Raw genomic sequence first — 66,840 nt, 5'->3', positions numbered from 1 at the left:
GCCTCATGGAGGGACAAGAGGCGGAGGTTGGCCCTGTGTGAAGGTGATGGGATAGATAGATTGGTAGGGTTAGTATAGGTTTGTTTTTTCTCATATATGTGTGTGTATAAAAAAAAATATATATATATATATAGATTAAAAAAAAAAAATGTTATTTGATATTTTTAATATGATTATTTATTGTGACAAGTTGTCATTTATTTTCTGTTATAAATAATTTGTATAAATTAGTATATAGTCGGGGTTCAGCCGCATCGGATGTTTACGTTAGGCTAGGTTTCATTTTCTCTTTTTAGTAGGTATGAATGAGATATTATGCATGGAGCTGGGCCAGTAGGGTAAGTGTATATACTTTATACCTTGTTTTATATCTTGTTTGGAAAGTTTTTGTATTTTTGTATAAAAATAAAAAAGAGTTCCTCAGTATCTGCTCTTATTCTGTGTATATTTACTGCACAGTACCACTTCTCCTGTCCTGTATACTGGGTGTAATTCTCAGTATCTATATATATATATATACAGTACAGACCAAAAGTTTGGACACACCTTCTTATTCAAAGAGTTTTCTTTATTTCCATGACTATGACAATTGTAGATTCGCACTGAAGGCATCAAAACTATGAATTATCACATGTGGAATTATATACATAACAAACAAGTGTGAAACAACTGAAAATCTGTCATATTCTAGGTTCTTCACAGTAGCCGCCTTTTGCTTTGATTACTGCTTTGCACACTCTTGGCATTCTCTTGATGAGCTTCAAGAGGTAGTCACCTGAAATGGTCTTGAAGGAGTTCCCAGAGATGCTTAGCACTTGTTGCCCCTTTTGCCTTCACTCTGCGGTCCAGCTCACCCCAAACCATCTCGATTGGGTTCAGGTCTGGTGACTGTGGAGGCCAGGTCATCTGGCGCAGCACCCCATCACTCTCCTTCATGGTCAAATAGCCCTTACACAGCCTGGAGGTGTGTTTGGTGCCTTTGTCCTGTTGAAAAATAAATGATGGTCCAACTAAACGCAAACCGGATGGAATAGCATGCCGCTGCAAGATGCTGTGGTAGCCATGCTGGTTCAGTATGCCTTCAATTTTGAATAAATCCCCAACAGTGTCACCAGCAAAGCCCCCCCCCCCCCCCCCCCACCATCACACCTCCTCCTCCATGCTTCACGGTGGGAACCAGGCATGTAGAGTCCATCCGTTCACCTTTTCTGCGTCGCACAAAGACACGGTGGTTGGAACCAAAGATCTCAAATTTGGACTCATCAGACCAAAGCACAGATTTCCACTGGTCTAATGTCCATTCCTTGTGTTCTTTAGCCCAAACAAGTCTCTTCTGCTTGTTGTCTGTCCTTAGCAGTGGTTTCCTAGCAGATATTCTACCATGAAGGCCTGATTCACACAGTCTCCTCTTAACAGTTGTTCTAGAGATGTGTCTGCTGCTAGAACTCTGGGTGGCATTGACCTGGTCTCTAAACTGAGCTGCTGGTAACCTGCGATTTCTGAGGCTGGTGACTCGGATGGACTTCTCCTCCGCAGCAGAGGTGACTCTTGGTCTTCCTTTCCAGGGGCGGTCCGCATGTGAGCCAGTTTCTTTGTAGCGCTTGATGGTTTTTGTGACTGCACTTGGGGACACTTTTAAAGTTTTCCCAATTTTTCTGGACTGACTGACCTTCATTTCTTAAAGTAATGATGGCCACTCGTTTTTCTTTACTTAGCTGCTTTTTTCTTGCCATAATACAAATTCTAACAGTCTATTCAGTAGGACTATCAGCTGTGTATCCACCTGACTTCTCCACAACGCAACTGATGGTCCCAACCCCATTTATAAGGCAAGAAATCCCACTTATTAACCCTGACAGGGCACACCTGTGAAGTGAAGACCATTTCAGGTGACTTCCTCTTGAAGCTCATCAAGAGAATGCCAAGAGTGTGCAAAGCAGTAATCAAAGCAAAAGGCGGCTACTGTGAAGAACCTAGAATATGACATATTTTCAGTTGTTTCACACTTTTTTGTTATGTATATAATTCCACATGTGATAATTCATAGTTTTGATGCCTTCAGTGTGAATCTACAATTTTCATAGTCATGGAAATAAAGAAAACTCTTTGAATGAGAAGGTGTGTCCAAACTTTTGGTCTGTACTGTATATATACAGTTGCAAGAAAAAGTATGTGAACCCTTTGGAATGATATGGATTTCTGCACAAATTGGTCATAAAATGTGATCTGATCTTCATCTAAGTCACAACAATAGACAATCACCGTCTGCTTAACTAATAACACACAAAGAGTTAAATGTTACCATGTTTTTATTGCACACACCATGTAACCATTCACAGTGCAGGTGGAAAAAGTATGTGAACCCTTGTATTTAATAACTGGTTGAACCTCCTTTGGCAGCAATAACTTCAACCAAACGTTCCCTGTAGTTGCAGATCAGACGCGCACAACGGTCAGGAGTAATTCTTGACCGTTCCTCTTTACAGAACTGTTTCAGTTCAGCAATATTCTTGGGATGTCCGGTGGGAATCGCTTTCTTGAGGTCCTGCCACCGCATCTCCATCGGGTTGAGGTCAGGACTGATGGGCCTCTCCAGAAGGCGGATTTTCTTCTGTTTAAGCCGTTCTGTTGTTGATTTACTTCTATGCTTTGGGTCGTTGTCCTGTTGCAACACCCATCTTCTGTTGAGCTTCAGCCGGTGTACAGATGGCCTTAAGTTTTCCTGCAAAATGTCTTGATAAACTTGGGAATTCATTTTTCCTTCGATGACAGCAATCCGTCCAGGCCCTGACGCAGCAAAGCAGCCCCAAACCATGATGCCCCCACCACCATACCTCACAGTTGGGATGAGGTTTTGAGGTTGGTGTGCTGTGCCTCTTTTTCTCCACACATAGTGTTGTGTATTTCTTCCAAACAACTCAACTTTGGTTTCATCTGTCCACAGAATATTTTGCCAGCACTGCTGTGGAACATCCAGGTGCAAACTGTAAACGTGCAGCAATGTTATTTTTTTGGACAGCAGTGGCTTCCTCTGTGGTCTCCTCCCATGAAATCCATTCTTGTTTAGTGTTTTACGTATCGTAGATTCGCTAACAGGGATGTTAGCATATGCCAGAGACTTTTGTAAGTCTTTAGCTGACACTCTAGGATTCTTCTTCACCTCATTGAGCAGTCTGCGCTGTGCTCTTGCAGTCATCTTTACAGGATGACCGCTCCTAGGGAGAGTAGCAGCAGTGCTGAACTGTCTCCATTTATAGACAATTTGTCTTAACGTGGACTGTAACCAACACCTCCAATCTCATCTCATTGATTGGACTCCAGTTGGCTGACACCTCACTCCAATTAGTTCTTGGAGATGTCATTAGTCTAGGGGTTCACAAACTTTTTCCACCTGCACTGTGAATGTTTACATGGTGTGTTCAATAAAAACATGGTAACATTTAATTATTTGTGTTGTTTATTAGTTCAAGCAGCCTGTGATTGTCTATTGTTGTGACTGAGATGAAGATCAGATCACATTTTATGACCAATTTGTGCAGAAATCCATATCATTCCAAAGGGTTCACATACTTTTTCTTGCAACTGTATATATATAATTTTGCGGTTTATATTACTTCCTGGATGAGGTGTTCACTGCTGGAGGCTGCTGCTGCTGTTTGCTCAGATAAGTCCTTTCCTTTATTTGTGTTTCCTTGCTGGCTTGATTCTAGGCGACCCAGACTCCGTCCGTATTAAGTGCAGGTAGCCGGTGGTCGTGTCCCCTCACTATTATAGGGTTTTCAGGTGTCACAGAGTCTTAGGTACGTGGGCATGCAATCGTCTACCATCGAGACCCTTGCATGGGCATAGCAGTTAGGGAGAGCTCTTAGGGTTTTATAGGGCTCACCCATATGCTCCTTAGTTTGGGATCAAGCCAGTCGAATGTTTATTTATAAGTTCCAGCTGTCTGCAACATCATCAGTGACACACCATTAGCGCCCACATCCACTCCAGTGTCCCAGCGCAGTGTACAGATGTCCTTACCCCAGGCATTTGAACGCAAGCGCAAATACCCAGCCACCCACCCACAGGCCATAGCACTAAATGCGCAATGTTCCAAATTACTGGCCCTGGAAATGTTGCCATTTAGGCTTGTGGACACTAAGGCCTTTCGCAGACTGATGTCGGCGGCCATCCCTCGTTACGCAGTCCCCAGCCGCCACTATTTTTCACGGTGTGCCGTGTTTGCCTTACACCAGCATGTGTCCCGTAACATCACCCATGCCCTGACCAACGCAGTTACTGGGAAGGTCCACTTAACAACTGACACATGGACAAGTACATTCGGCCAGGGATGCTACATTTCCCTGACGGCACACTGGGTGGACGTTGTGGAGGCCGGGAGCTAGTTGTACCCCAGGATGGCACAGGTGCTACCGATGCCAAGGATTGCGGGCCCTAATTTCATCAGGGTTTCTGCCAGCACCTACGTTAGTGGCTCCAACCCCCACTTCTCCTCCTCCACCTCCACTTCCACCTCAGAATTATCCTCTTGCAGCACCAGTCAGCCATCAGCCGGTAGCTGGAAGCAGTGTAGCACTGCAGTGGGGAAGCGGCAACAGGTCAAGCTGAAGCTGATCTACTTAGGTGACAAACAGGACACTGCCACAGAGCTGTGGCAGGGTATAAGGGACCAGACTGAGCTGTGGCTCTTGCCACTCAACCTACAACCAGGCATGGTTGTGTCTGATAATGGCCGGAAATTGGTGGCGGCTTTGGAGCTTGGCAAGCTCACACACATCCCATGCCTAGCCCACGTTTTCAACTTAGTGATTCAGCAGTTTCTCAAAACATACCCCAATTTGCCTGAGCTACTTGTGAAGGTGCGCCGCGTGTGTGCACATTTCCGCAAGTCACCGACAGCTTCCGCCGGTCTATCAACGCTGCAGCAGCGCTTGAAATTGCCCACTCACCAGCTGTTGTGCGACGTGAGCACGCACTGGAACTCCTCGTTCCACATGTTGGCCGGGCTTTGTGAGCTGCAGAGGGTAGTAGTGGAATACCAGATGCAACATGGACGTCGCTTTTCCAGTCAGCTTCCGCTCTTCACAAGCGAGGAGTGGGCATGGATGTCGGACCTCTGTGAGGTTTTAAGAAACTTTGAGGAATCAACACAGATGGTGAGCGGCGATAATGCTATTATCTGCGTCACCATCCCACTTCTGTGTCTCGCTGCTTGCAATGAAGGCCGACGCTTTGCATGTGGAAGAGGTGGAAATGGGGGAAGACAATACACAGGGCGATAGCCAGATCACTCTCAGTTCGTCTTCTCAGTTCGAATTGCATGATGATGATGAGTAGGAGGAGGAGATGGTTGCCTCCGCTAAAGAGGGTAGTACCCATAGCAGGTTTATTCCATCTGTTCAGCGTGGGTGGGCAGAAGAGGAGGAAGAGATTGAGGAGATTGGGAGTCATCCTCCTGATGACGACAGCAAAGTCTTGCCTGTTGGTACTCTGGCACACATGGCTGACTTTATGTTAGGCTGCCTTTCCGCGACCCGCTCGTTTTACGCATTTTGGACAATACCGATTACTGGTTGTTCACCCTTCTCGCCCCCCGCTACAAAGAGATCTTCTCATTTCTCATTCCTCTGGTGGAGAGGACGAGCTAAATGGTTCAATACCAGAAGGTCCTTTGTGGAAAAATTGCTCCAAAAATTTCCAGCTGACAACGCTTGCGGCAGAGTACGTAGTTCCTTGGGCAACCGAGGAGGGGAGACAAGGGGAACACACAGCAGTTCCAACAGAGGCAGAACAACACTCTCCAAAGCCTGGGACAGTTTCATGACCCCCGCCAGCACCCTCACCCTGATGCTCGGCCTACTGTAAAAAGGAGAGAAAAATTTTGGAAGATGGTGAAGGAGTACGTAGCAGACGGTGTCAGCGTCCTCAGTGATCCCTCAGTGCCTTACAACTACTGGGTTTCCAAGCTGGACACGTGGCCCGAAAAGAAAAAATCTAGAAGAGGCTGCCGAGCAGGCAAAAACAAAAAGAAAAATATAAATATAAACCAAAATCCAGATAATAGAATAAATACCGAAAATTCCTTGGGTATTTTTAATCTATCTTCATACACCCTAAAGCAGTGTTTCCCAACCAGTGTGCCTCCAGCTGTTGCAAAACTACAACTCCCAGCATGCCCGCACAGCCAAAGGCTGTCCAGGGATGCTGGGAGTTGTAGTTTTGCAACAGCTGGAGGCACACTGGTTGGGAAACACTGCCCTAAAGAAAGCAGAAATTGCAGTGCTATCCAAAGGACTGCCATTTTGCCCAACAAGCAAAATCAATGAGTTTGATCTGTTTTTAGATCTAAACCGGTTCATCAAGAAACTTGCCCTAAAACGGTATTTTAAAATGCTAGAAAGTTCGACAAGAAAACCACAAACACCGATAAATACTATTTCCACCTCTGAGGGAGAAGAAATGAGAGCTATACCATCAGGCCTCAAACCTCAGTCTAGTTTTTATCCCATTCACCATAAGGGAAATGTTCTGGATACGTTCTACTCCCTAGTATCAAATGACTTCAGACAAATAAACCAAGAATCTATTCCACTCTTCCATAAAAAACATAATCTCAAACCATGCGAGAGAGTAGCCCTCAAAAACTTACAATCAAACACAAATATAATAATAAGAAATGCGGACAAAGGAGGTGGAATCGTAATCCAGAACAGAGAGGAGTACATAAAAGAAGCTCTAAACATACATTCAGATACCAACTACTATAAACCACTGTATAGCGACCCATCCATTCAAGATAAAGACGAGTTTGAAAAACTAATAAAATCAGCGGAAAAGGTTTAGACAAAAAAGAGAGAAAGAATACATTCTAGTGAAAGAACCAGATCTACAAACAGATACGGGGGACCGCGATGGGGACGCGTTTCGCACCAAGCTTTGCAAATTTATTTATGGGAATGTTTGAAGAATCCTTTATATATTAAACTAAGTTCTGGCCTAAAAACATCATTTATTTCAAAAGATATATTGATGATCTGATTTTCATTTGGGACGGCGAGCAACCAACAATAGAGGAGTTCATATCTCACCTCAATACCAACACCTGGGGTATCACATTCGTAGGAACATACCATAAGAAGAAAACAGAATTCCTAGATTTAGAGATTTTCATTCAGAACAACGAAATAAAAACCAGAACCTTCTTTAAAAAGGTAGATAGCAACAGGTATCTCGACTTCGGCAGCACACACTACAGAAAGTGGAAGTCGAATATTCCATTTGGCCAGTTTAAGCGCATTCGGCGAAACTGTACACTAGATACAGACTTCACTTCACAATGCGATATCCTCACTTCTAGGTTTAATCAAAAAAGGTACCCAAGTAACATCATCGTGGGCGCCAGAGAAAAAGCCAATAAACTAACACAATCAGAAAGTCTAGTCACAGCACGGAAAATAGGGGCAAATACTGATATCAGCTCCTACTGCTATAACTTCATAACAACATATAATCAAAACCATAATGCTATAAAGGCGACACTGGGTAAACATTGGCATATCTTGAAAAGAGATCCTATAATTCCAGAGACCCCACATTTCACCTACAGAAGAGCTAAAACTCTGAAAAATATTCTAGCGCCTAGCAAAATGAGATCAGCTTCACATCCTACTAACGATGAGGACAAGGACACTAGGCCACCTAAGATGTTTGTGTTGCACTAGTATCCATCAAAGATCATCCTTTTTCAGCCAAAGCACCGGAGATTCCTTTTAAATTCAATACCACCTAACCTGTAATTCCAATTACGTAATCTATTTGCTAGAGTGCCCACGTCATCTACAATACGTAGAAACCATTTGAGCCCGTCTGCCGCACGCCAAGGCGATCTCTATAAGACGGGTCCTAACACTAAAGCTCACCTGTTGGGTGCCATAACAGCGACCATGAAATCCAGGAAGTGCAGGTCCCACATGCATGCTGGGCCCCTGTTGATCCATATCTGTGTGGAGCCAAATGGCCTTCATGGAATCCAGGCACGCTCCACACAGATATGGATCAACAGGGGCCCAGCATGCATGTGGGACCTGCACTCCCTGGATTTCATGGTCACTGTTATGGCACCCAACAGGTGAGCTTTAGTGTTAGGACCCGTCTTATAGAGATCGCCTTGGCGTGCGGCAGACGGGCTCAAATGATTTTGTACAAAATGTATTTGCTAAGCATCTCTAAGTTATTAGCATAGCATTTACAATGTAATATACTTTTGTACTCTACATTTGGTTTGTAGAGTGTGTTTGTTAGATGTATATTTGCAGCCACACTGCGACGTGCACCTGCGCATTGGGATGAGCTGACCCCCCTTTTGTGTTTCATCTACAATACGTAGGTCGCACCATACAGACCCTACGAAATCGATTCAACAAACACCGCTCAAACATCAAGAAAAAGTATATGAAACACAGTGTGTCCAGACATGCGGCCGATCACCATGAAGGTAATATAGTTGGATTCACTGTAACACCTATTGAATACATTCCAATACATCTCCAAAAAGACGTCCAATACATCAGGCGTCGGGAGATGTATTGGATCTTTAAACTCAATACCTTCAACCCGTATGGGCTCAATGAGGCCTTTGAAATCAATCTGTAAGGTGGAAATATATAAAAAAAATGAAATATAACAATAAACAATAAAATATAAAAAAGGCCGTATTCTCCCACTAGTTGGGTACTCAATTGCTCTCTGTCCCCACTCTCCTTTTTTCATCCCATCTATAGCTTTGGACCCATCATCTTATATCCCTTCCATCAAAGTGGTATCCACAGTCCGGACGACAGACCATTCTGTGGAGTCCTTATATGTTAAAAGGTCTAGATAAATGGAGAAATGCGCGTTAGAATGATACGTCACGTGCTCTCCCCATATAGATAGTTTTTAGAGTATGCTATATATGATATACCCATTAGCTTTTAAACATATATATATATTTATCTATTTTTACAATGGATTTAATTAGAGTATTCCATCACTGCAAAGAACATCTATGTCTGATACACATTTTATCACATGGAATCTTATTGGTCATAATATACATATATCCAGGAATATTTTTTAAAATAAGTATACATAGTAACCCTATATCGATTCCCACGAACTACTAGCATTGGTGCTGCTATGGCAATGCATCACGTGACCGCACAGTTGCGATTACGTGTTACCTTGCGTCATCCACTGCAGCCGTCTACACAGAATGTTCAACTGAGCATGCGCCCCTATAGAAGCAAGGTCTCGCGATGCTCGGCTTCTCCCCTTGTCTCTCCATAAGAGGGCGGCGTTTATCTGAGGTTACTTCCGGTTTCCCGAGCCATGTGACCGCTCGCACTTGCGATCACATGATCGGGAACCAGACATATCAGAAACTATCGTATGAATAATAATGTTCGTTTTTACCCAAATGTAGAATCGCTTCTGTATATAAAATATAGGAATGGTTTATGTTCCTGCTATGGTTTGGTTTCAAGAATTTAGCCGGCATTCTGGATGACACCTGGGGATGGCTCCTCCCACAGGGGGCGTCACCCAGGTGCATCCTTTTGGTGTTTTTTTTTTACATGTTTTATCTATAAATATTGATCTATTTGTATTGTTCATTGTGAAACCTAATGAGGAGGAGATCCTGATCCCCGAAACGCATTGTTTCTATTAAAACAAGAAGATTTCATCTATTAAAACCGTCTTCACCAGTGTCTTTTGCGCCGACGCAGAACTCCTTTCTTTTCCTTCTACTACGTGGCACGAACTGGCGCTCTACGCCTTGGAGGTGCTGGCCTGCCGCCAGCGTTTTGTCTGAGCGGGTATTTAGTGCTGCTGGGGGCATAATAACAGATAAGCGTATCCACCTGTCAACTGAAAATGCGGACAAGTTGACTCTTATAAAATGAACAAGGCCTGGATCGCCCCTGACTTCTCGACTCCACCAGAGGAAAGCGGCCGAACATAAAGGCACTTTACATGTGTTGTTTATAATGTACTGAATACACTGTATTCCCTGCACCCCTTCCATCACAAACAGGGGATATGGTTCAATCTTCCTTTTCTCGTCCTCCTCCATCATATCAACATGCTTATTAGGCTACCCTCGCTCCTAATGTTTTACTGGGTCAGCTCACCAGCAGGCCCTCAACCATAATGTTTTACTGGGTCAGCTCACCAGCAGGCCCTCAACCATAATGTTTTACTGGGTCAGCTCACCAGCAGGCCTTCGCCCATAATGTTGTAGAGGGTCAGCTCACCTGCAGGCCCTCACATATAATGTTTTACAGGGTCAGCTCACCTGCAGGCCTTCGCCCATAATGTTGTAGAGGGTCAGCCCACCTGCAGGCCCTCACATATAATGTTTTACAGGGTCAGCTCACCTGCAGGCCCTCAACCATAATGTTTTACTGGGTCAGCTCACCAGCAGGCCCTCAACCATAATGTTTTACTGGGTCAGCTCACCAGCAGGCCCTCAACCATAATGTTTTACTGGGTCAGCTCACCTGCAGGCCCTCAACCATAATGTTTTACAGGGTCAGCTCACCAGCAGGCCTTCGCCCATAATGTTGTAGAGGGTCAGCTCACCTGCAGGCCCTCATCTATAATCTTTTACAGGGTCAGCTCACCAGATGGCCCTCGCCCATAATTTTGTTTAATGGTTAGATAAGCAGCAGACCCTCACCCCTAATGTTTGTGAGGGTCACCAGCAGGCCATCCATAATAATTTTTCAAGGCTGTGTATGATGCCCTCCTTTATGTGTAATATAATAAAGGGTGTATTGGAGCGCCGGTTCCTTGTAATTTTTGGCAGCCCTTTCCCTTAGTGCATAGGCTTTATGAGTGTAGGAGTCCCACTACCTGAACAATTGTACCACAATGTGAATGAGGCCCTCCATTATGTGATATACAGGTTGTATCGGAGCCTCTTCCTTATAATTTTTGGCAGCACTTGCACTTTATATATAAATATACAGGAAAGAATGTTTCCTAACAATGTTTCTTCTAAAATTGATTTTATCTTTGGTTTTCTGCGTATTATTGTCAGTCTGTAAAAGTGGCGCACTACTCGGACAACATGGATCCCAGCAGCGACCTGGGAGTCCAAGATGCATCCAGACGTCCTCCCCATGCTGTTCCCGAACCATTTCGGTGGTGTTACCATCAATTTCTGACCTTTTCCTATGAACCAGACGCTCTCCCCTCTTCAGAGCAGGCGGTGCCTGGTGTAACGCTCGGGTTTTCCCACTGACTTCTCTTGTAGAGCACCCGAGCATCCCGAGGTGTTAGGCCCGAGCACCCGAGCATCCCGAGGTGTTAGGCCCGAGCACCCGAGCATCCCGAGGTGTTAGGCCCGAGCACCCGAACACTTTGGTGCTCGATCAACCTTAGTAGCTACGGGGGCCACTGCCGTGTAAGTATATGTTCAGGTGAAGACAATTTCCCAGTATATTTTCTGTGTTTCAGGATCTCTGCTTGCTGTTTTTCACTAGGAACCTTTATGGTTTGTTTAAGTAGTGAGAATCTGCCCCTTCATGTAACAGACATGTGTGAATGCAGAGCTCTCAGATACACACACTGTAACGAGCCGCCAGCTGCGTGTCCATCACATGACCAGGGATATTCTCATCTGCTGGGGGATCTCTTTTCTGCAGAAGTCTCCTTTAGGACACATATACCCCAGTATTCACTGCTACATCCCCAAGATCCTCAGAGCTGTATTATGGTGCCCATAGAATTGTACATGATGGTGCCATGCAGCACTGGGACCATTCTCGGAGGTCTCATCTCCTAGGGGCACTGCCATAGCTCCATGCTACTTAGACACCACACAGTGCGTGAGGGTTCCAGAGCTCCAGATAAACTATAGCAGGAAATCATCAGTGATGTAGAAGACTCTGCGTCCTTGGGTGAATGAAGAATCAAAGATCATGTCAAAAGGATTCCAGCCATGAACTCCAGAGGTTCATTCCCTACAGTGTGGAGGCGAGACTGAGACCCCAATATGCATGGATGGGGGAGCTGAACTGTGGTGGTCGCTCATGTGCGTGGAACTCTCCATTCTGCTCTGTAGAGGTTACAGAAGTAGCTGACCAAGTGTTATAGACTCAGATGAATGATTATTGATCAGATAGAAGCCTTGATCGCTGATCACCACTGGCTCAATGATTCTTCCGCTCTATTGCTCTCCAGGTGATTGGGAAGTCCCGGAGTCTTCTGTAACATCCCGAAGTATGTTACTAAACTCTTTCTCCCCGCTACAACATGTTAAGTGTAATTTCATTGTCCGTCTATATAATTATATTGTCATTAATGTCATTTAATGTATTTCCAGGCCTGTTTTATATTATGCTGTAATTTCCCTGTACACCAGCAGGTGGCAGCAATGTGTGATCAGGACCATAGCCAGTTTAGTATTGCTAGACTGGAATAGTTCATTCCAGTTTTAGCTCCCCCTCCTCTGTGAGCAGACGTGGGCTGGTCCCATGTCCTGTCTCATGGGGAGAAGAAGGAAGTTGAGTTAGTGTACCAGCTACCCCCACTTGGGGTAGGCTGTGTTAGTAGGAGCTCCCAGAAACAGGAATCCCAAGACAGGATCTAGCCTCGGCTGAGGCCAAAGATCACCCTTCCCAGCCTGAGCCATCAGCCTCAACTGGTTGACAAGCAAGCAGCCACCTCCAGCCTCCAGGAAGAAGCCTTCCCTGTGAGCCAAGCTGTGAGTACATATCCAGAGTCCAGGAGAAGCCAAGTTCCTCCTCAGCTAGTCAGGCCCATTATAAGCAGACTACAGACAGAGCAGAAGACAGATACCTGCCAGATTCTCCAGGCACATAGTATAGAAGCAGAAGAGATACTGATCCCTGCCACACATTGCCAATACCCGCTGGGACCCAAGACTATTGCTGTAACGCGTATGGATTTAAAGCTGCCATTCAGTAAAGACAAGTTGGATTATATCACAAGTCTGGATCTCATTTACTGCTACCAAAGATCCTCAGTTACTCCTATTAACAACACTCATTTTATTGCAAGTGAGCCAGGATCCAGGCGTCCAGCCGTACCCAGGTAGGAGACACCGTTGACACCATACCCACTACTACACAGAGACATTATCCCCCTCTGGCATTCCTCACCTGGTACGTGAGCTATAACATCTTAAAGGGCCCTGCTACAGCACCTGCGCAAGCTGCAATTCGCTCCGTTGCACTTCCAGCCCAGGTAACCCTAGAATCTGCAGGACCTGGTGACCCACCTTCATACAGTGTAACCGTAGATCAGACGGTCTATAATCACCAGATTTATGGCATTGGCTAGTGCTGACGGGCCCTTACACCGCCTGTCTGCTTACAAACTACAGATTGGCGTGGTATTGGAGAGCAGCACGTGCCCATATGCAGTGGTGCATCTAGACCGGGGGGCAGATCCTGCACTTGTGGCCCGCTGCTAATGGCAATCCCCAGCAAAAATGCATACAATGGAGAATGCCTGCAGCGGACCACAAGTACCACAATGGACATCCTACACAGGACAGCAAATGTGTGGATGTGAGAAACAGTAAAAAATAATATAACAAAACCAGTGCCCTGTGCGGTCTTACTAACCCTCGTACTGGTGTAAAGTTGAGAGATTAGCCACCATCTCCTGCTTGGAGGACCTGTCTGAGCCCGAGCAGCGTTTGCTTTTATTATATTATTTTTACCGTCTGTCCGCTTCCCACACCTATTAACTGGCTTACTTTACACCCAGTAACAATGGTGTGCTAAGGGGGGTCTGCCCCGGGTGCCAGAGCCCAGAAGCAATGAGCGCTTCCATCACTACAGATTGCTGGAGCCCGGGAGCTGCGCTCCTCTGTGTCTGCTCATCTCCCTGCGCTCCTCCAGCTTTCTGCTCCCCGCTCCACCATTCAGCCTGTGACACAGAAAGCGCTGCCACCTGTGTGGGAGGAGCCTGCAGCCTGGGAATCTGCATAAGCTCCTCCCACCCCGTACTGCAGAGAACTGTCTGCAGGGGAGAACTGGATATGAGCGCCAGGAACGGGACAAGGGGAGGAGTTACTTTCACACTAGCGTTTTTGATGGATCCAGCAGGGTTCAGCAAAACCGCTTTCGTTACTGATAATACAACCATCTGCATCCCTTATGGACGGATCCGGATCTATTATCTTTAATATAAACAAAAAAAGAAGGGGGGTGCGCTCAGCTGAATAATGAAGGAAGCACGGAGCACGCTGCGAACAAAGCGTGGCGGTAACATTGAAACAGAGATCCAGCTTCCTGTACAAACAAGTGGCAGCTCTTATTGGAAATAGCGCATTAAACACCAAACAGGGTATTCCTGTCTACGCGTTTCGGATCATGTAGTGCTGCCCATTTTTTTGTACTGGAAGCTGGATCTCTGTTTCTTTGGCTATTATCTTTAACATCGCCAAGACGGATCCGTCAAGAACTCTACTGAGAGTCAATGGGGGACGGATCCGTTTTCTATTGTGTCAGAGAAAACGGATCCGTCCCCTTTGACTTGCATTGGGGGTAATGATAGGTCCATTTTGCTCCGCATCCCCAGGAAAGAAAGCTGCACGCTGCTCTCCGGTAAGAGAACGCAACCGAATGCATTTTGGAGCGATCCGTTCTGTTCAGTTACGTTTTGTCCCCATTGACAAAGAATGGGGACAAAACGGAAGCATTTTTTTCAGGTATTGAGACCCCATTACAGATCTGAATACCGGAAAATAAAAACGCTAGTGTGAAAGTAGCCTAACACAGAGGGGGCACAGAGAGGGCATTACTACTGTGAAGAAGCACAGACGGCATTACTTTACTAAGGGGGCACAGAGGGCATTACTTCTATTAAGGGGGCACAGAAGGCATTGCTACTGTGAAGGGGGCACAATGGGCATTACTACTACAAAAGGGCACAGAGGGCATTACTGATACAAAGGGGCACAGAGGACATCACTACTACAAAGGGGCACAGAGTTCATTACTACTGTGAAGGGGGCACAATGGGCATTACTTTGCTAGGGGGGCACAGAGGGCATTACTTTGCTAGGGGGGCACAGAGGGCATTACTACTATATAGACTGTAATTTAGCTAATATAGCGCTATACTCTTTTTTTATAGTCTAATTTTTTTGTCTCCTCTGAACTTCAGATTTGGAAAACATTAACACTATTAAAATATATATATACTATAGCACTATATCAGCTAAATTGCAGTCTGTGTGTGTATTTTAGGAATATTCGCTATATTGCTATATATATATATATATTTTAGTTTTAGAATATGACGAATATTCTAAAAAACTAAGTCATAGCAATATATCGAATATATTCGTTATTTAGAATAATCATATATATATTTTTTTCAATCTGTACTGTTATTCCACTTTGGCATACTGCTCCCCGACAAGTGCCCCCGTCACCATGGGAACGCCTGTGGGTTAGAGTATACCATCGGATCTGAGTTATCACGATCTCAGGGAAAACTCAGATCCGATGGTATTTTCTAACCCACAGGTGTTCCCATGGTGACGGGGACACTTGTCGGGGAGAAGTATGCGAACAACAATACAGGTTGGGAAAAAAGGCGAACATTCTAAATAACGAATATATTCCCTATATTTTCCATATGAAAACATGATTCCTTCCTGCTTAAGTTGCTTGTGGGCCAATGACTCATTGACCCACAAGAAAGAAGCCGGGAGGAATCCTGTGTTCAGATGTAAGAAAATAACGAATATTCGATGTAGCAAATATATAGCACTATATTCAAAATATTAGCAAATTAGCGAAGTTGCGATATTCACGATTAATATTCGCTATTTGAATATTCACGCTCAACACTCCTCAACTGCATCAATTAAGACGGATGAAGGGGGGGTTCCTAATTCTTTTACAAAAATCCATGACTTTCAGACACGCTCCACAGAAGAATTTCCTCTACTGTTTGGATGGATTCAAAATGGGTCGTCCTATTGGTATTACTAATTTTTTATTATTGTTGTTGGGGGGGGGGGTGTTAACAGTTTTTTTTTTTTTATTGTTTGTGGAGGGCCCATAACACTGGGAAATAGCGAAGAGAACGCACAAACTGCGCTGCAGTGTAACAATGGCTGCTTAGTGCCGGTATACAGGTCTATTCTGCCCAAGGTGCGGACAAGTCCTGAGGGATCCAGGCCGGGTTCATGTTAATGACCGTGAGCTCGTCCAGATTGGCTGTGGTCAGGCGGCTGCGCTTGTCTGTGATGACGCCTCCTGCCGCGCTAACCACACGTTCAGACAGTGCACCGGCTGCAGGGCAGGGAGCACCTCCAAGGGTAAAGGGCAAGCTCAGGCCATGTGCCCAATGTGGAGACCCAGAAGTTTCAGGGGGCTGACCCGTCATTCAGTACGTGTAGGCGTGTGCACACTTACTGCTCCACCATGTTGGTGAAATGCTGCCTCCTGCTAAGACGCTCCATATCAGCTGCTGGTTGTTGTGCTGACAAAGCTTTTCCACATGTCGGCCATGCTAACCCTGCCTTCTGAGATGCTGGCGGAGCCCCCACTGTCAGGTGGGAATGCCATCAGTAGTGAATCTACCAGCGTTCGCTTGTACTCGCACATCTTCCATTTGTGCTCCAGTGATGGAAGTAAGGACGGTACATTGTCCTTGTAACGGGGATCCAGCAGCGTGGCCGCCCAGTAATCAGCACAAGTTACAATGTGGGCAACTCGGCGGTCGTTGTGGAGACACTGCAGCATGTAATCGCTCATGTGTGCCAGGCTGCCCAGAGGCAAAGCTGTCCTCTGTGGGAGGTGTATCGTCTGTGTCCTCTGTATCCCCCCGCCATGCTTCAGTGATGTCTGGGAGCCGATTTGGGTGCCACCCTGCTGTGAACAGGGATCCTCCTCCACCTCATCTTCCTGTTGGTGCAGGAACCCACCCTCGGAGCCACCTGTGGACGACTGCTCTGATAACCGTGTGAATGATCCGTGAGCGTTTCTTCAAGGAGACATAGAAGTGGTATTGTAACGCTGATAACGGCGTCATCGCCACTGGCCATGTTGGTGGAGTACTCGAAACAGCGCAACAGGGCACACAGGTCTGGCATGGAGGCCCAGTCATTGGTGGTGAAGTGGTGCTGTTCCGCAGTGCGACTGACCCGTGCGTGCTGCAGCTGAAACTCCACTATGGCCTGCTGCTGCTCGCACAGTCTGTCCAGCATGTGCAAGGTGGAGTTCCACCTGGTGGGCACGTCGCATATGAGGCGGTGAGCGGGAAGGCCGAAGTTACGCTGTAGCGCAGACAGGCGAGCAGCAGCAGGATGTGAACGCCGGAAGCGCGAACAGACGGCCCGCACTTTATGCAGCAGCTCTGACATGTCGGGGTAGTTGTGAATGAACTTCTGCACCACCAAATTCAGCACATGCGCCAAGCAAGGGATGTGCGTCAAATTGGCTAGTCCCAGAGCTGCAACGAGATTTCGCCCATTATCGCACACCACCAGGCCGGGCTTGAGGCTCACCGGCAGCAACCACTCGTCGGTCTGTTGTTCTATACCCCGCCACAACTCCTGTGCGGTGTGGGGTCTTCCCCCAAACAGATGCGTTTCAGAAGAGCCTGGCTGTGCTGAAGTTGGTGGTGCAGGTGTTAAGCTGACATGATAAGGAGGTGGTAGAGGAGGAAGCGGAGTAGGAGGCACCAAGAAACCTCCAGGAATCCTCAGTGGCGGTAGGACGTGCGCCAAACTGCTGTCCACCTAAGGCCCAGCCACGACTACACTTACCCAGTGGGCAGTTAGGTAGATATAACGTCCCTGCCCGTACTTACTGGTCCACGTGTTGGTGGTTATGCATTGTGCAGCGCACACACGATTTCTTCCGCCACTTGTTCTTGCAGAGCTGTGGGACAGCTGCCGTAATTACTTTTTTAAAACTGTTTGTCTCCACCAGACGGAATGGCAGCATTTTAAAGGCCAGCAGGTTTGAAATGCTGGCATTCACAGGGCTCCAGACAAAAAAAATATCAAGGAGCCATTGGCTCCTAACCTGAAAAATTTAAGAGCCAGATTAAATTTTTAGTCGCCAAATTTAAAATACATATAATTACGGTATAATAAAAAATAAAAGACATGTCCCATCTAGGGTTGTCACAATACCAACATTTTTATTCGATTTCGATACCATAAAAAAGTATGCGATACTCGATACCACGCAAAAAAAAAAAGCCGTGTGCATTCTGCATTTTATGGAACGTCTGGACCATAATGGAACAGTCCGATCCAAATTTTTGTTGGGACAAAGTGACAAAAGAATTTTATTTATTTTTTCTGTTACGGCGCTCACAGCATAGGAGATATTTTTAAATATTTTAATAGTTCGCACTTTCTCGGGCGTGGCGATATGTAATATGCTTATTTTTTTGATGCTTTATATATTTTATATGTAAAATTCCAAAAGGGGGCGATTTAAACTTTTAGTATTTTGGTGTTTTTTTTTTACTTTTTATTTACTATTTCCCCCCTTAGGGGCTAGAACCTGGGATCTTTTCACCCCTTGTCCTATTCACCCTGATAGAGCTCTATTGTGGTGACTAGGACCTCACACTCTGTACATAGTACACACAGCAGCAGGGAGCTGACCATGGACGGCTTCAGTAGCATCCTGGCTGCCATGGTAACCGATCGGAGCCCCAGGATTACACTGCTGGCGTTCCGATCAGAAGCTGCCACTGCCACCAATGAGGAGGAGGGGACCCTGTGGCCACTGCCCTACCAATGATTATAATAGTTATAATACTGGGCGGGTTGGGGGCGCACTGCAACACCAATGATTATACTTTATAATACTTGGGTTGGGGGGTGCACTGTGCCACCAATGATTATACTTTATAATACTAGGAGGAAGTTGGGGTGCACTGCGCCACTGATTATACTTTATAATACTGGGGGGGGTTGGGGCGCACTGCGACACCAATGATTATACTTTATAATACTGGGGTTGGGGGGGGGGTTGGGCGCACTGTGCCACCAATGATTATACTTCATAATACTGGGGTTGGGGGGTGCACTGTCCCACCAATGATTATACTTTATAATACTAGGGGGGGGGGGGGTTGGGGTGCACTGTGCCACTGATTATACTTTATAATACTGGGGTTGGGGGGGCGCACTGTGCCACCAATGATTATACTTTATAATACTAGGGGGGGGGGGTTGGGGTGCACTGCGCCACTGATTATACTTTATAATACTGGGGGTTGGGGGGGGGGCGCACTGCTCCACTGATTATACTTTATAATACTGGGGTTGGGGGGGGCGCACTGCTCCACTGATTATACTTTATAATACTGGGGTTGGGGGGGGGGGGCGCACTGCGCCACCAATGAATATAGTTTATGCCTGAATACAAACGCAGGCTGCGGGTGCAGGCCATATCCCATCTCTATGAATGCGCGCTGCGATCAGCCGCAATTAACCCCTCAGGTGCCATATCTGAGGGGTTAATCGATGCGGATCGCAGCACGCAGTCATAGAGGCCAGGTATGGGATATGGCCAGCACCCGTAGCCTGCGTTTGTATTTAGGCATAAACTATATTCATTGGTGGCGCAGTGGCCACAACCCCTCCCCTCCTTCTATCAGTCCAGTGGTGGCAGCGGCGGCACCGGGGGGAGGGACTGCCTCCTTCTCCCCTGTGCTGTTGAGGACATGGCACACGCTGACAGCAGGACGTGCCATGTCGGTTTAACTCGCGTGTGAAAAAGGCAGAGCAGCGGAGGGTCTAGGCGCAAATGGCGACAAGACCTACAGTCTTTTTGCCATTTTGCAATTCTAAATCGCATTGGCGACCATTTTGGTCGCCACCTGGAGCCATGATTCAGGACCAGGGCTCGCAGGATTGACAGCTGAAAGGTTCCATGGGATAGTGTGGAGATGCTCGGTGATGGTGGTGTTGGTGGTAGATCTTCTGTCTCTCCAGGGGGGAGGAAGAGGCAGAGACTGCAGCAGAAGAGGAAGCAGGAGGAGTCTGAGATCTTGCGTGGTTCTTAAGGTGTCTACTCCACTACAGCTCGTGCTTTGTGGTTAGATGCCGGACCATGCAGGTGGTGGTCAGGTTTAGAAAATGTATGCCTCGCTTCAGGCTCTAACTGCACAGCGTGCAAACCACTCGTGTCCTGTCATCAGCACATTGTCTGAAGAACTGCCACGCCAGGGAACTCCTTTGAGTCGGCTTTGGTGTGCTATGTCTCTCGGCACATAACCCTAACCCTGGGCAGTAGCAGGTGTACTGGCTGGGGGCGGACGCTCTGCTTTTGCACTCTACTCCATCTTTTGCTGTGTGGCTGGCGCTGTGTGACCACCACCTCTTCCTCCAAACTGCACACGTCACTCGCATGACCTGGATGCCATGTGGGGTCTAGGACCTCATCGTCCTCCACATGATCTTCCAGCCAGTCTTCACCCCTGCCTTCCTGGTCAGTCTGCACACTGCAGAAAGCCCCAGCAGTTGACACCTGTGTCTCATCCGAGACGTGCTGCGATGGTCCTCCCATGTCCTCATCCTGAAACATAAGTGGTTGGGCATCAGTGCACTCAATCTCTGTCACTTCTGGGGCAGGGCTAGGTGGATGTCCATGGGAAACCCTACTAACAGAGTCATCAAAAAGCAGAAGAGACTGGGGCTTAGACTGCTTGGCTGTACACGCCCGGCCCGACTGTAATATTTCGTTGGACCGTGTTTAGCACTGAGAAAGGAACTTATCTGATAACTGCTCAAATGGTTCAAACGGGGGATTACATAGACCCTCAAACTATATTTAGGTCCCAAGGTGGTACTGTCTGCCCGATAGTGGGTCTCATTCTGGAAACAGATTTAATAAATCTCCTAATCCATCTGTGGTCTGCTAAAGAGGTGTCTAAAAAACAACTCAAAGCTGAAATTTGGACCTTAAGAGTACTGGGTTTTAGGCCCAAATCGAACCCCGTCTGTAAGAAGTCCAGAATGCAACCTATAGATGGGACTGAGACCCCTGGATGTGAATATGACCGCCATTCAGTAAATTTCTTCAATTTTTTCAAATATATGGCCGAGGATATGGGCTTGCAGCTTTGTTGTAAGGTTGAAATTACCTTATCTGACAGACCCTTTTTTTTTTAGGATCTGCCTTTCAGGATCCAAGCTGTTAACCTCAGCTTCTCGAGGTTCGGATGTACCAGGGGTCCCTGTAGGAGAAGGTCCCTCCTTCCCGGAAGGGTTATTTGATTCCCTATAAGCATTTCCTTCAACAGAGGAAACCAAGCTCTCTTCGGCCAGGCAGGAGCTATAAGAATAAGCGTCATTGAGCATGTTCTCAGCTTCTTCAGGACCGATGGGATCAGGGGAAATGGAGGAAAAGCGTACGCCAATTCCATGTCCCAGTCCTGGGATAAGGCGTCTACTCCTAGCAGGTTGTCTCTCGGATTTAGAGAGAAAAAAACTGTTCAACAGGGTGTTCTCTCTTGACGCAAATAGGTCTACTTGTGGGAACCCCCACTGGTGGCAGATCTGTAGAAAGACTTCCCGGTTTAGAGACCCTTCACCTGAGTTGAGACTGTGTCTGCTTAGGAAGTCTGCGGTGGAGTTTTCTACTCCTCTGAGAGAACTTTCTTCTCTGCCCAACTGAATACAGGTCCTTCTAAAAAAATTAGCATATTGTGATAACTGAAGTAGTTCAAGCCTTTTATTGTTTTAATATTGATGATTTTGGCATACAGCTCATGAAAACCCAAATTTCCTATCTCAAAAAATTAGCATATTTCATCCGACCAATAAAAGAAAAGTGTTTTTAATACAAAAAAAGTCAACCTTCAAATAATTATGTTCAGTTCTGCCCTCAATACTTGGTCGGGAATCCTTTTGCAGAAATGACCGCTTCAATGCGGCGTGGCATGGAGGCAATCAGCCTGTGGCACTGCTGAGGTGTTATGGAGGCCCAGGAGGCTTCAATGCGGCGTGGCATGGAGGCAATCAGCCTGTGGCAATGCGGAGGTGTTATGGAGGCCCAGGATGCTTCAATGCGGCGTGGCATGGAGGCAATCAGCCTGTGGCACTGCTGAGGTGTTATGGAGGCCCAGGAGGCTTCAATGCGGCGTGGCATGGAGGCAATCAGCCTGTGGCACTGCTGAGGTGTTATGGAGGCCCAGGAGGCTTCAATGCGGCGTGGCATGGAGGCAATCAGCCTGTGGCACTGCTGAGGTGTTATGGAGGCCCAGGATGCTTCAATGCGGCGTGGCATGGAGGCAATCAGCCTGTGGCACTGCTGAGGTGTTATGGAGGCCCAGGATGCTTCGATGCGGCGTGGCATGGAGGCAATCAGCCGGTGGCACTGCTGAGGTGTTATGGAGGCCCAGGAGGCTTCGATAGCGGCCTTAAGCTCATCCAGAGTGTTGGGTTTTGCGTCTCTCAGCTTTCTCTTCCCAATATCCCACAGATTCTCTATGGGGTTCAGGTCAGGAGAGTTGGCAGGCCAATTGAGCCCAGTAATACCATGGTCAGTAAACCAGTTACCAGTGGTGTTGGCACTGTGAGCAGGTGCCAGGTCGTGCTGAAAAATGAAATCTTCATCTCCATAAAGCTTTTCAGCAGATGGAAGCATGAAGTGCTCCACAATCTCCTGATAGCGGCTGCATTGCCCCTGCCCTTGATAAAACACAGTGGACCAACACCAGCAGCTGACATGGCACCCAGACCATCACTGACTGTGGGTACTGGACACTGGACTTCAGGCATTTTGGCATTTCCCTCTCCCCAGTCTCCTCCAGACTCTGGCACCTTGATTTCCGAATGACATGCAACAGTCCAGTGCGGCTTCTCTGTAGCCCAGGTCAGGCGCTTCTGCCGCTGTTTCTGGGGAATGCGGCACCTGTAGCCCATTTCCTGCACACGCCTGTACACGGGGGCTCTGGATGTTTCTACTCCAGACTCGGTCCACTGCTTCCGCAGGTCCCCAAGGTCTGGAATCGGTCCTTCTCCACAATCTTCCTCAGGGTCCGGTCACCTCTTCTCGTTGTGCAGTGTTTTCTGCCACACTTTTTCCTTCCCACAGACTTCCCACTGAGGGGCCTTGATACAGCCCTCTGGGAACAGCCTATTCCTTCAGACATGTCTCTCTGTGTCTTACCCTCTTGCTTGAGGGGTCATCGATGGCCTTCTGGACAGCAGTCAGGTCGGCAGTCTGACCCATGATTGCCGTTTGGAGTAATGAACCAGGCTGGGAGTTTGTAAAAGCCTCAGGAATCTTTTGCAGGTGTTTAGAGGTAATTAGTTGATTCAGATGATTAGGTTAATAGCTCGTTTAGAGAACCTTTTCATGATATGCTAATTTTTTTAGATAGGAATTTTGGGTTTTCATGAGCTGTGGCCAAAATCATCAATATTAAAACAATAAAAGGCTTGAACTCCTTCAGTTGTGTGTAATGAATCTAAAATATATGAAAGTCTAATGTTTATCAGCACATTACAGAAAATAATGAACTTTATCACAATATGCTAATTATTTTAGAAGGACCTGTATTTGGTTTGTCAATGCTTGTAGATGAGGGTTTCTGGTTCCACCCTGACGTTTTAGGTAACAAACTGTTGTCACATTGTCCGATAGGATTCTGATATGGTGGTTGGAGAGAATCTGCTCTGCCTTCTTCAGAGTCTCCCATACAGCCTTCAGTTCTCTGACGTTTGAGGATCTGCGACTGTCCAAACTGGACCATCTGCCAAGAAAGGAATGATCTTTCAGATGGGCTCCCCAACCCCACTGGCTTGCGTCCGTGGTAATCACTATGGATGGCGACTCCTTTCCTTAGATTTCCTGGGTTGGTCCACCAGGATAGAGAATCTAAACTCTGCCTTGATAGGATTATCTTTGAGTTCAAGGAATGATGATCCCTGTCCCATATCGCCAGGACTGCGTTCTGTAAGACCCTGGAATGGAACTGAGCCCAAGGAATGACAGATACAGGATGTAATTAGGCCCAGAACCTGCATAGCTTCCCTTAGTGTATGGACCCTTCTTTTTTTAAAGGTTTTTATCTTCTTCCTTATCTTTTCCCGTTTTATCTTTGGAAGAAAGGAATATTGTTTCCCTGAATCTAAGAGGACTCCCAGGAACTGTTTCCTGGTACTAGGTCCCATTTGGCGTAGTTTATTATCCAGACCAAATCCTTGAAAAGGGCGATGGTCTGTTGGACATTGCTTTCTAGACTCTGCTTTGTCTCTGCAATAAGAAGGAAATAGTCTAGGTACAGAACAATTCTTATTTGCTGCTGTCTTAGGTATGCCACCACTTCTGTGATTACCTTTGTGAAAATGCGAGGTGCCGAGGATATTCCAAAGGGAAGACACTGGAACTGGTAGTGAAGAATCGTTCCCTCCTGGATGATCGCAAACCTGAGATATTGTTGGTACAGTGGATGTATTGGGATGTGATAGTATGCATCCTTTAAATCCATGGTACATAAGAGATCCCCTACCGATATTAGTGGGATTGATGACTTTATGGATTCCAGCTTGAATCTGTGGTATACCAACGACCTGTTCAGGGATTTCAGGTTGATAATCGTCCTGAAGGTTCTGACAGTTTTTTTTATTAGGAAAAGCCTTGAATAATGGCCCAAGCATTTCTAATCCTCTGGGACCTGAACTATAGCATTTAGTTTTATCAGCTGGTGACCCGCTAATTGAAACTTTGTAATCAAGAATCTTTTCCGGGGGGGGGGGGGGAAACACACCGCAAAATTCTATTTTCACTCCTTCCCGGATGGTGTTGAGGATCCACTGATTCTGGGTGACCCGGGTCCAAGATTCCCAGAATAAGCGGAGTTTGCACCCGACCGGCCTGAGGTCATTGTTTGCTTGTGCTAGAATTTGGGTTGAAGAGGAAACCCCTTCCTCTCCCTCCTTTGGGGTAACTCCATCTTCCTGTCTTACCTTTTCCCCTCTCTGAGGTTGAGAACTGTTTTGAGGGGTTACGAAGCCATAGCTTCCGCTTCTCTGCGTCACTTCCGGTCACATGGGAAGTGACGCGGTCCACGTCATCAGAGGAGCGCCCGGAGCCGACGCTGCGCCCAGAGCTCCCTACACAGGAGAAGCGGCGACAGCGTCCTGATACTGCGGCTCTGCATTCTGGAAGGAAAGGTACCGGGACTGCTAGGGGACCCCTTCCCAGAGGGGTGCTAGCTTTAGGCCGCGTCTGAGGCTGAAGAGGAGAGGCATAAGCCCCCCGACCAGCCTCGGCCTAGTGTTACTGCCCACTTACTACAGCAGGGATGCTCCTATCTCTGTAGGGACAGGAAGAACACTGGTAGAAGGGGCCTTTTAACCTCTCACGCTTCCTGTCCCTGCAGAGATCCAATAGGACATTCTCCAGTGGGTGCTGTCATGGAGTGACGTCCTGGAGAAATCCATTAATGGAATAACCTGCTGGTTCAGTAAATGCTGGTAGTCGCTGGCCTCATTCTGTGGGCACATAACGTTGCTGAACCTAGACCTGACCACCTGGGAGGCTCTTACCCATCTGCTGATTTAAATCCAGGTGACCTTTTTTTGGCCAGGCAGTGTGCCATGTCCCATAAACACATCCTATTGATTAGTCCAGATCCTACTGTGTATATGATTGTTCTCTATGATATAGTGACCCTACTACTTATATAGGAGACATATATATGGACAACATAAAATTGTTCTTGTGCAACAACTACCACCACAAACATGATTCTGAAATTAGTGATTGGGAGGGGACATCGGAGTGCTGGGGAACAGCCCGACACCGGTGTACATCAGCCGAGGGTAGACAAATATTTTTATGGAAACCCAAATATTTCCAAATCTGCATTCAGGAATTCCCCAGGAATCAGCGTATCAAATGCGAAAATCTTTCTGGACTCAGCGCGAGACATGCACATCACATGATGCATTTAGTTCGACATATAGATTGTTTATTGCACAGATTGTCAGAATAGCTGGTCATATGTTCCCCAATTTCACACCTTATGTATTTTTTGGGGGAATCTGGTAAGTTTGCAGTTGTTCCACCTACCACAGCGATAAAGCCATCTGGGGGACAGATTCTCTTTTATTAGGTGGATGTTTAATGGAGAGGGCAACTTTTAATAGGTTACATGTGGCATCTCGGCAAATGTTGGGCCTAAGATCTTATTCTTTTTTAAATCATGACAATGTTTGACAAAGGGTAAAATTAATGGTATATTTTCTTCCTCCAACTTTAGGACTGCCTTTTGCTTTGTCCATAGACTGGGCCTTTGTTAAGAAGGTAACCACCTCTAAGGGGTATTGTTTATTCTGTAAGGGCCTGAGCTTCCTTCTCCAGTTATGTTCAAGTCATTGAAATTGATTTGTTGGTATGTGGACTAACCATCTAGGCAGATGGCAGCTGGAATAAAGGTTTCTGAACCGTTACAAACTACTTTGTAATCTTTTACAGAAATCAATTTTTTTTTTTAAATACAACCTGTTTTTACTAAGACGGGGTGTTAACTTGAAAATTCACTCATTATTGTTCAATAACAAAAAGTAATCTCGTTCATCTTGTGGTTTAAACCAAATAAAAAATATATCATCAATATAGTGCCGCCACAGTACCAGACCGTTCCCCAGTCATGGTGTGATAACACCTAGCTCCCATTGGGCCATGAATTGATAAACAGTTGGCATAGCTGGGGACAAACCTGGTACCCATGGCGGTGCCCGTCTTCTGTAAATAAAACTCCAAATTATAAACAAAATAATTGTGAGTTAGTATAAAGTCTACCCCCATAAGAATGAAATCAGTTTGTTTTTTAGGAATTAGTTCTGCAATAGTGTTTGTTGGAGGCATGATATCCCTTATTTATGGTCTATGATCGTATAGAAAGAACTCACATCTAATGTGCTCGATATCCAGTCTGTATGGTATTCTAATTGTTCTATAGTCTGAGGTAAATGATCTTGTGTTCGCTGTGTAAGAACTCACATCTAATGTGCCTAATACGCAGTCGGTATGGTATTCTAATAATTTTTGGGGGCTCGTTCTAACTACAGAAGAAATGTTCCAGATCCAGTTCCAGGCAAGGCGTGGGAGCCTTAGGCATGGCCCACTGTGATTTACTGGAACATTTACTGCTGTTTTCACACATGCGCTCACTCGGACAAGACCCAGAGTTAGTACTAGGGCTCTGGGCACAATAAGTCGGGGTAAAGTCCAGAACAGATATTGTGGATGTTTGCATTCGCACATACAGCCCCTCCGGGTAAACTCCAGAAAATGTCTGGATTCCACTGTAAGTGTGAATAGGGCTCAAATTAGTTTTTGGACTGTGGTTTAAACTTGCTCCAGGCCACTGCACAGACACTTGATGTAGACGTGGCCTCTCCAGGAACAGACGTTTTCCACTGGAATAGTGATATTTTGGACGGAATGGATTTCATCTTGTTTTGTGGCAGGAAAGAACATGGTCTCCCTAGAAATATCTTTTGTTGGCATAAAAATAGGTTTAACCTTTCAGTATCCAACACAGAAGTTTCAGCATTAAGTATGCGTAAAGGTCTCTGTGAAAACTGCTGGGAGTCTTCCAGTCAAGAAGACATCTAGGTAGGAAAGGATTATGACCTCTTGAAGGGTACTACCGCTGCAAAGAGCTCTGTGAGTATTCCTGGCTATGAACTTCACCATGAATCTCCAGAGGGTAACTGGCATTACTAATCCTTCCTTCACGATAGGAATTTTTTTTGCTAGACTTATCAGAGAATGTGAAGGAGAGCCGAGATGCAATAACAAATCTTTCAGGAGAAGAAAACGACGGCTTCTTGTACCTTTCAGATATAGTTTTGACGATCCAGGCATTTGAAGTAATCGTTGTCCAGTCATCCGAGAACACTGCCAGTTTCACCTCTATTACCATGGCATCAAGAAGGAATGCATTCAGTTCCTCCTCTGTGGTGCTTCCCCTCCTTAGCCAACCTTTCCTCCTGAAGGAGCAGACCATATACACACTGTCCCCTCAAAGGGTATGGCACATTTTAGAAACGGTGACTTGAGAAAAACTGCCCATAAAGTAGAATTAAGATATAGCCGCCTTCCAGACCACTGTATGTACAGACTCAGGCAAGGCATCTGCCATGAACCCCGTGGCTGGCTACAGAATTGAGCTCGAATTTCAAAGCATTGATTCTTTAAAATAAATCTCTAACTGGTTTAGGGTCCTAGCCACACTAGTAGGGGCTTCAGAAGGCTGACCAGATCTTCCCCGGCCATTAAAGAGACTTGTCATCTGTGACGGACTGAACCGTCACTGGGGCTGCTGGAGAGGCCTGAGGGCTAGCCTCCTTCCTATGGACCCACAACTCCCCGGCTCATTATTCTACAAAGTGGAAAAATGGGTAGTTTCTGCCTGCGAGTGATTATGTTATCCCATTGTGTTGGTTAATTGTATCACAGGTGGGTGTTGTCTGCCTGTGAGTGATTACGTTATCCCATTTTGTTGGTTAATTGTATCACAGGTGGGTGTTGTCTGCCTGTGAGTGATTACGTTATCCCATTGTGTTGGTTTATTGTATCACAGGTGGGTGTTGTCTGCCTGTGAGTGATTACGTTATCCCATTGTGTTGGTTTATTGTATCACAGGTGGGTGTTGTCTGCCTGTGAGTGATTACGTTATCCCATTGTGTTGGTTTATTGTATCACAGGTGGGTGTTGTCTGCCTGTGAGTGATTACGTTATCCCATTGTGTTGGTTTATTGTATCACAGGTGGGTGTTGTCTGCCTGTGAGTGATTACGTTATCCCATTGTGTTGGTTTATTGTATCACAGGTGGGTGTTGTCTGCCTGTGAGTGATTACGTTATCCCATTGTGTTGGTTTATTGTATCACAGGTGGGTGTTGTCTGCCTGTGAGTGATTACGTTATCCCATTGTGTTGGTTTATTGTATCACAGGTGGGTGTTGTCTGCCTGTGAGTGATTACGTTATCCCATTGTGTTGGTTTATTGTATCACAGGTGGGTGTTGTCTGCCTGTGAGTGATTACGTTATCCCATTTTGTTGGTTAATTGCATCACAGGTGGGTGTTGTCTGCCTGTAAATGCATGTGATTGGTTTATGTAAAAACTGTCTCAGTCTTCCACAAGGTCCCCATGGGGAGTGTCCCTTGCTTGAAGACCTGCATAAAAGGCTGACATGTAGCCTCATTAAAGTGTCCTGTTCTACCCTTCATGAAGTCTGGGCTCATGTTTGGGGGATTGGAGAACTACACTCTGGGGATTGTTATAATCATACTCTCCAGAGTATAAGCCCTGAGCTCTTACAAGAGCTTGTTCCTGCATCGCTCTCTGAAAGAAGAGAGGGTCACCCACTGGAACCTGGAAACCTTGTCGTAGGTCCAGGGTGGGTAGAAGACGACGAGATCCCAACAAGCTACGGCTGTTTGTGGGGTCGGCAGTGCTTACGGTGTCGAGCGGAGTGCTTGGAGCCCTCGGGAAGCACTAGGAGCATCCATCAACGGAGGTAGCCAGTCTGGGTGCCAGGAGATCCGTTACACCGTCCATTGCACTTATTCGGGGATTCCACCCCGGACACGAGTCTTGTAGTCACTGAATGGACACCTGTTCTTTGTCTCACCGCACCTCAGGATGTTGACACACTTCCACATCATTTTTTGTGATTTTTTTTGTCCCTCTGATTTTTGGCTGCACACATCATGGCATGAGAATGTGAATTACATGCCTAAAGAAGAGAAGGAATAAGATGCAAACCTCTGTCACCAGGTAAATAAATCCCATGCTGGGCAGCTCTGCAGAGTCAGAACGCAGTGATGGTACAGGCACAAGATAATCCTACCTGCTATCCAGACAACCGATAAAATATCCTCACTGGCAGCAACAGAGTGAGAATGACAATGCCCGACTGCCCAGTTCTACAGGTGGCTTCCCTTCTGATCTCACTTCTACAGTCCCTGTGAGACTGTGTCATGTCATCTCCGCTCTTGTGAAAGTGAACTACAGAATGGAGGGAAGTCATGTGCAGAAGATTCGTTGATACAACCATGGCGAGCAGGACATCCCCGTAGCACTGCAGCAGAGACGAGAAGCCACCTCCAGCTCCATAGCGCTGACTAAGACTCAGAGGAGCAGCTGCCTTGACCGTCATGGCCATAAAGCACAGCAATTCAAAGTAAACCTCTCCTAATGACTACGCCACATTCATAACTTCCCCCAACCCCTCGCTATTTCCATGATTCATGTCAGTGAGCGGAAATACATTAAGATACTGAACACTCCTGACCTAGTCCTGCCCTCACAGCTGAAATCAGAATTAGTCTGTGTGAAAACTACCAAGATCTTACAGCAGAAGAAAGGAAGCATTACCGGAGTCACATGAGCAGCCCCCGGTGATCACATGACCCGCAGGAGAAAGTGATGTCACTACTGACGCAATGAGTCATTTAGAGGTTTATTAGCGGACAACACACAGGAGAGCAGCCATTGTTCACTGGTGTCAGCTATCACACAAACTTCTGAGTGAAAGCTGCACAATCACCCCCATCATCTCAGGTGGGCTATCTTACGGCCTGAGCTCAGAGCACATCCGCCAAGGAGCAGACATTCTATAAAACATGTTGGATGTGGCCCGTTCATGTTCGTATACAGGCTACAGCGAAGCCGCAGGACGCGGCTGAGCTCCTCTATATCTGTGTTACCGGCTCCTTTACACGTACATCCATGTTACCATCTCTGGTGACAGATACATTGTCATGACTGGCTCCGTCACACGTACATCCACGTCAGTGGCTCCCGTCACACGTACATCCGCGTCAGTGGCTCCCGTCACACGTACATCCGCGTCAGTGGCTCCCGTCACACGTACATCCGCGTCAGTGGCTCCCGTCACACGTACATCCGCGTCAGTGGCTCCCGTCACACGTACATCCGCGTCAGTGGCTCCCGTCACACGTACATCCGCGTCAGTGGCTCCCGTCACACGTACATCCGCGTCAGTGGCTCCCGTCACACGTACATCCGCGTCAGTGGCTCCCGCCACACGTACATCCGCGTCGGTGGCTCCCGTCACATGTAGCCCATGTTACTTTTCGTTTCCCATCTTTTCTTGGCCTCAAATCTGGAAAAAATAAAAATAAATTGTCATTAGGTGATGAATGACAAAGATGGCACCACGGGGCGGCTCTGTTGGCAAATACAGAAAAGAGGCATCTGAAAAACGTGTGGTCAGCGGCAGGGGGCCCCCAGAGTGCTGCCTAGGGTCTCTTGTACAGGGGCCACGGTTCCAGGTCAGTGCTCACCCCCAGGCCGGAGGCCTCGTCTTGCTGGCAGCGTCCCGGGAAGACTGTGGCTCCTCTCTGGCTTTCATGTGTCTGTGATAAGCGGCCGCCTTTGTGATCTTCACTGCAATCTGTAAAGAAAGACACTGGATGTGAGCGCCGCTCCGTGAATAGGGGATTACAGGATTAGAGAGGTGGCGGGGAGCGGAGAGCGCTATTATCACGGCTGGAGATCTCTTCACATAATTGTCAGGAGCGCAGGGCCAGAGCAAAACCACAAATCACATGCCAGATCCGACACAGACTTCACAAAGTTTGGTCTCCAGGATTTCAGACACAGATGCCCGATCTCAGGGGCTGCAGGGCGCCAATACTTATTCACATCTCATCTAGAAGTCTGTAGCTGCAGCAATCCCCCCCCCCCCCCCCCCCCCCGGCCGAGATCACAGCGAGTGCTGCTTATTTATCATGGCTAGTCTGTGGCCCATTTATACTGCCAGTAGTTACTGCCACCTCGTGATTGTATTCCTTGAAGTCCTATAACCTCAGTGTGAAGATTTGCTGGGGGAACTGCTTACCCTGGATCCGGTATATGAAGTCAGCTGGAGCCTGGCCAGTCTGAACGGGTCCCCAGAACCGCCCCCCCGCTCACATTACCTCTTCACCGGGAGAGAGGCGCCGCCGCCACTTCTATCTGCTCTCGTACAGAACATAATACAAGCAGAGTCTTTTGTAGAAAATCCGCCGCACTCTCACGCGGAACAGCCGCCATTCTGCTGCATTTTAATTAAGGTGTCTCAACATTATCGCAGGGAACTGGAAAGTGGTCGGAGGCTGCAGTCACGAAAACTAAGCTCCAAAGGCTTTTTATCAGTACATTTCAGGAAGCAGGGGTGTAAAATGTTCTAATTTGGGCGATATTAAAAGCCATAAAAGGTCTTTCAGGAAGATTAATGGTACTTTGCTTGGATAGAAGATAAGGGCTTTAGCGGGTTTCAGAAGCCGGGTCTGGCGGCTCCCTCGAGGCGATCATCTTTACAGCCACTTAGAAGATTTGTGAAGCCGCGGCGTCACCTCCAGCCAATACACAGGCGGCTCAGGGATTTTCTCCCCGCTCCTTCTTTAAATTCCTTTCAATTTTACAGGTTTAAAGTGAGTAAATCATCTTGTCGCCGGACACAATGAGTGCGCCTTGTAATGTATCGCGCCCCCCCGGCCTGGCGGATACACACCTGGACACATGGCCGCCATACAATCTGCACAAAGTAACAGAAATAAAGTGCGGGACACTGCGGAGATCACGGCACCAGGTGGACAGCGGCCACAAGAGCCGCCTCTCCCGCTCACCTGCCGCATCCTCACAACCGTATTTATGATGGCGACAATTTCCGATTGTCTTAACTCCAGCTCTAGATTCGTGTCAAGCGCGTTACCACGGAGACGGCAAAGATCAAAGCGACAAAGAAGTAAAAAAAAAAAAGCCTGAATTGTCTGATTAATCAAGTCAGCAAACAGCTTATTCCTTTCAGGCGGCATGCGCGTATGAAAATGAGATTGCGGGAGCGCGGCTTTGTGCAGATTTGTTCATTCTTATCAGAACAAAGCCAGCGGCAGACTATTTCACGGATCATTGGCGCTGTCAGGCCTGATGCACAGAATGGGTGACAGCCCCTTATTCTGAGGCTTCAGGAAAATTAGCAAAAAACTCGGCACAAATTACCCCCTCATCTCTATAGAAATGTCACATTATGCAGGGTCTTATCCAATTTTATATATTGGTCACACTTCCTACTAAATCCCCCCCACACCGGACCGGCTACGCGCAGCAGAAAACCGGGGGGCACTGGGCAGGGAGTCATCTGTAAGAACTAAGTGTATGGTACCAGAAGAGGAGCAAAAGTCACCCCCACCATCTATAGAGCCAGAAGACGAGCACACCCCCACCATCTATAGAGTCAGAACATGAGCACCCCCCACCATCTATAGAGTCAGAACATGAGCACCCCCCACCATCTATAGAGCCAGAACATGAGCACCCCCCACCATCTATAGAGCCAGAACATGAGCACCCCCCACCATCTATAGAGCCAGAACATGAGCACCCCCCACCATCTATAGAGCCAGAACATGAGCACCCCCCACCATCTATAGAGCCAGAACATGAGCACCCCCCACCATCTATAGAGCCAGAACATGAGCACCCCCCACCATCTATAGAGCCAGAACATGAGCACCCCCCACCATCTATAGAGCCAGAACATGAGCACCCCCCACCATTTATAGAGCCAGAACATGAGCACCCCTCACCATCTATAGAGCCAGAACATGAGCACCCCCCACCATCTATAGAGTCAGAACATGAGCACCCCCCACCATCTATAGAGCCAGAACATGAGCACCCCCCACCATCTATAGAGCCAGAACATGAGCACCCCTCACCATCTATAGAGCCAGAAGACGAGCACCCCCCACCATCTATAGAGCCAGAAGACGAGCACCCCCCACCATCTATAGAGCCAGAACATGAGCACCCCCCACCATCTATAGAGTCAGAACATGAGCACCCCTCACCATCTATAGAGCCAGAAGACGAGCACCCCCCCACCATCTATAAACCCAGAACATGAGCACCCCCCACCATCTATAGAGCCAGAACATGAGCACCCCTCACCATCTATAGAGCCAGAACATGGGCACCCCCCACCATCTATAGAGCCAGAACATGGGCACCCCCCCACCATCTATAGAGCCAGAAGACGAGCACCCCCCCACCATCTATAGAGCCAGAAGACGAGCGCAACCCCCCACCATCTATAGAGCCAGAAGACGAGCACCCCCCCACCATCTATAGAGCCAGAAAATGAGCACCCCCCCACCATCTATAGAGCCAGAACATGAGCACCCCCCACCATCTATAGAGCCAGAACATGGGCACCCCCCACCATCTATAGAGCCAGAACATGAGCACCCCCCACCATCTATAGAGCCAGAACACGAGCACCCCCCACCATCTATAGAGCCAGAACACGAGCACCCCCCACCATCTATAGAGCCAGAACATGAGCACCCCCCACCATCTATAGAGCCAGAACACGAGCACCCCCCACCATCTATAGAGCCAGAACATGAGCACCCCCCACCATCTATAGAGCCAGAACATGAGCACTCTACACACCATCTATAGAGCCAGAAGAGGAGCGCAAGTCACCCCCAACATCTATAGAGCAAGAAGACTAGCGCAACCCCCCACCATCTATAGAGCCAGAAGATTAGCGCAGGTCACCCCCACAATCTACAGAACAAGAAGACTAGCGCAACCCGTCCACCATCTATATAGCCAGAAGATGAGCACCCCCCACCATCTATAGAGCCAGAAGATGAGCACCCTACACACCATCTATAGAGCCAGAAGAGGAGCGCAGGTCACGCCCACAATCTAAAGAACAAGAAGACTAGCGCAACCCGCCCACCATCTATAGAACCAGAACATGAGCACCCCCCACACCATCTACAGAGCCAGTAGAGGAGCGCACTGCACCCCCCACCATCTACAGAGCCAGTAGAGGAGCGCACTGCACCCCCCACTATCTATAGAGCCAGTAGAGGAGTGCACCACACCCCCACCATCTATAGAACCAGTAGAGGAGCGCACCGCACCCCCACCATCTATAGAACCAGTAGAGGAGCGCACCGCACCCTCAACATCTATAGAACCAGTAGAGGAGCGCACCGCACCCTCAACATCTATAGAACCAGTAGAGGAGCGCACCGCACCCCCACCATCTATAGAGCCAATAGAGGAGTGCACCGCACCCCCACCATCTATAGAGCCAATAGAGGAGTGCACCGCACCCCCACCATCTATAGAGCCAATAGAGGAGCGAACCCCCACCAGCTATAGAGCCAGGAGATGGGTGCACTGCAGCAACCTCTGTGGGAGATCCATTACAACCTCCATCTATAGAGCCAGTAGAGGAGCGCACCGCACCCCCACCAGCTATAGAGCCAGTAGAGGAGCGCACCGCACCCCCACCATCTATAGAACCAGTAGAGAAGCACACCGCACCCCCACCATCTGTAGAGCTAGTAGAGGAGCGCACCGCACCGCACCCCCACCATCTATAGAGCCAGTAGAGGAGCGCAACGCACCCCCACCATCTGTAGAGCCAATAGAGAAGCGCACCACACCCCCACCATCTGTAGAACCAGTAGAGGAGCGCACCACACCCCAACCATCTACAGAGCCAGTAGAGGAGCGCACCGCACCCCCCACCATCTATAGAGCCAGTAGAGGAGCGCACCGCACCCCCACCATCTATAGAGCCAGTAGAGGAGCGCACCGCACCCCCACCATCTATAGAACCAGTAGAGGAGCGCACCGCACCCCCACCATCTATAGAACCAGTAGAGGAGCGCACCGCACCCCCACCATCTGTAGAACCAGTAGAGGAGCGCACCGCACCCCCACCATCTATAGAACCAGTAGAGGAGCGCACCGCACCCCCACCATCTGTAGAACCAGTAGAGGAGCGCACCGCACCCCCACCATCTATAGAACCAGTAAAGGAGCGCACCGCACCCCCACCATCTATAGAGCCAATAGAGGAGCGCACCGCACCCCCACCATCTGTAGAACCAGTAGAGGAGCGCACCGCACCCCCACCATCTATAGAACCAGTAGAGGAGCGCACCGCACCGCACCCCCACCATCTGTAGAACCAGTAGAGGAGCGCACCGCACCCCCACCATCTATAGAACCAGTAGAGGAGCGCACCGCACCCCCACCATCTATAGAACCAGTAGAGGAGCGCACCGCACCCCCACCATCTATAGAGCCAATAGAGGAGCGCACCGCACCCCCACCATCTATAGAGCCAGTAGAGGAGCGCACCGCACCCCCACCATCTATAGAACCAGTAGAGGAGCGCACCGCACCCCCACCATCTATAGAACCAGTAGAGGAGCGCACCCCCACCATCTATAGAGCCAATAGAGGAGCGCACCGCACCCCCACCAATTATAGAGCCAGGAGATGGATGCACTGTAGCAACCTCCATCTACAGAGCTAGAAGAGAGTCAAGGATGATGGGAGTGATGCACAGTGTGATATAGGGTGACAGGGATGATGAGAGTCAGTCTGGCAAGCTGATGGAGCGCTTCTCTGCTGTGGACATTTTGTGTTACCATCTCTGGAACCGTAAGGATCCCACCAGTGAAGTCACAGAGGAGGCCATCTCCGGGGTGCCACGCTCCCCGAGAGTTGGGTACACAACAAGTGGTGTTTTCGGCAGTGGCTGCTTTATCTCTCGTCATGTAGAAAGCTTATTAACACGCTTTGAACTTAAAATCACATTTACAATAATGTGCCATCAACAGTTTTATAAGCTAATTAGAAAAAAAGATTAATTAATGACGAGGCCGCTAATAAAATGGCAATCAGGAAGAAAGAATCCGAGGGAGCTAAGCCGCCACTACCAGCAATTAGCAGCTCATTACAAACAAATTATACATGTGTTTTGCTGTGGGCTTTCATTTACTAAAATGCTTCTAATTAACAGAGAAAACACGCTGATTAACGTGGCGCAGCCGCCATTGTCTGATGACGTCACAGCCTTGTGTCCGCGGCCAGGCCCGCCGCGCACCCCTGAACCAGCCGCGTGTAATCAGTGTGTAATTATCCGAGCTTTACGCCGATAAATAAACAAACATCCGGCGTCAATCACTGATCCGGCCGGCGCGGTCAGGGGGGAGCGCGGCTTTGTGCGGCAGATTTACCCTTCAGGCTCTTAATCAGGACCCCAGGCAAACACGGCTCTGCTGCGAGAGCTCCGATAACATGGACGCCAAGCTGACAAGGTTACCGTCATGATGGGGAGTCCCCCGAGCCTGCCCCCGTCGCAGGTAGCAGTCACTACAAGGGGCTGCGTCCAAGTTCTCGGGCAGAGCCTGTCCCTTCCCAGGCTGCAGAGGCGCACTAAGCCAGGGTTATTTGGCTTCTTGGCGCGCGGCCACCTCCATCAAAGCTGCCGCTTCCAAGATGCTATTTAAGGGCTTAGAAATGTTATACATCAGAAATTAGCTTCACCTATTAGGACAGGATCGGGATTAACGCTCTGCGGAAGCGCGCCCCGGAGCACGGGGTTTATCAGCCTCCTGCAGCTCCTGCCTCTGATTACTGTGAGAAACGAGGCGCATCAGTGTCCGCCACCACATACCCGCCCCATAAGGGTTAACGGTCACAAGGGAGGTGAAGACTCTCTGGCGCCACCTCGTGGACAGAATTCTGAAAACCTGCACAACGGTGGCTGCAGCAGAAACTCTCCGATAAAGGTCATCAGGACACTGTGAGCAGCATGGTCAGCAGGTGGGGGGCAGAGACCATGGCGGACACAGCCCCAGACAGCAGAAACCTCATCAGACCGGGGGCTCGTCTGAGGAGCTGGCACTCCAAGGCTGGGATCCCACATTGTGTAAATGCTACAGATCTCTGTGAGATTGTCAGAAAACAACGCTGGCGGTGTAAGCCGACCTAAACAGCAGGTCTTCATGCTTCTCAACTCACAGGCGGCTTTCACAGACGGCTTTCAGTCGTTGCAACGCAGGCAGCGGAAAAATCAGAAGACGACACCGCCACAAACAGCAGCATCCTCATCAGAGATAGCGCCACTGAGCAGAGTCAAAACGCTGAGCGCAGAACCCCCAAGAATTCCACACAGGAGGTGACATCACCGCTCTCCAGATATCAGTTATATTATACAGGAGGTGACATCACCGCTCTGCAGATATCAGTTATATTATACAGGAGGTGACATCACCGCTCTCCAGATATCAGTTATATTATACAGGAGGTGACATCATCGCTCTCCAGATATCAGTGATATTATACAGGAGGTGACATCGCCGCTCTCCAGATATCAGTTATATTATACAGGAGGTGACATCACCGCTCTGCAGATATCAGTTATATTATACAGGAGGTGACATCACCGCTCTCCAGATATCAGTTATATTATACAGGAGGTGACATCACCGCTCTCCAGATATCAGTTATATTATACAGGAGATGACATCACCGCTCTCCAGATATCAGTTATATTATACAGGAGGTGACATCACCGCTCTCCAGATATCAGTTATATTATACAGGAGGTGACATCACCGCTCTCCAGATATCAGTTATATTATACAGGAGGTGACATCACCGCTCTCCAGATATCAGTTATATTATACAGGAGGTGACATCACCGCTCTCCAGATATCAGTTATATTATACAGGAGGTGACATCACCGCTCTGCAGATATCAGTTATATTATACAGGAGGTGACATCACCGTTCTCCAGATATCAGTTATATTATACAGGAGGTGACATCACCGCTCTCCAGATATCAGTTATATTATACAGGAGGTGACATCACCGCTCTGCAGATATCAGTTATATTATACAGGAGGTGACATCACCGCTCTCCAGATATCAGTTATATTATACAGGAGGTGACATCACCGCTCTCCAGATATCAGTTATATTATACAGGAGATGACATCACCGCTCTCCAGATATCAGTTATATTATACAGGAGGTGACATCACCGCTCTCCAGATATCAGTTATATTATACAGGAGGTGACATCACCGCTCTCCAGATATCAGTTATATTATACAGGAGGTGACATCACCGCTCTCCAGATATCAGTTATATTATACAGGAGGTGACATCACCGCTCTCCAGATATCAGTTATATTATACAGGAGGTGACATCACCGCTCTGCAGATATCAGTTATATTATACAGGAGGTGACATCACCGCTCTCCAGATATCAGTTATATTATACAGGAGGTGACATCACCGCTCTCCGGATATCAGTTGTATTATACAGGAGGTGACACCTTCTCTAGCACCAGGGAATGGAGCGCTCCTCCGCCTGCTCTGTCTTATGTCTCCCCCAGTACTCACCTCTCGGGTAGCCAGGCGGTCGCTCAGCTCTTCCGCATCTTTAATGTCTCCCTTCTTGAGGGCTTCATCCAAATTCGTCTCCAGTCGTGACTGCAAACAGAAGAGACAGTCACCAGTGATTGAGGGAGAAAGCAGCGGACGAGATTTCCCAAAGTGACTGCGACCAGGAGTCGGAAAACCACAGCCCCTATCACTGTAAACAGGAGAAATACCGGAGGGCTATGGATGCTAATGAGTTCTTATAGGATCTATCATTCATGGATGCATAGCCTCATCTACTGAGATCTACAGCTGGAGAGACCAGGTACATGAGACCTCTACTATGGGGTATAATGTACCCTGAGATCTATAGGTGCAGGCACCAGATGCAGGACCTCTACTAAGGGAATATAATGAACCCTGAGATATATAGGTGGAGACACCAGGTGAAGGACACCTCCACTATGGGGTATACTGTAGCCTGAGATCTATAGGTGGAGACACCAGGTGAAGGACACCTCCACTATGGGGTATACTGTACCCTGAGATCTATAGGTGGAGACACCAGGTGAAGGACACCTCCACTATGGGGTATACTGTACCCTGAGATCTATAGGTGGAGACACCAGGTGAATGACACCTCCACTATGGGGTATACTGTACCCTGAGATCTATAGGTGGAGACACCAGGTGAAGGACACCTCCACTATGGGGTATACTGTAGCCTGAGATCTATAGGTGGAGACACCAGGTGAATGACACCTCCACTATGGGGTATACTGTACCCTGAGATCTATAGGTGGAGACACCAGGTGAAGGACACCTCCACTATGGGGTATACTGTACCCTGAGATCTATAGGTGGAGACACCAGGTGAAGGACACCTCTACTATGGGGTATACTGTACCCTGAGATCTATAGATGCAGGACACCTCTACTATGGGGTATATTGTACCATGAGATCTATAGATGCAGGCACCAGATGCAGGACACCTCTACTATGGGGTATATTGTACCATGAGATCTATAGATGCAGGCACCAGATGCAGGACACCTCTACTAAGGGAATATAATGTACCCTGAGATATATAGGTGGAGACACCAGGTGAAGGACACCTCTACTATGGGGTATACTGTACCCTGAGATCTATAGATGCAGGCACCAGATGCAGGACACCTCTACTAAGGGAATATAATGAACCCTGAGATATATAGGTGGAGACACCAGGTGAAGGACACCTCCACTATGGGGTATACTGTAGCCTGAGATCTATAGGTGGAGACACCAGGTGAAGGACACCTCCACTATGGGGTATACTGTACCCTGAGATCTATAGATGCAGGCACCAGATGCAGGACACCTCTACTATGGGGTATATTGTACCATGAGATCTATAGATGCAGGCACCAGATGCAGGACACCTCTACTAAGGGAATATAATGTACCCTGAGATATATAGGTGGAGACACCAGGTGAAGGACACCTCCACTATGGGGTATAATGTACCCTGAGATCTAAAGGTTGAGAGACACAGTGCAGGACACCTTTACTATAGGGGTATAATGTACCCTGAGGTCTATAGGTGGAGACACCAGGTACATGAGACCTCTACCACGGGGATATAATGTACCCTGAGATCTACAGCTGGAGACACCAGGTACATAAGACCTCTACTATGGGGTATAATGTACCCTGAGATCTATAGGTGCAGGCACCAGATGCAGGACACCTCTACTAAGGGAATATAATGTACCCTGAGATATATAGGTGGAGACACCAGATGGTGGACACCTTTACTATGGGGTATACTGTACCGACACCTATAGGTGGAGACACCAGATGGTGGACACCTCTACTATGGGGTATACTGTACCGAGATCTATAGGTGGAGACACCAGGTAAAGGACACCTCTACTATGGGGTATAATGTACCCTGAGATCTATAGGTGCAGGCACCAGATGCAGGACACCTCTACTAAGGGATTATAATGTACCCTGAGATATATAGGTGGAGACACCAGATGGTGGACACCTTTACTATGGGGTATACTGTACCGACACCTATAGGTGGAGACACCAGATGGTGGACACCTCTACTATGGGGTATACTGTACCGAGATCTATAGGTGGAGACACCAGGTAAAGGACACCTCTAATGAGATCTATAGGTAGAGACATCAGGTGCAGGACACCTCTATCATGGGGGTATAATGTAGCTTGAGATCTATAGGTGGAGACACCAGGTGAAGGCCTCCTCTACTATGGGGTATACTGTACCGAGATCTATAGGTGGAGACACCAGGTGAAGGACACCTCTAATGAGATCTATAGGTAGAGACATCAGGTGCAGGACACCTCTATCATGGGGGTATAATGTAGCTTGAGATCTATAGGTGGAGACACCAGGTGAAGGCCACCTTTACTATGGGGGTATAATGTACCCCGAGATCTATAGGTGGAGACATCAGATGGTTGACACCTCTATCACAGGGATATAATGTACCCTGAAATCTACAGGTGGAGACAACAGGAACAGGACACCTCTACTATTGGGGTATAGCGTACCCTGAGATTTAGAGGTGGAAACATCATGTGCAGGACACCTCTACTATGGAGGTATAATGTACCCTGAGATCAATAGGTGGAGACACCATGTGCAGGAGACCTCTACTTTGGGGGTATAATGTACCATCAGCTCTACAAGTGGAGATACCAGGTTAAATAAAAGAAAATAATTCCCGCAGAACTCTCTGTCTTCAGTCATATATGCAACGTTTCGACTTCACAGAGTCTTTTTAAAGCATATATCTGTGAAGTCGAAACATTGCACGGTAGGTGAATAAACCATATATGACTGAAGACATAGAGTGCTGCGGGAATTATTTTCTTTTATGGATTACTGGGGGCCTGTCGGGCTTGGAACAAACACTGCTGGCACCGCCACCATTGGGACCGAATTTTGAATACATCCAGTGAGTAGTGCTGTTTTTTTTCCTCTAAACAAGATACCAGGTTCAATACATCTCTACTATAATATAATGTACCATGAGATCTATAGGTGGAAACATTAGGTACAGGACACCTCTACGATGGGGTTATAATGTACCCTGAGATCTATGGGTGGAAACAGTGCAATGCGCTGGAGTAAGGGTACTGTGAAGTCTGGACATTTGCCCCTGTTTCCACTATGCAAAGTTAAAACTTCTTACTTTATTTCTCTTGAAAGGGTTAACTTTCACTGTTTATTACAGTGTTACTGCATTTTATATGTATGTCCTGATACATATCTTGTCCATTACATGACTCTGTGGAAAGAGTTAATGGATCCTAAGAGACTTTTGGGACTTTGAATGAGAAGCTGGTAATTTTCCACAGCTGCCAAAAGCTTTAAAGAAGAGGATGTTTTGGAGGAGAAAAGCCAGACTTGTTTACCACCAAAACCAGACAGACTGACCTTCTGAATGTCTGGTTTAGCTCTGTTGTTATGTCTGGAAACTTGTTTTTGTCTGGAAAATCTGCTGTATCATTGCCATTCAGTATCATTGAAGCTCTAATGTAAGCCTATGAGAGACGGAAAGTGTACTATTGGAGCGAGAGGGACAGCTAGCTCAGGCCTTTCCTCAGCACAGAACCTTTTTCTGCCAGGGAGGAGACTGGAGAAGCCAGCCCTATGCCTCGTCCCAGGGAGGAGACTGGAGAAGCCAGCCCTATGCCTCGTCTCAGGGAGGAGACTGGAGAAGCCAGCCCTATGCCTCGTCTCAGGGAGGAGACTGGAGAAGCCAGCCCTATGCCTCGTCTCAGGGAGGAGACTGGATAAGCCAGCCCTATGCCTCGTCTCAGAGAGGAGACTGGATAAGCCCGCCCTATGCCTCGTCTCAGGGAGGAGACTGGAGAAGCCAGCCCTATGCCTCGTCTCAGGGAGGAGACTGGAGAAGCCAGCCCTATGCCTCGACTCAGGGAGGAGACTGGAGAGTCCAGCCCTATGCCTCGTCTCAGGGAGGAGACTGGAGAAGCCAGCCCTATGCCTCGTCTCAGGGAGGATACTGGAGAAGCCAGCCCTATGCCTCGTCTCAGGGAGGAGACTGGAGAAGCCAGCCCTATGCCTCGTCTCAGGGAGGAGACTGGAGAGTCCAGCCCTATGCCTCGTCTCAGGGAGGAGACTGGAGAGTCCAGCCCTATGCCTCGTCTCAGGGAGGAGACTGGAGAAGCCAGCCCTATGCCTCGTCTCAGGGAGGAGACTGGAGAAGCCAGCCCTATGCCTCGCCTGTATTGTTTTGTACCTGAATTCCTCCAGTAAAGAAGCCCCCTGGATACTGCAGACCCTGACTCTCTGGACTTATTTCCCATTGGGGTGCACCACGCCTTACCATCCCTTCCGGAGAGCAGCAACATGTGGTGACACCTCAAAGGTGTCCCGGGGGACTCAGCGTATCGTTGGGGCCACCCCACACCTGGCCACTGTAACAGCAGATGCTGGAGACCTCTATTATGGGGATATAATGTACCCTGAGATCTGTAGCTGGAGACGCCAGGTAAAGGACTCATCTACTATGGGTATAATGTATTCTGAGATCTATAGGTGGAGACATCAAATGGTGGACACCTCTGCTACGGGAGGATTGATCCCAAAGATGTGTGCATGTCTACTATTGGGCGGGGGGAGGGGGTCGTCATCACTCGCCTTTTTCATGATCTTCATGCACACAGGAGGCTCAAGATGATCATTGACTCCAAAATATTTCTGGAGGGTCTCCAGAGCGGGAGCGGGGGGCGTTCCAGGTGCAGGGCTGTGACAGAACACACAGTAAGTAAGTATTACACTTCTGATTCCCCCCACCCCCATAAATCCCTCTTCTCGCACCTTTCATTATTCTTCCGTTCCTCCGGAGGTCGCTGCTTTCCTAATACAAAAAAGAAGAAGAGAACAGGGTAAAGTGAGCGCTCACAGAACACACAGCGAGGGAGAATAGTTTTTCTCAGCCGTGGAAAAATGGCCATTCTGACCAAGGTCTCAAGCCCCCAATATCATAAGTCAACAGAAGACATCAGGCACGGTCTCACTGAACCCACCCAATCTTCTCCAAAAGTCTATAGTTACACCCACATACATTCAGAAGCCTCCATCTCCCCATACCACCCACTTCCCTCCAGTCATTATAGGTCAGGCATCTCTATGACTAGGGATAAGCGAATCGGCTTAGGATAAAACATCCAAAGTTAATTTGCATAATAATTCGTTTAAATACTGTACGGAGAAAGCGCTCTGTACAGTATTAGAATGTATTGGCTCAGATGAGCCGAAGGTATTACTTTGAGAACAACACTTTGGGTAATAACTTCAGAAATTAATTTCTACTGTAAAAAAAACTTTTACCGAACTTGGTTTCGGTTCCAAGTAGTACCATCATCCAGTCATCAGAAGATAAATCAGGTCTATCTATGACCTATAATAAGATGGAGCCACTTCCCTCCAGTCATCAGAAGATAAGTGAGGTCTATCTATGACCTATAATAAGATGGAGCCACTTACCTCCAGTCATCAGAAGTCAGGTCTATCTATGACCTATAATAAGATGGCTCCACCTCCCTCCAGCCTTCAGAAGTCAGGTGTCTCTATAACCTATAATCAGATGGCTCCTCTTCCCTCCAGCCATCAGAAGATAAGTCAGGTCTGTCTATGACCTATAATAAGATGGAGCCACTTACCTCCAGTCATCAGAAGATAAGTCAGGTCTATCTATGACCTATAATAAGATGGAGCCACTTACCTCCAGTCATCAGAAGTCAGGTCTATCTATGACCTATAATAAGATGGCTCCACCTCCCTCCAGCCTTTAGAAGTCAGGTGTCTCTATAACCTATAATCAGATGGCTCCTCTTCCCTCCAGCCATCAGAAGATAAGTCAGGTCTGTCTATGACCTATAATAAGATGGAGCCACTTCCCTCCAGTCATCAGAAGTCAGGTCTATCTATGACCTATAATAAGATGGCTCCATCTCCCTCCAGCCATCAGCAGATAAATCAGGTCTATCTATAATAAGATGGAGCCACTTCCCTACAGACCTCAGAAGTTAAATCAGGTCTATCTATGACCTATAATAAGATGGAGCCACTTCCCTCCAGCCATCAGAAGTCAGGTGCCTCTATAACCTATAATCAGATGGAGCCACTTCCCTCCAGCCATCAGAAGATAAGTCAGGTCTGTCTATAACCTATAAGATGGCTCCACCTCCCTCCAGACCTCAGAAGATAAGTCAGGTCTATCTATAACCTATAAGATGGCTCCACTTCCCTCCAGACCTCAGTAGATAAGTCAGGTCTATCTATAACCTATAAGATGGCTCCACCTCCCTCCAGACCTCAGAAGATAAGTCAGGTGTCTCTATGACCTATAATAAGATGGCTCCTCTTCCTTCCAGGAAAAAAAGACAAGACAATGCAGCAGCACCCTACAAATAAGATAAAGTAGAATAATGCCATAGTCACAAAAATTGTAGTGCTAATGCTACGCTTATTTATAAAGTGAGATGCTTGGCCAATGCATTTTGTACAAAACCATCTGAGCCCGTCTGCCGTACGTCAAGGTGATCTCTGTTAGACGGGTCCTAACACTAAATACTACCTGTTATGCGCCATAATGGCCGCCATAAAATTCAGGGAGTGTTGGATCCACATGCATGCTGGATCCACTGTTTCTTTTACCATTTTTGGTGCCATAATGGCCTTCATTACAAGGGATTCCAGTCATTAGAAGATAAGTCAGGTCTATCTATAACCTATAATAAAGATGGCTCCTCTTCCCTCCAGTCATCAGAAGATAAGTCAGGTCTATCTATAACCTATAATAAGATGGCGCCTCTTCCCTCCAGTCATCAGAAGATAAGTCAGGTCTATCTATGACCTATAATAAGATGGCTCCTCTTCCATCCAGTCATTAGAAGATAAGTCAGGTCTATCTATGACCTATAATAAGATGGCTCCTCTTCCCTCCAGTCATCAGAAGATAAGTCAGGTCTATCTATAACCTATAATAAGATGGCTCCTCTTCCATCCAGTCATCAGAAGATAAGTCAGGTCTATCTATAACCTATAATAAGATGGCGCCTCTTCCCTCCAGTCATTAGAAGATAAGTCAGGTCTATCTATAACCTATAATAAGATGGCGCCTCTTCCCTCCAGTCATCAGAAGATAAGTCAGGTCTATCTATAACCTATAATAAGATGGCTCCTCTTCCATCCAGTCATCAGAAGATAAGTCAGGTCTATCTATAACCTATAATAAGATGGCGCCTCTTCCCTCCAGTCATTAGAAGATAAGTCAGGTCTATCTATAACCTATAATAAGATGGCGCCTCTTCCCTCCAGTCATCAGAAGATAAGTCAGGTCTATCTATGACCTATAATAAGATGGCGCCTCTTCCCTCCAGTCATTAGAAGATAAGTCAGGTCTATCTATGACCTATAATAAGATGGCTCCTCTTCCATCCAGTCATTAGAAGATAAGTCAGGTCTATCTATGACCTATAATAAGATGGCTCCTCTTCCCTCCAGTCATCAGAAGATAAGTCAGGTCTATCTATAACCTATAATAAGATGGCTCCTCTTCCCTCCAGCCATTAGAAGATAAGTCAGGTCTATCTATGACCTATAATAAGATGGCTCCTCTTCCCTCCAGTCATCAGAAGATAAGTCAGGTCTATCTATCATCAGAAGATAAGTCAGGTCTATCTATCATCAGAAGATAAGTCAGGTCTATCTATGACCTATAATAAGATGGCTCCACCTCCCTTACTGATTTATAATGCTGTGTGTCTCTGCCTGACCTTCCTTCCACAGGATCGTATCCACATAAAGCCGTCCCTATGATCCTGTGGAAGGAAGGTCAGGCAGAGACGCACAGCATTATAAATCAGTATACTGCCGTGCGCTTGGAGGATCACGCCCACACACGGAGCGCGTTTTCCGGACTGCACACCGCTAATCTGTTGCATGTGCTCCTGGCAGATGAAGACATCTGTGTTGGTTAAAAGATATGGAAATGAGCCTCTAGGGGCAGCGGGGGCAATCCTCTTCTGCACTGCGCCGGATTCTGAAGAGCAAGACTTTAGGAGAAGTCAGGGCCAGGTGTGATGATGACGTGTTCACACCTGGCCCTGTCAATGAGAGGGGGCAGCAGGTGCACAGAGAGCGGAGGTTCTAGGTGTAATGGCAACGCCCCCGTTGCTCCTAGAGGCTCTTTTGCATATTTGCATGTTTCTCAGCAATGTGGACACATATGAACCTGGGGCCAACACGGATGTCTTCAGCTGCCAGGAGCACATGTCACAGGTCAGCCGGGGTCAGAGGGACAGATTTGCTGACAGGGGCCCTTTAAGGGAATGTGTCACCCGACCTTCCTCTCCACAGACACGGCCTTCACCTGATAAAAATTATGTATATTGAGTCTTTGGTGCAATGAGGGTGTCAGCATTAGGGCTCGTTCACATGAACGTACTTTGCGTTCCGTACACGGGCCGCGTTTGGCGTTCCGCATACAGTCCGTATACGGAGCCATTCGTTCCGTGGTCCCGCAAAAATTACGAGGCCTCCTGTTCCGTTCCGCAAAATGCAGAAGGCACACGGGCGCCATCAATGTTTTATGAATCCGCAATTTGTGGACCGCAAAAAACAGCACGGTTGTGTGAACGAGCCCTTAGGGTCCAGTCACACGTCCGCAATTTGCGGACCCATTCATTCCTATGGGGCAGCACGATGTGCTGCCCGGACACGGAATTGCGGACCCGCACTCCCCCAAAAATAGAACATGTCCTATTCTTGTAGGAAAAAGGGGTGACTCAAATTTTGGATTGGAGCACCCATCCTGAGAGAATAGGGGTGAGCGGATCCCTTTCTTCTATAATCCACGTCCTATTCTTGTCTGCAATTGCGGACAAGAATAGGTATATTCTATAGTGCCGGTAATGTGCGGTCTGCCAAATGTGGAACGCAAATTGCCGCTGTCTGTGTTTTGCGGATGCGCAAAACACGTCGCGGACATTTGAATGGACCCTTACTCCGCTCCGCTTATTTCTGTGGCCTGGACTACTGCCTGGACCTGCCAATCAAAGCAGCAAGGGAGGGGCTGGTCACAGAAAGGGGTGGAGCTTGGGGTGACTCCCTCAGTACACTAAAAGCCTAATTTGCATAAAAATCTGCAGATGAACAATGGAAAAATCAGTGCATTAACCCTTTTGTGACTGCCCGGCGTGAATTTACATCGGTGGCCGGGCATTTAACCACCTAGCTCGGGCAGAAAGTGGAGGCTGCTTTAGAAGCTGCTATCTCCGGAACGGTAGCAGCTAGAAACCTGCAACCTGTCTTGTTTAAAAGCTGAAGTCCAAGCAACAGAAGAGACATCACTGCTAGACATCGAGTCGGGAATAATCACGAGTAAAACCTGCTTTCACTTTCAGCTGCAATCACAGTGCTATCTGCCCCTGTACTGAACGCACTGCTGTCACTGTCTGTCCGCTTTCATACAAAGCAAAGCCAAGTCTCCAGCTGCTACCGAGCCAGAGATACGAGCAGCTAAAGCAGGAGGAGAGGAAACGGTAAAGATATATAGAAATGGGACATTACCCACATTTACACACAGTGATATCTGCCCCTGTACTGAACGCACTGCTGTCACTGTCTGTCCGCTTTCATACAAAGCAAAGCCAAGTCTCCAGCTGCTACCGAGCCAGAGATACGAGCAGCTAAAGCAGGAGGAGAGGAAAAGGTAAAGATATATAGAAATGGGACATTACCCACATTTACACACAGTGATATCTGCCCCTGTACTGAACGCACTGCTGTCACTGTCTGTCCGCTTTCATACAAAGCAAAGCCAAGTCTCCAGCTGCTACCGACCCAGAGATACGAGCAGCTAAAGCAGGAGGAGAGGAAACGGTAAAGATATATAGAAATGGGACATTACCCACATTTACACACAGTGATATCTGCCCCTGTACTGAACGCACTGCTGTCACTGTCTGTCCGCTTTCATACAAAGCAAAGCCAAGTCTCCAGCTGCTACCGACCCAGAGATACGAGCAGCTAAAGCAGGAGGAGAGGAAACGGTAAAGATATATAGAAATGGGACATTACCCACATTTACACACAGTGATATCTGCCCCTGTACTGAACGCACTGCTGTCACTGTCTGTCCGCTTTCATACAAAGCAAAGCCAAGTCTCCAGCTGCTACCGAACCAGAGATACGAGCAGCTAAAGCAGGAGGAGAGGAAACGGTAAAGATATATAGAAATGGGACATTACCCACATTTACACACAGTGCTATCTGCCCCTGTACTGAACGCACTGCTGTCACTGTCTGCCCGCTTTCATACAAAGCAAAGCCAAGTCTCCAGCTGCTACCGACCCAGAGATACGAGCAGCTAAAGCAGGAGGAGAGGAAAACGGTAAAGATATATAGAAATGGGACATTACCCACATTTACACACAGTGATATCTGCCCCTGTACTGAACGCACTGCTGTCACTGTCTGTCCGCTTTCATACAAAGCAAAGCCAAGTCTCCAGCTGCTACCGACCCAGAGATACGAGCAGCTAAAGCAGGAGGAGGGAAAACGGTAAAGATATATAGAAATGGGACATTACCCACATTTACACACAGTGATATCTGCCCCTGTACTGAACGCACTGCTGTCACTGTCTGTCCGCTTTCATACAAAGCAAAGCCAAGTCTCCAGCTGCTACCGACCCAGAGATACGAGCAGCTAAAGCAGGAGGAGAGGAAACGGTAAAGATATATAGAAATGGGACATTACCCACATTTACACACAGTGATATCTGCCCCTGTACTGAACGCACTGCTGTCACTGTCTGTCCGCTTTCATACAAAGCAAAGCCAAGTCTCCAGCTGCTACCGAGCCAGAGATACGAGCAGCTAAAGCAGGAGGAGAGGAAACGGTAAAGATATATAGAAATGGGACATTACCCACATTTACCCCACAGTGCTATCTGCCCCTGTACTGAACGCACTGCTGTCACTGTCTGTCCGCTTTCATACAAAGCAAAGCCAAGTCTCCAGCTGCTACCGAGCCAGAGATACGAGCAGCTAAAGCAGGAGGAGAGGAAACGGTAAAGATATATAGAAATGGGACATTACCCACATTTACACACAGTGATATCTGCCCCTGTACTGAACGCACTGCTGTCACTGTCTGTCCGCTTTCATACAAAGCAAAGCCAAGTCTCCAGCTGCTACCGAGCCAGAGATACGAGCAGCTAAAGCAGGAGGAGAGGAAACGGTAAAGATATATAGAAATGGGACATTACCCACATTTACCCCACAGTGATATCTGCCCCTGTACTGAACGCACTGCTGTCACTGTCTGTCCGCTTTCATACAAAGCAAAGCCAAGTCTCCAGCTGCTACCGAGCCAGAGATACGAGCAGCTAAAGCAGGAGGAGAGAAAACGGTAAAGATATATAGAAATGGGACATTACCCACATTTACACACAGTGATATCTGCCCCTGTACTGAACACACTGCTGTCACTGTCTGTCCGCTTTCATACAAAGCAAAGCCAAGTCTCCAGCTGCTACCGAGCCAGAGATACGAGCAGCTAAAGCAGGAGGAGAGGAAACGGTAAAGATATATAGAAATGGGACATTACCCACATTTACACACAGTGATATCTGCCCCTGTACTGAACGCACTGCTGTCACTGTCTGTCCGCTTTCATACAAAGCAAAGCCAAGTCTCCAGCTGCTACCGAGCCAGAGATACGAGCAGCTAAAGCAGGAGGAGGGAAAACGGTAAAGATATATAGAAATGGGACATTACCCACATTTACACACAGTGATATCTGCCCCTGTACTGAACACACTGCTGTCACTGTCTGTCCGCTTTCATACAAAGCAAAGCCAAGTCTCCAGCTGCCACCGAACCAGAGATACGAGCAGCTAAAGCAGGAGGAGGGAAAACGGTAAAGATATATAGAAATGGGACATTACCCACATTTACACACAGTGATATCTGCCCCTGTACTGAACGCACTGCTGTCACTGTCTGTCCGCTTTCATACAAAGCAAAGCCAAGTCTCCAGCTGCTACCGAGCCAGAGATACGAGCAGCTAAAGCAGGAGGAGAGGAAACGGTAAAGATATATAGAAATGGGACATTACCCACATTTACACACAGTGATATCTGCCCCTGTACTGAACACGCTGCTGTCATTGTCTGTCCGCTTTCATACAAAGCAAAGCCAAGTCTCCAGCTGCTACCGAGCCAGAGATACGAGCAGCTAAAGCAGGAGGAGGGAAAACGGTAAAGATATATAGAAATGGGACATTACCCACATTTACACACAGTGATATCTGCCCCTGTACTGAACGCACTGCTGTCACTGTCTGTCCGCTTTCATACAAAGCAAAGCCAAGTCTCCAGCTGCTACCGAGCCAGAGATACGAGCAGCTAAAGCAGGAGGAGAGGAAACGGTAAAGATATATAGAAATGGGACATTACCCACATTTACACACAGTGATATCTGCCCCTGTACTGAACGCACTGCTGTCACTGTCTGTCCGCTTTCATACAAAGCAAAGCCAAGTCTCCAGCTGCTACCGAACCAGAGATACGAGCAGCTAAAGCAGGAGGAGGGAAAACGGTAAAGATATATAGAAATGGGACATTACCCACATTTACACACAGTGATATCTGCCCCTGTACTGAACACACTGCTGTCACTGTCTGTCCGCTTTCATACAAAGCAAAGCCAAGTCTCCAGCTGCTACCGAACCAGAGATACGAGCAGCTAAAGCAGGAGGAGAGGAAACGGTAAAGATATATAGAAATGGGACATTACCCACATTTACCCCACAGTGATATCTGCCCCTGTACTGAACGCACTGCTGTCACTGTCTGTCCGCTTTCATACAAAGCAAAGCCAAGTCTCCAGCTGCTACCGAGCCAGAGATACGAGCAGCTAAAGCAGGAGGAGAGGAAACGGTAAAGATATATAGAAATGGGACATTACCCACATTTACACACAGTGATATCTGCCCCTGTACTGAACGCACTGCTGTCACTGTCTGTCCGCTTTCATACAAAGCAAAGCCAAGTCTCCAGCTGCTACCGAGCCAGAGATACGAGCAGCTAAAGCAGGAGGAGAGGAAACGGTAAAGATATATAGAAATGGGACATTACCCACATTTACACACAGTGATATCTGCCCCTGTACTGAACACACTGCTGTCACTGTCTGTCCGCTTTCATACAAAGCAAAGCCAAGTCTCCAGCTGCTACCGAGCCAGAGATACGAGCAGCTAAAGCAGGAGGAGAGGAAACGGTAAAGATATATAGAAATGGGACATTACCCACATTTACACACAGTGATATCTGCCCCTGTACTGAACACACTGCTGTCACTGTCTGTCCGCTTTCATACAAAGCAAAGCCAAGTCTCCAGCTGCTACCGAGCCAGAGATACGAGCAGCTAAAGCAGGAGGAGGGAAAACGGTAAAGATATATAGAAATGGGACATTACCCACATTTACACACAGTGATATCTGCCCCTGTACTGAACACACTGCTGTCATTGTCTGTCCGCTTTCATACAAAGCAAAGCCAAGTCTCCAGCTGCTACCGAACCAGAGATACGAGCAGCTAAAGCAGGAGGAGGGAAAACGGTAAAGATATATAGAAATGGGACATTACCCACATTTACCCCACAGTGATATCTGCCCCTGTACTGAACACACTGCTGTCACTGTCTGTCCGCTTTCATACAAAGCAAAGCCAAGTCTCCAGCTGCTACCGAACCAGAGATACGAGCAGCTAAAGCAGGAGGAGGGAAAACGGTAAAGATATATAGAAATGGGACATTACCCACATTTACACACAGTGATATCTGCCCCTGTACTGAACGCACTGCTGTCACTGTCTGTCCGCTTTCATACAAAGCAAAGCCAAGTCTCCAGCTGCTACCGAACCAGAGATACGAGCAGCTAAAGCAGGAGGAGAGGAAACGGTAAAGATATATAGAAATGGGACATTACCCACATTTACCCCACAGTGATATCTGCCCCTGTACTGAACGCACTGCTGTCACTGTCTGTCCGCTTTCATACAAAGCAAAGCCAAGTCTCCAGCTGCTACCGAGCCAGAGATACGAGCAGCTAAAGCAGGAGGAGGGAAAACGGTAAAGATATATAGAAATGGGACATTACCCACATTTACACACAGTGATATCTGCCCCTGTACTGAACGCACTGCTGTCACTGTCTGTCCGCTTTCATACAAAGCAAAGCCAAGTCTCCAGCTGCTACCGAGCCAGAGATACGAGCAGCTAAAGCAGGAGGAGAGGAAACGGTAAAGATATATAGAAATGGGACATTACCCACATTTACACACAGTGCTATCTGCCCCTGTACTGAACGCACTGCTGTCACTGTCTGTCCGCTTTCATACAAAGCAAAGCCAAGTCTCCAGCTGCTACCGACCCAGAGATACGAGCAGCTAAAGCAGGAGGAGAGGAAACGGTAAAGATATATAGAAATGGGACATTACCCACATTTACCCCACAGTGATATCTGCCCCTGTACTGAACACACTGCTGTCACTGTCTGTCCGCTTTCATACAAAGCAAAGCCAAGTCTCCAGCTGCTACCGAGCCAGAGATACGAGCAGCTAAAGCAGGAGGAGGGAAAACGGTAAAGATATATAGAAATGGGACATTACCCACATTTACACACAGTGATATCTGCCCCTGTACTGAACACACTGCTGTCATTGTCTGTCCGCTTTCATACAAAGCAAAGCCAAGTCTCCAGCTGCTACCGAGCCAGAGATACGAGCAGCTAAAGCAGGAGGAGAGGAAACGGTAAAGATATATAGAAATGGGACATTACCCACATTTACACACAGTGATATCTGCCCCTGTACTGAACACACTGCTGTCACTGTCTGTCCGCTTTCATACAAAGCAAAGCCAAGTCTCCAGCTGCTACCGAGCCAGAGATACGAGCAGCTAAAGCAGGAGGAGGGAAAACGGTAAAGATATATAGAAATGGGACATTACCCACATTTACACACAGTGATATCTGCCCCTGTACTGAACACACTGCTGTCATTGTCTGTCCGCTTTCATACAAAGCAAAGCCAAGTCTCCAGCTGCTACCGACCCAGATATACGAGCAGCTAAAGCAGGAGGAGGGAAAACGGTAAAGATATATAGAAATGGGACATTACCCACATTTACACACAGTGATATCTGCCCCTGTACTGAACGCACTGCTGTCAGTGTCTGTCCGCTTTCATACAAAGCAAAGCCAAGTCTCCAGCTGCTACCGAACCAGAGATACGAGCAGCTAAAGCAGGAGGAGGGAAAACGGTAAAGATATATAGAAATGGGACATTACCCACATTTACACACAGTGATATCTGCCCCTGTACTGAACACACTGCTGTCACTGTCTGTCCGCTTTCATACAAAGCAAAGCCAAGTCTCCAGCTGCTACCGAGCCAGAGATACGAGCAGCTAAAGCAGGAGGAGAGGAAACGGTAAAGATATATAGAAATGGGACATTACCCACATTTACCCCACTGTCGGGAATACTGGAAGAACCGACCGCCACCCTCCACTGCCGGGAATACTGGAAGAACCGACCGCCACCCTCCACTGGCGGGAATACTGGAAGAACCGACCGCCACCCTCCACTGTCGGGAATACTGGAAGAACAGGCCGCCACCCTCCACTGTCGGGAATACTGGAAGAACAGGCCGCCACCCTCCACTGTCGGGAATACTGGAAGAACAGACCGCCACCCTCCACTGCCGGGAATACTGGAAGAACAGACCGCCACCCTCCACTGCCGGGAATACTGGAAGAACCGACCTCCACCCTCCACTGCCGGGAATACTGGAAGAACCGACCGCCACCCTCCACTGTCGGGAATACTGGAAGAACAGACCGCCACCCTCCACTGTCGGGAATACTGAAAGAACAGACCGCCACCCTCCACTTTCGGGAATACTGGAAGAACAGACCGCCACCCTCCACTGCCGGGAATACTGGAAGAACAGACCGCCACCCTCCACTGCCGGGAATACTGGAAGAACCGACCGCCACCCTCCACTGCCGGGAATACTGGAAGAACCGACCGCCACCCTCCACTGCCGGGAATACTGGAAGAACAGACCGCCACCCTCCACTGCCGGGAATACTGGAAGAACAGACCGCCACCCTCCACTGTCGGGAATACTGGAAGAACCGACCGCCACCCTCCACTGCCGGGAATACTGGAAGAACCGACCGCCACCCTCCACTGCCGGGAATACTGGAAGAACAGACCGCCACCCTCCACTGTCGGAATACTGGAAGAACAGACCGCCACCCTCCACTGTCGGGAATACTGGAAGAACCGACCGCCACCCTCCACTGTCGGGAATACTGGAAGAACAGACCGCCACCCTCCACTGCCGGGAATACTGGAAGAACAGACCGCCACCCTCCACTGCCGGGAATACTGGAAGAACAGACCGCCACCCTCCACTGCCGGGAATACTGGAAGAACAGACCGCCACCCTCCACTGCCGGGAATACTGGAAGAACAGACCGCCACCCTCCACTGCCGGAAATACTGGAAGAACCGACCGCCACCCTCCACTGCCGGGAATACTGGAAGAACAGACCGCCACCCTCCACTGCCGGGAATACTGGAAGAACAGACCGCCACCCTCCACTGCCGGGAATACTGGAAGAACCGACCGCCACCCTCCACTGCCGGGAATACTGGAAGAACCGACCGCCACCCTCCACTGCCGGGAATACTGGAAGAACCGACCGCCACCCTCCACTGCCGGGAATACTGGAAGAACAGACCGCCACCCTCCACTGCCGGGAATACTGGAAGAACAGACCGCCACCCTCCACTGCCGGGAATACTGGAAGAACAGACCGCCACCCTCCACTGCCGGGAATACTGGAAGAACAGACCGCCACCCTCCACTGCCGGGAATACTGGAAGAACAGACCGCCACCCTCCACTGCCGGGAATACTGGAAGAACAGACCGCCACCCTCCACTGCCGGGAATACTGGAAGAACAGACCGCCACCCTCCACTGCCGGGAATACTGGAAGAACAGACCGCCACCCTCCACTGCCGGGAATACTGGAAGAACAGACCGCCACCCTCCACTGCCGGGAATACTGCAAGAAGCGACCGCGACTGAATCTAAGATACTCTCACTGAGGGCGAATCTACGATAACGTCACCAATTTCGATAAAAGCGGCGACGTTTGTATTAGAAACGGGATTTCAGCTTTTTTTAGAATCACAATCTAGAGCTCACTGACACTGCGGCCCTGAAAACGCTGCACAGGCGCCCATATCAGCGGCCACCCAGGGATCCAGTTACCTTTCCTGCGTCTCCGCCTCTTCTTCCTGGACTCCACCTGAAGCTCGGAGCACCTCTTCTGAAGAGCCAGGAATTTCTGTGCAAAAAAAAAAGTAAAAATTAATAAAAAATCCAAAACCTACAGGCGGGGGCGCGCGGGGCGGAGGACGTCGCGGGGGCGCGCGGGGCGGAGGACGTCGCGGGGGCGCGCGGGGCGGAGGACGTCGCGGGGGCGCGCGGGGCGGAGGACGTCGCGGGGGCGCGCGGGGCGGAGGACGTCGCGGGGGCGCGCGGGGCGGAGGACGTCGCGGGGGCGCGCGGGGCGGAGGACGTCGCGGGGGCGCGCGGGGCGGAGGACGTCGCGGGGCGCAGGACATCACGGGGCGGAGGACGTCGCGGGGCGCAGGACATCACGGGGCGGAGGACATCTCGGGGCGCACGGGGCGGAGGACATCTCGGGGCGCACGGGGCGGAGGACATCTCGGGGCGCACGGGGCGGAGGACATCTCGGGGTACACTGATTCCGGGGTCACCCACCGTGACGCTGCTCTCGGACACCCCAGCTGAGGCCTCGCTCGGCCCCGGGGCCGCCTCCTCCTCCTCCTCGGACAGGTCGCTCTCCGTCACCCCCGTGGGCAGCAGTCCGCTCCACATCCTGCTCCCAGCACCGAATAATTCGCAACAGGAAGTGACGTGTTACTATGGAGACGGAGCCCGGCGGGCGGAAGTTGTGAGCGCAGCGCTGAATGTCCTCCCCTCCTGAGTGCTCCCTGCCTGGAGAGCATGGTGCGGTTCTGTCAGCTGTGTGAACAGTTCTCTGGCCCTATTTGCAGTGTGTTCTTCCCATCGCCAGATTTACCTTATTTCCACCTCAGCACTTCTTAATAATTGCCCGAAAAAAAATCGCTTCTAAAGATTCTTCGTGTGAATTGCACCCAGTCAGTGACACAAGTCTGTCTGAAAGTGCTGCACAGGTCATTAACGCCGTGGCTTCAATGCAGTGGCTGCACTTCTCCTGCGGGGGCGCTGTTATTTACACCAGATAGTTACCGCCAATCACTGAGTACAGAACCGCTAGACTCCGTCCCAGTATATCCTCCTGCTGCACCGTCCCCGTATATCCTCCTGCTGGACCGTCCCCGTATATCCTCCTGCTGCACCGTCCCCGTATATCCTCCTGCTGCACCGTCCCCGTATATCCTCCTGCTGGACCGTCCCCGTATATCCTCCAGCTGGACCGTCCCGTATATCCTCCAGCTGCACCGTCCCCGTATATCCTCCTGCTGGACCGTCCCCGTATATCCTCCTGCTGGACCGTCCCCGTATATCCTCCTGCTGGACCGTCCCCGTATATCCTCCTGCTGCACCGTCCCCGTATATCCTCCTGCTGCACCGTCCCCGTATATCCTCCTGCTGCACCGTCCCCGTATATCCTCCTGCTGCACCGTCCCCGTATATCCTCCTGCTGGACCGTCCCCGTATATCCTCCTGCTGGACCGTCCCCGAATATCCTCCTGCTGCACCGTCCCCGTATATCCTCCTGCTGCACCGTCCCCGTATATCCTCCTGCTGGACCGTCCCCGTATATCCTCCTGCTGGACCGTCCCCATATATCCTCCTGCTGGATTTTCCCCTTCCCTTATATCCTCCTGCTGGATCGTCCCCTTCTCTTGTATCCTCCTGCTGGACCGTCCCCTTCTCTTATATCCTCCTGCTGGACCGTCCCCTTCTCTTATATCCTCCTGCTGGACCGTCCCCTTCTCTTATATCCTCCTGCTGGGAACCGGCCCCTTCTCTTATATCCTCCTGCTGGACCGTCCCCTTCTCTTAGATCCTCCTGCTGGACCGTCCCCTTCTCTTATATCCTCCTGCTGGACCGTCCCCTTCTCTTATATCCTCCTGTTGGACCGTCCCCTTCTCTTATATCCTCCTGCTGGCCGTACCCCTTCGCTTATAATCCTCCTGATGGACCGTCCCTTCTCTTATATCCTCCTGCTGGACCGTCCCCTTCTCTTATATCCTCCTGCTGGACCGTCCCCTTCTCTTATATCCTCCTGCTGGACCGTCCCCTTCTCTTATATCCTCCTGCTGGACCGTCCCCTTCTCTTATATCCTCCTGATGGACCGTCCCCTCTCTTATATCCTCCTGCTGGACCGTCCCCTTCTCTATATCCTCCTGCTGGACCGTCCCCTTCTCTTATATCCCTCCTGATGGACCGTCCCCTTCTCTTATATCCTCCTGCTGGACCGTCCCCTTCTCTTATATCCTCCTGCTGGACCGTCCCCTTCTCTTATATCCTCCTGCTGGACCGTCCCCTTCTCTTATATCCTCCTGCTGGATCGTCCCCTTCTCTTATATCCTCCTGCTGGACCGTCCCCTTCTCTTATATCCTCCTGCTGATCGTCCCCTTCTCTTATATCCTCCTGCTGGACCGTCCCCTTCTCTTATATCCTCCTGCTGGACCGTCCCCTTCTCTTAGATCCTCCTGCTGGACCGTCCCCTTCTCTTAGATCCTCCTGCTGGACCGTCCCCTTCTCTTATATCCTCCTGCTGAGACCGTCCCGTATATCCTCCTGCTGGACCGTCCCCGTATATCCTCCTGCTGGACCGTCCCCGTATATCCTCCTGCTGCACCGTCCCCGTATATCCTCCTGCTGCAGACCGTCCCCGTATATCCTCCTGCTGCACCGTCCCCGTATATCCTCCTGCTGCACCGTCCCCGTATATCCTCCTGCTGGACCGTCCCCGTATATCCTCCTGCTGGACCGTCCCCGAATATCCTCCTGCTGCAACCGTCCCCGTATATCCTCCTGCTGCAACCGTCCCGTATATCCTCCTGCTGGACCGTCCCCGTATATCCTCCTGCTGGACCGTCCCCATATATCCTCCTGCTGGATTTTCCCCTTCCCTTATATCCTCCTGCTGGATCGTCCCCTTCTCTGTATCCTCCTGCTGGAGCCGTCCCCTTCTCTTATATCCTCCTGCTGGACCGTCCCCTTCTCTTATATCCTCCTGCTGGACCGTCCCCTTCTCTTATATCCTCCTGCTGGACCGTCCCCTTCTCGTATATCCTCCTGCTGGACCGTCCCCTTCTCTTATATCCTCCTGCTGGACCGTCCCCTTCTCTTATATCCTCCTGCTGGACCGTCCCCTTCTCCTTATATCCTCCTGTTGGAACCGTCCCCTTCTCTTATATCCTCCTGCTGGACCGTCCCCTTCTCTTATATCCTCCTGATGGGACCGTCCCCTTCTCTTATATCCTCCTGCTGGACCGTCCCCTTCTCTTATATCCTCCTGCTGGACCGTCCCCTTCTCTTATATCCTCCTGTTGGACCGTCCCCTTCTCTTATATCCTCCTGCTGGACCGTCCCCTTCTCTTATATCCTCCTGATGGACCGTCCCCTTCTCTTATATCCTCCTGCTGGACCGTCCCCTTCTCTTATATCCTCCTGCTGGACCGTCCCCTTCTCTTATATCCTCCTGATGCCGTCCCCTTCTCTTATATCCTCCTGATGGACCGTCCCCTTCTCTTATATCCTCCTGCTGGACCGTCCCCTTCTCTTATATCCTCCTGCTGGAACCGTCCCCTTCTCTTATATCCTCCTGCTGGATCGTCCCCTTCTCTTATATCCTCCTGCTGGACCGTCCCCTTCTCTTATATCCTCCTGCTGGACCGTCCCCTTCTCTTATATCCTCCTGCTGGACCGTCCCCTTCTCTTATATCCTCCTGCTGGACCGTCCCCTTCTCTTATATCCTCCTGCTGGACCGTCCCCTTCTCTTAGATCCTCCTGCTGGACCGTCCCCTTCTCTTAGATCCTCCTGCTGGACCGTCCCCTTCTCTTATATCCTCCTGCTGCAACCGTCCCCTTCTCTTATATCCTCCTGCTGACCGTCCCCTTCGCTTATATCCTCCTGCTGGACCGTCCCCTTCTCTTATATCCTCCTGCTGGACCGTCCCCTTCTCTTATATCCTCCTGCTGGATCGTCCCCTTCTCTTATATCCTCCTGCTGGACCGTCCCCTTCTCTTATATCCTCCTGCTGGACCGTCCCCTTCTCTTATATCCTCCTGCTGGATCGTCCCCTTCTCTTGTATCCTCCTGCTGGACCGTCCCCTTCTCTTATATCCTCCTGCTGGACCGTCCCCTTCTCTTATATCCTCCTGCTGGACCGTCCCCTTCTCTTATATCCTCCTGCTGGACCGTCCCCTTCTCTTATATCCTCCTGCTGGACCGTCCCCTTCTCTTATATCCTCCTGCTGGACCGTCCCCTTCTCTTATATCCTCCTGCTGGACCGTCCCCTTCTCTTATATCCTCCTGTTGGACCGTCCCTTCTCTTATATCCTCCTGCTGGACCGTCCCCTTCTCTTATATCCTCCTGATGGACCGTCCCCTTCTCTTAGATCCTCCTGCTGGACCCGTCCCCTTCTCTTATAATCCTCCTGCTGGACCGTCCCCTTCTCTTATATCCTCCTGTTGGACCCGTCCCTCATTGCTCTTATATCCTCCTGCTGGCCCCTTCTCTTATATCCTCCTGATGGACCGTCCCCTTCTCTTATATCCTCCTGAGGACCGTCCCTTCTCTTAGATCCTCCTGCTGGAAACCGTCCCCTTCTCTGTATATCCTGACCTGCTGGACCGTCCCCGTTCTCTTATCCTATTGGCCGTCCCTTCTTCTCTTAATACTCTGCTGGACCGCCCCTTCTTCTTAATATCTCTGCTGACGTCCCTCTTATATCCTCCTGCTGGAACCGTCCCCTTCTCTTATATCCTCCTGCTGGACCGTCCCCTTCTCTTATACCTCCTGCTGGACCGTCCCCTTCTCTTTTATATCCTCCTGCTGGACCGTCCCCTTCTCTTATATCCTCCTGCTGGACCGTCCCCTTCTCTTATATCCTCCTGCTGGAACCGTCCCTTCTCTCTAGACCTCCTGCTGGAAACCGTCCCCGTCTCCTTCTCTTAGATCCTCCTGCTGGACCGTCCCCTTCTCTTAGATCCTCCTGCTGGCACCGTCCCCTTCTCTTAGATCCTCCTGCTGGACCGTCCCTTCTCTTATTATCCTCCTGCTGGCACCGTCCCCTTCTGCTTAGAGCCTCCTGCTGGACCGTCCCCCTTCTCTTATATCCGCCTGCTGGACCGTCCCTTCTCTTATATCCTCCTGCTGGACCGTCCCCTTCTCTTATATCCTCCTGCTGGACCGTCCCCTTCTCTTAATTCCCTCCTGCTGGAACCGTCCCTTCTCTTATATCCTCCTGCTGGACCGTCCCCTTCTCTATATCCTCCTGCTGACCGTCCCCTTCTCTTATATCCTCCTGCTGGAACCGCCCTTCTCTTATTCCTCCTGTTGGGACCGGTCCCCTTCTCTTAGATCCTCCTGCTGGACCGTCCCCTCTCTTATATCCTCCTGATGGACCTCCCCTTCTCTTATATCCTCCTGCTGGACCGTCCCCTTCTCTTATATCCTCCTGCTGGACCGTCCCCTTCTCTTATATCCTCCTGATGGACCGTCCCCTTCTCTATATCCTCCTGCTGGACCGTCCCCTCTCTTATATCCTCCTGCTGGACCGTCCCCTTCTCTTATATCCTCCTGCTGGACCGTCCCCTTCTCTTATATCCTCCTGCTGGAACCGTCCCCTTCTCTTTATCCTCCTGCTGGACCGTCCCCTTCTCTTATATCCTCCTGCTGGACCGTCCCCTTCTCTTATATCCTCCTGCTGGACCGTCCCCTTCTCTTATATCCTCCTGCTGGACCGTCCCCTTCTCTTATATCCTCCTGCTGCCGTCCCCTCTCTATATCCTCCTGCTGGACCGTCCCCGTATATCCTCTGCTGGCACCGTCCCCTTCTCTTATATCCTCCTGCTGGACCGTCCCTTCTCAGATCCTCCTGCTGGACCGTCCCTTCTCTATATCCTCCTGCTGCACCGGTCCCCTTCTCTTATATCCTCCTGCTGGACCGTCCCCTTCTCTTATATCCTCCTGATGGACCGTCCCCTTCTCTTATATCCTCCTGTTGGACCGTCCCACCGTCCCCTTCCGTCTTATATCCTCCTGCTGGACCGTCCCCTTCTCTTATCCTCCCTGCCTGGACCGTCCCCTTCTCTATATCCTCCTGATGGACCGTCCCCTTCTCTATATCCTCCTGCTGGACCGTCCCCTCTCTTATATCCTCCTGCTGGACCGTCCCTTCTCTTATATCCTCCTGCTGGGACCGTCCCCTTCTCTTATATCCTCCTGTTGGACCGTCCCTTCTCTTATATCCTCCTGCTGGACCGTCCCCTTCTCTTATATCCTCCTCCTGATGGACCGTCCCCTTCTCTTATATCCTCCTGCTGGACCGTCCCCTTCTCTTATATCCTCCTGCTGGACCGTCCCCTTCTCTTATATCCTCCTGATGGACCGTCCCCTTCTCTTATATCCTCCTGCTGGACCGTCCCCTTCTCTTATATCCTCCTGCTGGAACCGTCCCCTTCTCTGATATCCTCCTGCTGGATCGTCCCCTTCTCTTATATCCTCCTGCTGGACCGTCCCCTTCTCTTATATCCTCCTGCTGGACCGTCCCCTGCTCTTATATCCTCCTGCTGGACCGTCCCCCTTCTCTTATATCCTCCTGCTGGACCGTCCCCTTCTCTTATATCCTCCTGCTGGACCGTCCCCTTCTCTTATATCCTCCTGATGGACCGTCCCCTTCTCTTATATCCTCCTGCTGGACCGTCCCCTTCTCTTATATCCTCCTGCTGGACCGTCCCCTTCTCTTATATCCTCCTGCTGGACCGTCCCCTTCTCTTATATCCTCCTGTGGACCGTCCCCTTCTCTTATATCCTCCTGCTGGACCGTCCCCTTCTCTTATATCCTCCTGATGGACCATCCCCTTCTCTTATATCCTCCTGCTGGAACCGTCCCCTTCTCTTATATCCTCCTGCTGGACCGTCCCCGTCTCTTATATCCTCCTGCTGACCGTCCCCTTCTCTTATATCCTCCTGATGGACCGTCCCCTTCTCTTATATCCTCCTGCTGGACCGTCCCCTTCTCTTATATCCTCCTGCTGGACCGTCCCCTTCTCTTATATCCTCCTGCTGGATCGTCCCCTTCTCTTAATATCCCTTCCTGCTGGACCGTCCCCTTCTCTGTATATCCTCCTGCTGACCGGCACCTTCTCTTATCCTCCGTCTCTTATATCCTCCTGCTGGACCGTCCCCTTCCCCCCCCCCCCCCCCTTCCTTATATCCTCCTGCTGGACCGTCCCTCTCTTATATCCTCCTGCTGGACCGTCCCCTTCTCTTATATCCTCCTGCTGGACCGTCCCCGTATATATCCTCCTGCTGCACCGTCCCTTCTCTTATATCCTCCTGCTGGACCGTCCCCTTCTCTTATAATCCTCCTGCTGGACCGTCCCCTATCTCTATATCCTCCTGATGGACCGTCCCCTTCTCTTATAATCCTCCTGCTGGACCGTCCCCTTCCTTCTTATATCCTCCTGCTGGACCGTCCCTCTCTATATCCTCCTGCTGGACCGTCCCCTTCTCTTATATCCGCCTGTTGGACCGTCCCCTTCTCTTATATCCTCCTGCTGGACCGTCCCCTTCTTCTTATATCCTCCTGATGGGACCGTCCCCTTCTCTTATATCCTCCTGCTGGACCGTCCCCTTCTCTTATATCCTCCTGCTGGACCGTCCCCTTCTCTTATATCCTCCTGATGGACCGTCCCCTTCTCTTATATCCTCCTGCTGGACCGTCCCCTTCTCTTATATCCTCCTGCTGGACCGTCCCCTTCTCTTATATCCTCCTGCTGGATCGTCCCCTTCTCTTATATCCTCCTGCTGGACCGTCCCCTTCTCTTATATCCTCCTGCTGGACCGTCCCCTCTCTTATATCCTCCTGCTGGACCGTCCCCTTCTCTTATATCCTCCTGCTGGACCGTCCCCTTCTCTTATATCCTCCTGCTGGACCGTCCCTTCTCTTATATCCTCCTGATGGACCATCCCCTTCTCTTATATCCTCCTGATGGACCGTCCCCTTCTCTTATATCCTCCTGCTGGACCGTCCCCTTCTCTTATATCCTCCTGCTGGACCCGTCCCCTTCTCTTATATCCTCCTGCTGGAACCGTCCCCTTCTCTTATATCCTCCTGCTGGACCGTCCCTTCTCTTATATCTCCTGATGGACCAGTCCCCTTCTCTTATATCCTCCTGCTGGACCGTCCCTTCTCTTATATCCTCCTGCTGGACCGTCCCCTTCTCTTATATCCTCCTGATGGACCGTCCCCTTCTCTTATATCCTCCTGCTGGACCGTCCCCTTCTCTTATATCCTCCTGCTGGACCGTCCCCTTCTCTTATATCCTCCTGCTGGACCGTCCCCTTCTCTTATATCCTCCTGCTGGACCGTCCCCTTCTCTTATATCCTCCTGCTGGACCGTCCCCTTCTCTTATATCCTCCTGCTGGACCGTCCCTTCTTATATCCTCCTGCTGGACCGTCCCCTTCTCTTATATCCTCCTGCTGGACCGTCCCCTTCTCTTATATCCTCCTGCTGGACCGTCCCCGTATATCCTCCTGCTGCACCGTCCCCTTCTCTTATATCCTCCTGCTGGACCGTCCCCTTCTCTTAGATCCTCCTGCTGGACCGTCCCCTTCTCTTATATCCTCCTGCTGCACCGTCCCCTTCTCTTATATCCTCCTGCTGGACCGTCCCCTTCTCTTATATCCTCCTGCTGGACCGTCCCCTTCTCTTATATCCTCCTGCTGGAACCGTCCCCTTCTCTTATATCCTCCTGCTGGACCGTCCCCTTCTCTTATATCCTCCTGCTGGACCGTCCCCTTCTCTTATATCCTCCTGTGGACCGTCCCCTTCTCTTATATCCTCCTGCTGGACCGTCCCCTTCTCTTATATCCTCCTGCTGGACCGTCCCCTTCTCTTATATCCTCCTGCTGGACCGTCCCCTTCTCTTATATCCTCCTGCTGGACCGTCCCCTTCTCTTATATCCTCCTGCTGGACCGTCCCCTTCTCTTATATCCTCCTGCTGGACCGTCCCCTTCTCTTATATCCTCCTGCTGGACCGTCCCCTTCTCTTATATCCTCCTGCTGGACCGTCCCCTTCTCTTATATCCTCCTGCTGGACCGTCCCCTTCTCTTATATCCTCCTGTGGACCGTCCCCTTCCTTATATCCTCCTGTGGACCGTCCCCTTCTCTTATATCCTCCGCTGGACCGTCCCCTTCTCTTATATCCTCCTGATGGACCGTCCCCTTCTCTTATATCCTCCTGCTGGACCGTCCCCTTCTCTTATATCCTCCTGCTGGACCGTCCCCTTCTCTTATATCCTCCTGATGGACCGTCCCCTTCTCTTATATCCTCCTGCTGGACCGTCCCCTTCTCTTATATCCTCCTGCTGGACCGTCCCCTTCTCTTATATCCTCCTGCTGGACCGTCCCCTTCTCTTATATCCTCCTGCTGGACCGTCCCCTTCTCTTATATCCTCCTGCTGGACCGTCCCTTCTCTTATATCCTCCTGCTGGACCGTCCCCTTCTCTTATATCCTCCTGCTGGACCGTCCCTTCTCTTATATCCTCCTGCTGGACCGTCCCCTCTCTTATATCCTCCTGCTGGACCGTCCCCGATATCCTCCTGCTGCACCGTCCCCTTCTCTATATCCTCCTGCTGGACCGTCCCCTTCTCTTATATCTCCTGCTGGACCGTCCCTCTTCTCTTATATCCTCCTGCTGGACCGTCCCCTTCTCTTATATCCTCCGCTGGACCGTCCCCTTCTCTTATATCCTCCTGATGGACCGTCCCCTTCTCTTATATCCTCCTGCTGGACCGTCCCCTTCTCTTATATCCTCTGCTGGACCGTCCCCTTCTCTTATATCCTCCTGCTGGACCGTCCCCTTCTCTTATATCCTCCTGCTGGACCGTCCCCTTCTCTTATATCCTCCTGCTGCTGCCCGTCCCCTTCTCTTATATCCTCCTGCTGGACCGTCCCCTTCTCTTATATCCCCTGTTGGACCGTCCCCTTCTCTTATATCCTCCTGCTGGACCGTCCCCTTCTCTTATATCCTCCTGCTGGACCGTCCCCTTCTCTTATATCCTCCTGTGGACCGTCCCCTTCTCTTATATCCTCCTGTGGACCGTCCCCTTCTCTTATATCCTCCTGCTGGACCGTCCCCTTCTCTTATATCCTCCTGATGGACCGTCCCCTTCTCTTA

General features: G+C 49.2%; 1 protein-coding gene and 1 long non-coding RNA gene across 2 annotated transcripts; one reads left to right on the top strand and one right to left on the bottom strand.

Annotated features, from left to right (window-relative positions):
- Nucleotides 1-30,479: 30,479 nt before the first annotated feature.
- Nucleotides 30,480-57,321, bottom strand: FAM204A (family with sequence similarity 204 member A). Its single transcript, XM_044273773.1, has 7 exons — nt 57,178-57,321; nt 56,662-56,737; nt 44,117-44,156; nt 43,937-44,042; nt 39,276-39,365; nt 31,343-31,452; nt 30,480-31,161 (listed from the first exon to the last, which is right to left on the bottom strand). Exons 1-7 carry the CDS (start codon nt 57,292-57,294, stop codon nt 31,110-31,112), a joined length of 591 nt encoding a protein of 196 aa, XP_044129708.1. The 5' UTR covers nt 57,295-57,321; the 3' UTR covers nt 30,480-31,109.
- On the top strand, nt 41,026-42,684 carry LOC122922987. Its single transcript, XR_006387219.1, has 2 exons — nt 41,026-41,153; nt 41,395-42,684. It is a non-coding gene; the product is annotated as an uncharacterized LOC122922987 (long non-coding RNA).
- Nucleotides 57,322-66,840: the final 9,519 nt, after the last annotated feature.

Source organism: Bufo gargarizans, unplaced genomic scaffold (genome assembly GCF_014858855.1).
Source record: "Bufo gargarizans isolate SCDJY-AF-19 unplaced genomic scaffold, ASM1485885v1 original_scaffold_1106_pilon, whole genome shotgun sequence".
Classification (NCBI taxonomy): Eukaryota; Metazoa; Chordata; class Amphibia; order Anura; family Bufonidae; genus Bufo; species Bufo gargarizans.
The sequence above is the reverse complement of the archived record's forward strand: the minus strand, read 5'-3'. Positions and strand labels throughout refer to the sequence as shown.

What these genes read in the sequence shown, in the direction of transcription:
- FAM204A (XM_044273773.1), bottom strand. Translation starts at nt 57,294, where the DNA reads ATGTGGAGCGGACTGCTGCCCACGGGGGTGACGGAGAGCGACCTGTCC. An exon ending in GCATGAAGATCATGAAAAAG is followed by an intron (nt 39,366 to 43,936) that starts GCGAGTGATGAC and finishes TTCTGTTTGCAG; the next exon opens with TCACGACTGGAGACGAATTT. An exon ending in ACGAGGCCTCCGGCCTGGGG is followed by an intron (nt 31,162 to 31,342) that starts GTGAGCACTGAC and finishes TATTTTTTCCAG; the next exon opens with ATTTGAGGCCAAGAAAAGAT.